The 72,089-nt window shown below is 36.4% G+C and overlaps 4 protein-coding genes and 1 pseudogene across 5 annotated transcripts; 2 read left to right on the top strand and 3 right to left on the bottom strand.

Annotated features, from left to right (window-relative positions):
* Positions 1-25,386: 25,386 nt before the first annotated feature.
* On the top strand, positions 25,387-26,343 carry LOC113191381 (olfactory receptor 51H1-like). The gene has a single exon (XM_026401102.2). The coding sequence runs from the start codon at positions 25,387-25,389 to the stop codon at positions 26,341-26,343; it is 957 nt and encodes a 318-aa protein (XP_026256887.2).
* Positions 26,344-33,808: 7,465 nt separating this feature from the next.
* LOC113191356 (olfactory receptor 51H1) lies at positions 33,809-34,759 on the bottom strand. Its single transcript, XM_026401069.2, has one exon. The coding sequence runs from the start codon at positions 34,757-34,759 to the stop codon at positions 33,809-33,811; it is 951 nt and encodes a 316-aa protein (XP_026256854.1).
* Positions 34,760-48,071: 13,312 nt separating this feature from the next.
* Positions 48,072-49,049, top strand: Or51t1 (olfactory receptor family 51 subfamily T member 1). Its single transcript, XM_026400939.2, has one exon. The coding sequence runs from the start codon at positions 48,072-48,074 to the stop codon at positions 49,047-49,049; it is 978 nt and encodes a 325-aa protein (XP_026256724.1).
* A 4,413-nt stretch (positions 49,050-53,462) lies between these two features.
* Positions 53,463-55,777, bottom strand: LOC144254283 (olfactory receptor 51A7-like; annotated as a pseudogene).
* Positions 55,778-57,174: 1,397 nt separating this feature from the next.
* On the bottom strand, positions 57,175-62,381 carry LOC113191310 (olfactory receptor 51G2). Of its 2 annotated transcripts, XM_026401003.2 has the most exons (2): positions 61,464-62,381; positions 57,175-57,198 (listed from the first exon to the last, which is right to left on the bottom strand). In XM_026401003.2, the coding sequence occupies exons 1-2, from the start codon at positions 62,379-62,381 to the stop codon at positions 57,175-57,177; spliced, it is 942 nt and encodes a 313-aa protein (XP_026256788.2). The 2 variants fall into 2 exon arrangements, with proteins under 2 accessions (XP_026256788.2, XP_026256787.2); XM_026401002.2 differs by lacking the exon at positions 57,175-57,198 and having other exon boundaries at positions 61,440-62,381.
* Between the last annotated feature and the right edge of the window lie 9,708 nt (positions 62,382-72,089).

Raw genomic sequence — 72,089 nt, 5'->3', positions numbered from 1 at the left:
GCCTCTCTGTTTCTTAATTAAACTCCCTCACTTTTTGACAAGCATTGAAGGAGAGGGTCTACATTCCCATAGTGGCTTTTCTCTCCTTCTCTCAACCCCAAGAAATCTGTCTTATGTGCTGCCTTAACGCAGTCACATTTAGCTTACTTTACCTGCTCTCATTAAGGTTATCAATTACCACTTCACTTCTAAAGGAAGAGGCACTCATTTTTCCTAAGCAATTTATTTCTCAGTGAGCTTTGTCTGCTATGAATCTCCTGTCTCTGTTTCTTTTTAAGTTTCCCCACCAGAATTTAATCTCACAGTTGACCTTGCTGTGAACAAAAAATTTATACATTGGTATTTTTGAGGGATCTTCCTTGGCTCTCTTCCTTTTTCCTCAATGGTCTTATCTATTCTCATGACTTCAAGTAAATTCTGTAAGCTGATGAATCAAAAATATATTGGCATGCTTATATATCTTAAATTCAAATAATTTGACACATCAATTTTAAAACTCCTTCTATTTTCCTCAGGAGAAAATTTTAGGAAAATGACAACAAAGGCATAGACAATGGTAGATCTCTTGCTTAACAGGTCATTTAGGGGCATCAACACTGATCAAGTTCCCAAACTAAAAGCCTTGACATTAGTCTCATTACATATGTATTATCCAAATATTACTTATAATCTCAATAAGAAGGATTGGTCACACACTATAGTCATACCTCCCTCTCCTAGCCCAGAAAATTTGGGAGTAAGATTCTGTACTAAATGACAATAAAAACTGGATGGTAGACTAAAGCAAAATACAAACATACTATGTTCTCAAGGGACATGATATGGATACACATTAATCTGAGACTTTAAAAAAAATTCTAAAGATGCTTGTCCTAAAATATAAAGGTAAAATCTTAAGATACAATGTAAAGACTTTCAAACTGAAGAAGAAAAACAAATATAAGAAAGACCTTAGTCAATCTAAGAGAAGACAGTGAAAGAGGAATGAAAACCAGTTATTCATTTCTGGCATGACTGAATGACAAATCCTCTCCTCCCTAAAGCAGCTTATAGCATCTATGAACTGACTGTCAATCACACCCATTTCAGCACTTTGCACTTTGCCCATCAAAGACATCAGCCTATTCAATATAGCTACTCAATATTAGGACATCACAGCCATGTTCCTGGCATTCAACTGAGAGTTACTCTAATCATCCACTGTCTCCAGCTCTCTCATCAGTGGTCAAAGGAAACCCCAGGGCTTTGCTCTAGCTGCCTGAAGTTAGGGCCTTCCTTGAGTTGGAGCACTGCCACTGCTAACTTGGTGGCAAACAGGTAGTGGTGGCCAGCTACTTACTATACTGAGGTTATGATTCTTTCTGTAGCAAGTCATAGGCAGGAGGCTAGTTGGGGATTTTTAGGGAGTACAGAAAAAAGTAAATATATGGGTAATATAAAGGACTCTATAAATATGTTAAATATGTTAAAAATTTATCTAAATTTCCTTGAAATAGATTATGAGAGGAGATAATTATAGTAATGCATTGTTCATATATATATAATATATATAAATTATATGTATACCTATCTACATATGTATATACACACAGATGCATTCTTGCTTTTATTTTTAACATATGCCTCTTGACTGACAATGGGATTGTGTTTTAGTAAGTTCATTGTGAGTTGAAAATACCGTTGGTGTTTAATACACCCAGTGTGCTGAGTGAACATCATAGCTTAGTCTACCCTACCTTACCCATGCTCTGAACACTCGTATTAGCTTACAACTGGGCACAGTCAACTAACACAAAACTATCTTATAATAAAATATTGGATATGTCATGTAATTTATTGAATACTATACTAAACTTGAAAAATGGAGTGGTTGTATAGTGATGCTTTTGCAACACTGTAAAATTAAAAATCAGAAAAGAAACATCATTAAATTGGAGACCTATGTGTATTTTATATATATGTGTGTGTGTGTGCGTGTGTGTGTGTGCATAAAACACAAGATTATATATATATATATATATATATATATATATATATATATATATATGATTTTTATTACTTTGGATAGATATTTCTTTGGATCATATGGTAGTTTAATTTTTAAAATTTGTATGCACCTGCATATTGTTGGAGATGAACAGCAAATTAATATTCTTTTCATGAACACAGGGAATGCTCTATATGACATATTAAAGACTGTGGGAGAAAAAAGTCTCAATAGGTTTAAAAATATTTAAATTCTACCAAAGGGTAAAATGAAATTAAGTTAGAAATCCACAAAATCAAGAAATTTGAGCTTTAAACAACACTTCCAAACAACTAACAGATCAAAGTAAAGTTAATCAGAGAAATAAAAATCATTTTGAATCATATAAAAATTAAAACACAAATTTTCAAAATTATAGTATGCAGCTAGTACAGGGCTTTCAGGGAAATTTATGGCTTAAAAATACCCATATAAGAAATGAGGTTATCAAGTTATCAATCTGAACTTGTACCATAGTAGTTATAAAACATCAACAATCAAAACTTGAGATAAACAAATATTGGCATGGAAGTGAAGAAAAAGTAGCATTTACACATTGTTGGTTGGAATGTAGATAAGCATAGTTATAGTGTTTTAAGAAAACCATAAGCAGGTGCCTCTAAAATTATAAATAAAACTACCACATGATTCAACAATCCTACTTCCTTGTATCTTCCAAAGAAATGAAAACCATTATCTCAAAGAGATATCAACCTAAGTGTCTTTCAATGAACAAATGGATAAATATGAGTATTTTTCAGGCTTAAGAAAGAAGGAAATCCTGCTACTTGTGATAACAAGGATGAATTCAAAAGACATTAAACTATGTGAAACAAGCCAGACAGAGAAAGATAGCACTACGTGAATTATATATGGGGGAGAGAGTGAAAAAGAGGGGAGAGAGAGATGATAGAGAAAGAAATGATAGAGAAAGAGAGAGGAGAGAGAGAGGGAATTTTTCAGAAAGATTTTCTCAAAAATCGAAGGGATGTCAAGAGTAGAAGAAGGGGATTGAGAGGAAGGGAAAAGGGGAGGATATTAGATTTATTGGGAAACAAAATCTACCAAATTTTGCTATGTTCATATATGAAAATATTTCAGTGAATCTGCTTATCTACAAAATTCTAAGCACCAAAATAATAACAATGATGACAGTGATAATAATAGAAGGGAGATCTGTAGAGTGGAGCAAGTGGATGAGGGGGAGAGAAGAGAGGAGGGAAAGGGAAGTTCTGGGAATAAGATTGATAAAATTATATTATGTGCATGTATATATATGTCATAATGAATTCCACTATTATGTATAATTTAATGCACCAATTTTTGAAAAAAGCCATGCTAATCTCACAGCATCCACCAATTCTATAGTAATTATTAAACCTGTCAATCTATCTCACTAGAGCGTGGCTTCTCCCTGCAGCTTGAGGTTTCAAACTGTTTCTTTAAACTGTAATAAGATTTACATATAGAAAATTAAACAATTTTTCTCCTTTGGAAAAAAATAGAAGCCTTTGTAAATTCCAACTCAATTAAGCAGTATAATGTGATCTCAATTCTAAAGCTAAATAAAGACATCAGAAAGAAAACTATAAATATTTATTTGTCATAATAAATATGCAAATGTTTATCATAATATTAGCAACATAAAATTCAACAACATATAAGGGAAATTATTTACTGTGCTTAAGCGGATTTTATCCCAGAAATACAAGTATTGGTTTTACATTTTAAAATAAATTAATATAATACCCATTTTAAGAGGAAAAAAATGACAAAATCTCTAAGGTCATATCAATAGACACAAAAAAGCAAAATATTATTTTCAGTTCTTATAAACCACTCTTTACATAAAAAACTTTTCTAAAGCTAGAAATAAAAAGGAACTTCTTCAGCCTGATAAAATGCATCCATGAATAATCTAAGAAAATATCATATGTAACTGTATGAAATTTGTTTCCTTCCTAAGATTTAGAGTTAAGAAAATATGCTCTTTCCACTTTGATTCCAAATTATACTGAAGGGTCCAGGTAATACATTTAAACAAGCAATTTAAGTTTCCAGTTTTGAAAGGTATATATAGTATTACCTCTAACTACAGATGGCATGAATCTATATGTAGAAAATCCTAAGGAATCCATCAAAAAAAGTTGATAAAATTCATCAATGAGTTTATTAAGGTTATAGGATACAAAATCAACCTATAAACATCAATAGTAATGAACAATCTAAAAATAATATTAAGGAAATAATTGTATTAATAATAGCATTAAAATAAAAATGGACAGGAAAATTTATAAAATAATACAAAATTCTTATTCTGAAACACACAATGGTCAATTATTAAAGAAGTTCTAAATAAAGGCAGGAATATTTTTTATTTACAGATTGGAAGTCTCAATACAGTTAAAATATTAATTACCCTAAAATGATCTTTACTCAAAAAAATTCCTCACAAAGGGCCACCAGGCCTTTTTGTAGGATTTGATGAGTTCATCCTGAAATTTGTTTGCAAATATAAGATATTTATCATATCAAGCAAAATAGTTATTCAAAACTAAACATGATAAATTCAAACCATAAATTAAGATATCAGTAATCACGGCAATGTCAAATTAAAACAAATAATATGAAAATGGATATCATATATATTGTTGAAAGATAAGGGGCAGAAAGGGATAGACAATCTCAGAATAGAAAATATTAATAATTTTCATTACTAGCAAAGATTAGATTTGAAAATATAAAAAGAATTACAAATAAATGAGAAAAGATTGAAAACCTAATATAAAATCTGGCCATATATGAACAGTGAGTGATTTATACAAGGATAAATACAAATGCTAACAAATGTATAATAAAATCAACCTCAATTGTCACTGACAAGATATGTATTAAAAATGATAAAATCCTCTTTTACATGTTATATGGGAAAAATAAAGAATTTGATAAAACTAGTGATAGGAACGGTTATTAAGACTACTTTGAATTAGAGCTGTCAAACTGTGTAGACTTTATGAGAGTAACGTGGCAGATCCTAATGAAATAAGTGCATTTGATTTGGCAATTTTAGCTTCTGAGATATCAACCAAAAAACTCTCACATGCATAAAAAGGCATAGGAAAAACTGTGGTTTTCAAGAGGAATAGAGTTATTCATAGGGGGACAATTCATTCATCAGGGAAATGGTCATGGTGCATCATAGTTTCAATGATTAATAATAAAGAGAAATTGCTGAGTCTAAAAAAGTTTTAAAATTATTTATTCCTTATGGCATCTTGTATGTTTTTCAAGCCTCCCAAATTCTGCCATTATCTCCCAGATAGCATTTTATGGAACTGCTAAGAGATGGACCCAGAAGAACACATATTAAATTGATCTGATCAAATTAGTAATGAACAATATTGAATCTAGTACAGATTCTAAGAAGACTTTAGCCTCAACCCTCATACTTTACTTTCTCTTAGTAAGATGGGTTATTATATAAAAAGTCATTATTAATTATTTAGAGAGCTCTACTGTTGTTACTCAAAATTTTCACCTACATCTAACTCTACTCATCAACAGTGTGGTGGTCTTTGCTGAGACTTTCATTTGCATTACTTCAGTCCCTGATGCTAATCCTTTTGCCTTCTAATCCTTCCGTTGTATCCATTCCTGTATGATTGAGTGCTATTTCTCATTAGCAATCTGATACTATGGCTGTAGCATCTTTCTTAAAACTCTCTGATAAACAACAACAACAACAGCAAACGCTCTAATTTTTTTTTTTTACTGCTTTTCTCCTATCATGAACTCAAGTCATCTTTCCACATTAGCTTCCAAAGTAGCTGGGGCTACAGATATGTGCCCCCAGCTTAAAGGTCACTCTTGATTAGTTACAGAAACATCCTCACCCCCTGGGCCTAGACACCCATCACTTCTTAACTCATTTCTGTTGTATTTTGATCCAGGTATCTGAGCCTTCCTGAACTACTTGGTTTCCTCAGATGTCATTGGTTTTTATACTTTCAAATATTATATTTTACAAGAGGAATTTCCTCCCTCTCTGCATCCTTACATCTCACAGGCATCACAATTTGCCGCTCAGACATTGCTCCTCTTTTCCCTAAATCCCCTGCTGACCAGCTTTGCTGAAACATACATCGGGGATGGGTCTTTACCCTGTGCTGTTACACGAGGGTACAGTGTGTGTTTTTTTCTCTGTCTTCCTCAATTATTAGTATTTCTTTGCCTTTCTCCTCAATGAATTGCACCTTCCCAAATGAATGTTTATTTATTCATTTCTATGAATCCTGTTCCTGGTATACTTTAAACCTCAAATAAAATAAATTTCATAAACCTTTAACATGTCAATATGACACTGTTTCTCTAAATTTTTTTTCTGGATTTGGTCACTTTTTCTGAACTATACATTCAGTTTCTTATTCCTTCCTCAAAACGTCCCTATCTGCCCCTCATCTTCACCTCATATATCTTTCTCCAAAATGCCAATCTTTCCTTTAGTGTAGTCCTTTCTCCCTGACATATCTAGTTCCCCCTCCATTCTCTTGGCTCATGGAATCTCTGCCGCTCTGTGTGAAGTATACTCTAGATGTAGCTCTGAGTGACTGGGCTTACATTTAGGAAAATTAAGGCCCTGATGCAAAACACACATTTCACAGAACACTCTTCTTGTTAAAAAACATGTCAGATTGTGGGTGTGCTTGATATAAGGTAAATTAAAAAGGAGGTTTTGGGCAGCTATCCGTCATTAATAACCTATGAGGTTTAGATGGGACTATTTAAGTCACTGCATGAGAACTTTTACATTAGAGACAGGTTCACCCCTTCCCAGAATTTCAAAAGTCCTCCACAGACACCTAATTAGCATAAAAGATAAACATTTACATAGAAATATATATTTATATTTAGTAATCAATGTGCATATAAAACTGACATGTGCACAAGTACTCATATCAAACATTTTATATACACTTAACAAAATTCATATACAGAAACATACACACACATACACACATGTAAAAATGTTTATATTCATAGAAATATTTTAAGGCAAATGTATATCAAATTAAAATAAAAATGTACATTTCTATTCATATCACAAAGTTATAAAAACGACAGACACATGATCATTTTTTAAAACAAATGCACTTTTGAAATGTATGTATTCATGTAATCACATAAAAAGGCAGTGGAAACCAAAGCACCTGTACATAAAGCACTTGTGTACTTTATTATCATACACATATACACACTCATATGTCTATAAATCCTGAATAATAATGCTCTTACTCAATCTCTTGCTGCCTTGAACAATTACAAACAGGTAAATACAAAGACTCAATTTTTACACAAACACCTATGCAGACATTTAGTAACTCCTACCTTCTCACACACATATATTTTCAAGAGTTCATAAACATCCCTTCAATATGCAACATCCATACATGCATAATTTATACATGTAAATGCAAAATTAATAAACATTCCTTGTGATAATATTTCATATCACAAATTAATAGGTCATTCTTATTTTCCTTTCAATAATATATGGTAGATTCCTAGTAAATGTCCAAGTGAAATCTTATTTTTATAAATTTATTTTTGTGGATTTTAAATTGAAGTTAAAGTCATCACTGCCAACATTTACAAATTACTGAAAACATTTTTTGATAGGAAAAAAAGTGTTATACATTATCAGAGTAGTTTACTGCAATCTGAAATACATGCTGAGACTAATAAATGGATGGAATATAGAGTATTTTGTTATAAGGGAATTTGATTTTGGTGTAATGGAGTGAACTTTGCAGCTACTTGAGGATGGCAGATGTTAGAGGAAAATTTGCTCACTATAATTTGTGTCCAGATCTAGTCTTTGCTATTAGTCTCTTCATCAAAATTCTCTTCAGTATTTAGATGGACATTGAAGAGCATGGGTCAGACAATGTCTTTGGTTGCAGATATATACTGCAGGATTTGAATGGCTTAAGTGGTGGACAATGTGATAGAATCTATAGCATCAATTTCCTGGAAGTTGAACCATTAGAGATTGACCAGAGTAGGAAACAATGGGTGAGAGAGTGGGCTTATCTCCAAGGCAATGATTGTCTCTCCATGTCCTGCAGAACCCCCACTTGTCTTCATATTAACTCTGAATGTACTAAGAGAGACAACTGCAGAGCTACTCATCAAGCATTCCACTGGGGACAGGTGATATATCACATAAATTACTTAACAATAAGATATCAAATCAAATACATCATGAAATATGGATACAACAAAGTACCTATGCATAGAGCAAGCACAGCTTTCACCACCACCACCAACAGAGGAAGCACAGCATCTGAGATTGAGCAATAACTACCTAGGGAACAAATGACAAGCTAAGTTATAGGTCTTAAATGTTCTTAGCTTCCAATCTTTGTGGGTGGTTGGAATACAAGACAATAGTTAGGGTGGATCTCCCTATTACTTCCCGTATTATATCTTCACTGGGGATGTCCATGGGATTCAGGTTTACTCTGAAAAACCTGGGGCAAGGACCTCAGCAGATTATCATTGGGGCAGGAAGGCAAAACAATCAGCTTAGATTTAGGGATAGAAAATAGCACCACTGAATTTTCAAGGTTCCTAAAATCGCCATCCAGGACTTTGTCCATAGTAAGTTTTTGAGACAGCTCTCAGTCAAAAGTTTGTCCATCAAAGTCTGCTCTAAAAGACTTTCTATTTCTAAAGAATGTTATTCAATTTTAGAGCCATTTATCTCTTTGTCTAGAGGCCTTCACCCAATTTGAAATACTCCATGATGCTTCAGAGCTCTGACCTTTATTTATACACACACACACAAAAAAAAAAAAAAAAAAAACCTATAGCTGCTTTCTCCCCATTTTCCATTTCATGACCCAATTTTACCTTCCCAGAACTTATGCCACCAGATCTATTGGACATTCTCATCTATCGCTCCCCTTCAGATGAATCACCCATCCCTCTTTCTACCATCTCTATATACAACCTTCAGGCATCTTTATAGCAAAAAGCAACACACTATTGTAACCCTTTTCAGGCCTTGCTATTACATCATGAGCTATCTGAACATAGAGACTAACTTTTATGTTTTTCATTTTTATACAAACAGCCTCTACCCATTACACCTGATATAAATTTGTTGAATTCCATGAGTTGTCCCAAAGAAATACGCCTATACACATATTCCTCTCATTGTCCATAGTTCTGTATCTTCCACTAAGGGCTCCATACTTTTCTTTCCATCTGCCCCAGCCTAATTTCTTCTCCCCAGTCTTCTTTTTAATTCGCCAAAAACCAAATTAACTTTCTGAGAAGGATCTTTTCCCTGTCTCCTTCCTGTCCTTCTTGGCTTTAAAAAGAGGCGTTTTCACTCCTCTCTCACCTTCTTTTCTCTCTTCCTTTGTCATCTCCCCACTTCCTTGCCTCTCCCCATTAGTTGCTCACCCTCACCCTATCTCATTCTTCTTTCCCATGTGGGTTTCTCCCTTTTGCAGTTCACTCACCACACATAGTTTCTCTCAGCGACCCTCATACATTGTAGTGTTTATGTCACTGTTTCTGTACCGTATCTGGGGGGTTGGAGATGGGATGTGGGGTACAGGAAAGGAGAGCACAGGTGTTTATTCTCTCTTTGCCAGAGCCCCATGGGGGAGCCAAGGTGAGAATGTGGTTAGTTAAGAGCCTGCTATTCTGCCCAGCAGAAGGACCATGATGACCTTTAAAACTGCTTCAGAAATGGAAGAATCCCTCCACCCCTACCATCCAGTCCTGCTCTCACAGCCCATGAAGCAGGCCCCCCACCATCTCACATTAGTCTGGCACTCATAAACCCTAATGCCCTGTCTTCTCCTGACCAATCTACCCTTTGGTCATTATCAAAACCCCTTTCTGTTCTTCTTTTTGTTTTTTTCAGACAGTGGCTAATGAGCTGCAGAGAGTGCCTTGGGCTCAGTCCTCAGGGACATCTTTTGGTTTTGCAGCTTCTGGTTTTAACTAATTGCCATTAGCTCAGTGTGGTACCACATGGTGTTAATAACACCAAGGTCACAGGCTCTATCTCTGTCAGGATCACTTATTCACTTTGCTTTGTAACTTCAGGGTCAGGCCATAATCAAGTTCAAGACCCCTTGGGCTATAGAGTGATTTCTTAATCCTTTTTATGGTCTGATGGCCATCTCTGGCCATGTGCACACTATTTCATAGAAAGTTAGATCTCTCTAAAATATATCAGCAAGTTTGCCTTGGTCTCCTCTCTCTCCTCTGGCCCATTTATTTTGACTCAATTTTATTTCTTCTCTCTGTCCTCTGCCGTTTCTTATTTTCCTATCATCTCTTGTTCTTAATAGATGCCCTGGATCATGTATCCTAGTTTGTGGTTTGCTGTCACACTCTGAGCGTGATCACTCAAATCCCTGTAAACAGCTTGGGCACTCATTGTGTGCCATACCGTCTACTGCTCCTCCCTCCCTCTGACCTTCCAGGGGTGCTTTGTCCCTGTAATCCCTGCAACAGGCCTGGGTAACCAGATCCCATATTGCAGGTTTACCCTGGTGGTCCCTGTCACTCCTCTAGTCCCTTTCAGGAGATGGCGCCTTAATCTTTTTATCCCTGGGGGACATCAAACATCCCTGGGATTCAGGTTACTGCATCCCTCCTCCCATTTTTTTTCCAGACCACTTCAGCTGGTATGATCCGTTGGGCCTGGATCAAACATACCAACTCTAGTTTAACTCCATGGTAAATGGAGCAGGGGATATTAATTATATTAATTAAATTGGCTTTAGCTCCTCAGAACCTGCGCAGCTTTTATCCAGTTCCTGACTTAGGATCCTCCTTCAATTAAATGTACTTTTTCCTATCTGTTCATGGCCCTGCGATACAAGGCTGTCTTTCCTTTTCAGGGCCTTTTGTTTATCTGCAGACTGATATCCTTGACATTAAGGCAGTAATTTATTAACACGACAAGTAAATCTGCCCTAATAGTTTAGAGGGTGGCTCAGAATGAAACTATCCCTAGGTCCTTCTTTTTCTTTTTCTTAGAAGGACATGTCTATCCTTTTATACTACCTTTCAGAGACCACCATATGGTGCTGTGGCATTCAGATCTAGCCAAATCTGGGTGATGATCCTCACTTTCCTACTTTCTCTCTATGAGGATGTGGATCAGCTACTTCACCTTTCTGATCTTCATTATTCTCATCAGTAAAACAGGTGTAGTAATAATGTTAGTGCTACACTCAGCATAAAATATAACTCCCATTTCTTATAGGATTTCCACATCAATCTCTGTTTCTTTCTTTGCTCTCTGAATTGGCTCTCACTCAACAGATGGTTTGAGCACCTGATATATGCCAGGTATTTTTCTAGGACATGGTAGTAAATAAGGGATGTGAGATTCTTTTTGGATTTCACATTCCAGTAGGGAGTGACAGAAAATAAAAGAGTAAACTAGTCATTCAACTAGATTCCAGTTGAATCTTTATGGGGCTTATGAAACAATCAAAAAACGATCCTAAATGGAGAGCAGCTGAATTCTATACAAAGGGTAACATTTCAGAAGAGGTGATATTTAAGCAGAGACCTAAATGCTGAGAACAGACCACTCATGTAGAGATATGGAGGAAAAGAGTTTCAGCCAATATGAAGGCAGCAAGACAATGAGTTTGGTGTTTCTGAGGAGCCAGAAAGTGTCTTGGACTAAAGGGAAAAAGGAAAACAACTGCATGAGCACTGAAGATATTTACTGGTCTTTGCCAGATGGTGTCATCAGACATGGTTAGGAATTTGTATTTTAAGTGCATGAAAATATCATCGGGGTATTTTTAAAGCAGAGGATTGTGAGGATGTGGCTCATGATTTTAAAAATGTATTTCCACTGCCACGTAGAGTAAGGGTGGACTTTGACAGACAGAAGCAGGGAGACTATTTATAATAAACCATTCAAAGTAATTAAAAATGGACGAAAGGTGACTCATTATGTCTCTCAAACTAAAATGTTTCTGCACTACCATCTGTCTCTGGCAGATAAAAATTATAAAGTTATTGTTACATCTCCTGACTATTTGCTGAGTATTTAGCAAGTTAGGCTGGGTCTCCATGGTACTATACTAATCCTACAACTTGTTCTACCTTTTTCCACACATCATTTGTGCTGCATTAACTTTGTTTTGTCTCCAGTTCTCCATTTCCTCCTCTTTTTGTACAAAATATATCTGATCATTTAATTTTCTCTCACAGGATTTTTCCATTGTTCACTCTTTGCCCCTTGGTCAATTTCACATTCCTAAGGCATTCAAGAATCCTGATGCTCAGTTCTAGGTTTTCTACTCTTCCCTAACCCAGCTGCTGCCAAAAGCTTGGTCCTTGTCCCTGATGTTAATCCAGTAACAAGGACACGGTTTTTGAGACAAAAAAAAAAAAAAAAAGGTTTATTGCTTTCCTAGCAAATGAAAAACATAGGGGATTCCTGTCCCAAAAGCTGTGATTCTGCGGATAAGCAGAAACAGGAGACTTTTTAAAGAGGTGACTCAAAGGCTGCATTCCACATGTTTTCTGTCTGGAGTTGTAATTCAGATGTTAATTTGGGACAGTCACTTCTGAGATCTTCTGGTATCATCGGCAAAGTCTGGATTACTTTATTCCTATGGTGGATGTGTACTCAGGGACAGATAACTCTACCTAGGATGGGGAAGAAAGGTAATCCTATTTCCCATGAGATTAGGGATGGGGAGAGATTAGGGAGGAGAAGGGAGAGAGGAAGAGAAAGAAATAGGCCTGTTTTAAAAATAAATTGCAGTGGCAGAGAAGCAAAGGCTATCTTCAAAGCATAAAGTGAGCCAGTGTTAAATCATGAGCCACAAATAAACTTTTCCTCCTCTGATTGTTCTCCTCAGGTCTTTTTGGCACAGTGATGAAAAAGCTGACTAAAACACAATCCTACCAACAGTGACCAAGGATTCTAATTTCTCTACATACTTACTGATGGCTATATTTTTTTCTAGCATTTTTTTTTGTTGTTGTTGTTAAATGATGTGAAGAGATATTGTAGTTTGATGACTTGCATTTCTCTGATGATTTGTGATGTTGAACATCTTTTCATATTCTTGTTGGTAATTTATTTGAAGCACATTTTTTCAAGTACTTTGTCCTCTCACCCCCACCCATTTTTATGGTGGGTGCTAGGAGTTGAACTCAGGGCCTCACACATTCTAAGAAAGCACTGCACAATTGAGCTTCAACCTTTACCTTATTTTGCCATTTTAGAATCAGATTATTAGATTTTCTCATTGTTGAGTTGTAAATGTTCTTAATGTATTCTGGATATTCTCTTATCAGATACATAATGTGCAAATGTTTCTCCCAGTCTTTTTGACTCTGTTATTTGTGTTCTTTGATGCACAAAGATTTAAAGTTTGAACAAGTCCTGTTTTCTATCTTTGCATCTCTTGGAATCATATCAAAGGAGATCTTTGACAAATCTAATGTCAGAAGCTTCCTCCTGTGTTTTCTTCAAGCAGATTTAGAGTTTTAGGTCTTACATATTGTTAGGTAATTCATGTTGAGTTAATTTTTATGATGTGTAGGATAAATATTCCCTTTAAATTTCTGCATTTTGATACTCAGTTTCCTCACCACTATTTATTGAAAATACTGTCATCTCCCCATTGAGTGACCTTGGCATCCTTTCAAAGGTCATTTGACCATGTGTATCAGGGTTTATTTCTGGCTCATGGTTCTATTCTTCTGGTCTATTTGTCTTTATCTCATACTACACTCTTTGATTACTATAGTTTTGTAATATGTTTTGAATTCAGGAAGTGTACATCTTTCAACTTTCTTTTTTCTTTTTCTTCCAAAATTAATTTTGCTCTCCAAGATCCTTTGGGATTTATAGGAATGTTAGGGGAAAAGTTTCATTTCAGTGATGTATGTCATTGGGATTTTCATAGAATTGCACTGCATCTGTAGATTGCTTTGTGTGATGGGAACATTTTAACAATATTACATCTTTTAATCCATAGATATCATGTCTTATTATTTATGTGTATTCTCTTTAATTTCTTTCAGCAATATTTTGTAGATTTAAGTGTATAAATATTCTCCCTCCTTGAGTAGCTTGTAAAATATTTTATTTTCTGTGATGCTATGTTAAGTGGAAACACAGCTGGGTTTTGTGCATTTATTTTGTATCTTGCGGCTTTGCTGAATTCATTTACTAATTCTAGCAGGTGTGTGTACACGCATGCATGTAATGTTTTAGGCTTTCTATATACAAAATCATATCCTCTGTGACCAGAGATAATTTTATTTTCTTCTTTCCAATGTGGATTTTTAAAAAAATTTCTTTTCATTGCCAAAGTGCTTTGGCTAGGATTCTAATACTACATTGGGTTAGAAGTGGTGACTGTGGCCCTTTAGAAAATGGTCTTTGTTATGTTGAGGTAGTTTCCTACTTTTCCTAGTTTGTTGAATTTTTTTTTTCATTAACAGACATTGAATCATGTAAAATGCTTTTGTTGCATCAGTGGTTTTGTCCTTCATTCCATTAATGTGGTATATCACCTTGACCCGTATTCATATGTTAATTCATCCTTGCATTCCAATATAAATCCTATTGTGGTCTTGGTGTATAGTCTTTTCAATGTGCTGCTATATTTATTGCTAGTATTTGCTGAGAAATTTTGCATCAAGATTCATTAGATATTTTGGTGTATAGTCTGATGGCATTGGGGTAAAGGTGGCTTCACAAAGAAGCTTGAAAGTGTTCCCTCTACTTCAGTTTTTAAAAAGAATTTTAGGAGGATTCTTGCCTCTATTTTTATACTTTTGAACAACTTAACTAATTAAGGCATCATGTCTGGATAATTTGCTACCCTGACTCAATGATTTCTAATAACCTATCTTAGACTTTGTTGATTATTTTCTCTGCCTGGCTAAGTCTGCTGTTAAGCCCCTCTAGTGAATTGTTCAATTCACTTACTGTATTTTTCAGCTGCACAATTTCCATTTTGATCTTTCTTTAAAATGTATCTTACCTCCATGTTGATGTTCCTCTTCTGTTCATGCAGGATGTTCCTGATTTTAGTTAGATGTTTGTTTGTGTTGTCTTTTATTTCACTGAGCATCTTTATGGTGTTTAAAAAAAATTTTGTCAGGCAGTTAATAAATCTGCATTCTTTTAGGGTTAGTTTCTGGTTTTATTTTAGCCCTTTGACCTGTTCCACCATTTATATGTCTTGTAATTTTTGGTAGGATCTGAACATTTGGAAAAAACAAAACAAAACAAAACAAACAAACAACAACAAAAAAAAACCTTACTCTCTTGTTTTTTGTATAATAGCTTCCTGTAGGAAAAGACTCTCACTGAACAGCCAAGCTAGAGATTCTAGGATCTCTCAAGTCTTTTCTGACCTTTTGGTCCCCCTGGTGTCTGCTTAGGGGACTGCAGTTGTACCTTGTCTTTCAGCAGCTTTCAAACTCTATTTCAAATCAGTCTGTGCACAAGTGAAACAAACCAGTCCTTTGAGCAGCTCTCAGACAAGCCAAAACCCTGAAATTATGGTTAATTTCTTTGTATTTATCCCAAAGGAGGAGGAGCCCAGGGATTGGAATTTTCCTCTTGGTTTAAAGATACTTCCTTGGGTAGGTGGAAAAACACAAACAGAAATGTCATGAATTTCTTAACTTTTTGCTGGAATGACTTCTTGGTTTTATGCTGGCCTGGGTCTGTAGTTACTCAGCTGACACCTAGCATTCCCACAGCAAAGTTCTCAACCTGTGTGTTGTGGTAACTTGTGACTTTGGAAGGAGAACTTGGAGCTTCATCATCTGTCTCTTATTGACATCATTCTTCTTCATGAGGTTGTTATTTATTATCATTATTTTTTTCTGTTTACATTTCTGTATTTACCAATATATCTAGAGAATGCCTTTAATTAAGTATTTTCTCAGTTACTATTTAATTTATCTATCAATAATTAATGACAGAGATGTCCCAGGAAGCTGAATCTGGCAGCTGTGAGTAAACTGGACCAGCAGGGCAGAGACTAGCAACATATAAATAGTCAGAAGTCCAGCTCAGCTGGGCAGGAGGTAATGAATGCCTAGTCTTGGGCTATTGGAGTGTAAGTGTAAAGGAGTAGGTAGATGTATAAGAAGCATTTTAAAGAGGAGTGGCATCAAGGCATGGCACAGTGCATATGAGTTTCTGCTAGTGCTGTTGTAACCTACTAGCCCACATACACATGTCTGCTGCCTATTTCCGTATCAGTTTTGCCTGTTATTCAAGATCAGCAACTGTCCATTTTCTTTCTCTTGCTTGCTCTCTCCATTCTCCCCTCTGTCCCACAACATGGATTCTATCCATGTAAAACTAATGACCTCATGTTATTTCAAATAAGTGCAACTTACATGTGGATTTGTGCCTTTGTAGACATAGTAACTCTCTGATAAAGCCCATATCAACTCATAATAGAATTCTTTACAACTACCAGACGTTCAATTTGCACTTTTTCTGACAAGCTTCTAATTTCTACATAAGACCTCACAGTATTCTCATTTTATGAATACCTATGACCCATATTTGAACACATTTATAGGGTAAATGATTTCTCTGAGAGTTTCTATTATGTACTTTGCCTCCTTAATAGCTAAGTTCACTCTTCTCATTATTCCCTAATTCAAGAATGGGTACAGGGACATAAGAATATGTTTTATACATGTGTTGAATGGAACTCTGCGGTCAAGTAAATTTTTTGTCTCGGACCTGTAAAACCTATACAAGTAATTTGATATTTCCTGTATTTCACGAAGTCAGTGGTTTAGTTAGCTATTTTTTTTCAAGAAGGAAAAAGTTTATTTGGCACTCATTATTTCAGAGATCTCAGTCCATAGATGGCTAACTCCGTGGCTCTGGGCATGAGATGAGGCCAGACAACATGGTGGAAGAGTGTGGTAGAGGAAAGCAGCTCAGGACATGGCAAAACAAAAAACAAACAAACAACAACAACAAAAAAACAAAGGCACACCCCCAGTGACCTATCTCCTCCAGCCATATCCTACCTTCCTTCAGATACCAACTAGTTAACTTCTATCAGTAGATTAATCCACTGATTAAGTCCCAATTTATTAGTCTACGCAGATTCAGTTATGGTTTTCATAATCTAACCATTTCACCTCTGCATTTCTTGCATTGTCACACATGAGGTTTTGGTGGACATCAAATTTCTAAACCATAATAGTCAAAAATCTATCTTTTCTCCAAGGTCCTACATTCCATTTCTAGATTCTTGAATTCTCTTTTGTGTCTTACTGCCCAAACTCCATCTACATCATTGTATTCAGTGCCTTTCCTAAACAACACCAAGTGCTCAAATATACTAATATAAAAAGTATCCAACCTAGATGCCCTTCAATAGATGAATGGATAAAAAAATGTGGCATTTATACACAATGGAGTATTACTCAGCACTAAAAAAATGACAAAATCATGGCATTTGCAGGGAAATGGATGGCATTAGAGCAGATTATGCTAAGTGAAGCTAGCCAATCCCTAAAAATGAAATGCCAAATGTCTTCTTTGATATAAGGAGAGCAACTAAGAACAGAGCAGGGAGGAAGAGCATGAGAAAAAGATTAACATTAATCAGGGACAAGAGGTGGGAGGGAAAGGGAGAGAGAAGGGAAATTGCATGGAAATGGAAAGAGACCCTCACTGTTATACAAAATTACATATAAGAGGATGTGAGGGGAAAGGAAAAAAACAAGGGAGAGAAATGAATTACAGTAGATGGGGTAGAGAGAGAAGATGGGAGGGGAGGGGGGATAGTAGAGGATAGGAAAGGCAGCAGAATACAACAGTCACTAGTATAGCAATATTTAAAAAAGTGGATGTGTAACCGATGTGATTCTGCAATCTGTCTATGGGGTAAAAATGGGAGTTCATAACCCACTTGAATCAAATGTATGAAATATGATATGTCAAGAGCTTTGTAATGTTTTAAACAACCAATTAAAAAAATAAAAATAAAAAAAATGCCGCCTTTTGATGTACAGGCAAACCTTTTGATTCCGGTACTTATTACCATCTGATACATAAAATAATGCATATGTCATACATTGCTAATAAAACATTAAAGTTGGAATGATATTCTTAAAAAAAAGCAATGACTTATTAGACTGCAGAGTAGCAGACTCCATGTTCAAATTTAGCAGCCACATCAGGTCATACCCTACCCCTGGTAGTTTAAATGACACCTGTTTTTCTGCTTCCATTCATTTATTCCTTAAATAAACATGTACTTCCTCCACATATCTGCACTGACTCTGATAACATTGAGAGATTCTCTCTGGAGTCAATAATGGAATAATGGAGTGGTGATAATCATGGAAACAAACCACTGAAACCATGTGCTACAGTGCTACAGTGGAAGGGGCAGAGTCTATATTATAAAGAATGTCTTTCCTCTTCTAGTCAAGGAGAGAAGATCATGGTTGTTTGATGTACACCCACTCCTGCTATTGGCCTGTAAGTGAGGGAGAGTGAAGACATCCCTTCCCACCCCGTTCTTGACTACACTTTCTCACATCCATCAGCAGAGTGAAGTGGTGGAGCAGGGTAGAGGGGGGTCTCACTGTCTAGTGTTGCCTGATCCAACCTCCACACCCACATTACAACTGAGCCTAAGAAGAGGGAATGTACTTAAATTCTGGAAAGGAAAGGATGGAGATGGATGTATTTCAATAAGTAGATTTGGGTGGGGGATTGAGAGAAATCAGATCAAATCACAAAATTTTTGAATGAGTAGGAAAAGTTTTTTGAATAGGAAGTGTTGGGTGAAAGATTCAGTTGAGGAGGGAGTTCAATATGTGGTAAATTTTTGAAATTGCTTTTGATATGAGATAATTAAGTATATATAAAGAAGGTCTTTCTTTTCTTTTCTTTCTTTTTTTTAATTGCTGTGACAAAAAGACCTGATAAGAACAATTTTCAAGAAGGGAAAGTTTATTTGGCTCTCACGATTTCAGAGGTCTCAGTCAGTGGATGGCTGATTCCATCGCTCTGGATGTGAGATGAGGCTGGACAACAAGGTGGAAGGGTGTGGTAGAGGAAAAATAGCTCAGGGCATGGCAAGCAAACAAACAAACAAAGAAAAACAAAAACAAAGAGAGCTCTGCTCACTGGGGATAAAATATAAAGCCCAAAGGCACACTCCCAGTGATTTATCTCCTCCAGCCATACCCTACCTGCCTTCCATTACCAACTAGTTAATTCCTATCAGTGGATTAATTCAAGTATGATTAAAATGATTAATAAAATATAAATTCCCTAAATTTGTAGGGCCGTAAAATCTGGTCTAATACATATCCTTTTCAGCTTTCAAGAGGTTCAAATTTAAAAAGAGGCATGGTAAACTTTGCTCAGTTTTATACTCGAGTTGATATTGTATGACAAAGTTAAAAGAGATTATAATCCATATTAGATCATAAATGATGAACTTAGATAAGTGATAAGACAATTTGGTTGAACAATTAGAAGAAAACTATAAGGATTTAATCAATATCTTATGTGTCCATATAGAAGAAAAATATGAATAATAGTATGACTGAGCTGCAAGATGACATATGAATTTATAAGTACTAGAAAATAAAGAGGTATGGTATGCAATGTGTTAATTAATTACTATGCAAATTAATATGTTCATTAGTTCAAATCTGCTGAAGGAGTGATTATGTGATGCGAATTGGAACTTTATGGTATCGAAAGAACAGTCTGCAACAATTTGCAGTCCCACTAGCAATTTATGAGTGAACCTTTTCCCCCACATTCTTGCCAACATTTATTGTTACTGGTATTCTTTATAATAGCTTTTCTGACTGGAATGAGATGGAATCTCAGTGTAATTTTAATTTGCATTTCTCTAATTGCTAGAGATGTTGAACATTTTTCACATATTTTTTGACCATTCACATATCTTATATGAAGTGTTTGTTCAATTCCTTTGCACATTTATTGATTGGATTATTTGTTATTTTGCTGTTAAGTTTTTTGAGTCCTTTGTATATCCTGGAGATTAATGCTTTATTTGAGGTGCAGGAGAATATCATTCTAAGTGAAATAAGCCAGTCCCAAAAAACCAAAGGCTGAGTGTTCTCTGTCATTTGTAGATGCTAACCCACAAAAAAGTAGAGATAGGAAGGGAAAGAGTGAAAGTCTATTGGGTTAGACAAAGGAGGATGAAGGGAAAGAAGAAGGGAGGGGAATAATAAAGACAGTAGAATTAATCAGACATAACTTTCCTATCTTTGTATATGAATACATGACCAGAGAAAATCCATATCATGTACAACCACAAGAATAGGATCCTAATTAGAATAAATAATACATCAAAATACACTCTACTGTCATGTATATCTAAAAAGAACAAATGAAAAAAAGAAAGAACAATCTGCATTGATATTGAGTTCTTCTGAGACTGTCACATAGAAGAATGGTAGGTAACTGACAATAGTGTGTGAGTCTCATTCTTTTTTCTTTAATTAATTAATTAGGTATAATTTCCTATACATGACAGCAGAATGCATTTCAGCTCATAGTACACAAATGGAGCATAATTTTTCAGTTTTCTGGTTCTACACAAAGTAGTCACACTATTCGTGTCTTGATATATGTACCTAGGATAATGATGTCCATGTCATTCCACCATCTTTTATACCCCCCTGCTCCCTCCCTTTGCCTTGTCCAAAATTCCTCCATTCCTCCCATGTTCCCTCCATCCCTCCCATGTTCCCTCCATCCCTCCCATGTTCCCTCCATCCCTCCCATGTTCCCTCCATCCCTCCCATGTTCCCTCCATGTTCATTAGTGATCAGCATCCACTTACCAGAGAAAACATTTGGCCTTTGGTTTTTTTTGGATTGGCTTACTTCACTTAGCATGATATTCTCCAACTCCATCAACCAATCTGGAAGGCAGTATGGAAATTCCTTAGAAAACTTGGAATGGAGCTACCATTTGACCCAGCTACCTACCCCACTCCTAAGTTTTTATCCAAAGAACTTATAAACAGCATACCACAGTGACACAGCCACATCAATGTTTATAGCAGCACAATTCATAGTAGCTGAATTGTGGAACCAACCTAGATATCCTTCAATAGATGAATGGAAAAGAAACTGTGGTGTGTGTGTGTGTGTGTGTGTGTGTGTGTGTGTGTGTGTGTGTGTATCAGCATTAAAAGAGAATAATCATGGCATTTACAGGTAAATGGATGGAGTTGGAGAATACCATGCTATTGTGTGAACTTCATTCTATATGAGCATTTCTTATACCCAGGGTGACCTTCAAGAACTGGGAGTGAGGAGCCCTTGCTCTTTTACTTCTATCCTAAGTGATTTCTATAATCTAATTCTTACAGTTACCCAGAGTCTGGGTCAGTTTCCAGTGTGATCCTCTTTTGTCTCTTCAATAGTGAGGATGATAATACTATTATCATCTACTTCACAGAAGAATTACTGTGAAGGTTTATGAGTATTATGATGATTAAGGTAAAAAATGAAAGTGATAAATAACATTAATGACAAAGTTCAAAATTAGTATAGGATATTGTTGGTTATTACCATTGCTGTGGATGAATTGCTTTGTTATTTGCTATTATTATTATTCATAGGGCATATAAGGAGAGAAGTATTACCTGAAGATTATAATGGGTTATCAAGGAATATTCATTGTGTTGTGATTGCATTGATTGATCACTTATTGAAGGGCTTTCTGCTATCCTTTTGCAAAGGACATATTATTGGGTTGATATTAAAACCTGAAAATGTAGGTAAAATAATCAAAATAATTATTTGCTGGGGAGTTGTTTCAACTTCGGAATAACCTTTAAATGCAAAATCCATGAAATCACTCTTTCTTGAGATTTTCTTTTGTTAGATTTGCTGATGTTTTGAAAAAAAAAAAAAAAGGCACGGTTAGAGCATGGAAACAGTGGGCTTCACCACATGGCCCCGACAGACTGTGATTGGGCTGTGACTAGATTTTCCCATTTCTTTCTCTCTCTCTCTCTCTCTCTCTCTCTCTCTCTCTCTCTCTCTCCTTGGTGACTCTTATTTCCCATACGTGATAGCTGGGGGTGATTTTACAGACCTGGAGAGACTTCCTCAGTCCCGGAAGCTCCGGGGATTAACCCTGCTTGTTGATCTGCGGATCTCTGTGGTACAGTAAAGCAGAACTGAGCAGCTCAGGGCATAAAAGTCCTCACAAGGTAATGGCAATGTTTTTGCCAGGTGAGCCTTAGGCTACTTAGGAATCCTCATCTACAAGGGCTCCTCTCAGCAGCCAGGTCAGTTTCAAAACAAAAGGATAAAGTGGGCCATGGACAGCACATTTTAGGGTATCATCACCCACAACTTCTTTCTGTGACTCTTTTCTTTCCCTTGTTTTTCATTCCCCACCCGAAACATGCTTTTTCGTGTGTCTTGTCCTCTTTTTCACTCAGACCTGCTTTAAAAGAAAAAATATGAAGCCAACTAATTTTAATCTAATGGCACATAAGGTGACCCTCTTCTAAGAGAAGGGTAGATATTTGATTCTTCATAATGACTGCATGCCTCTGACAGGGAATTCCTAGCCACTGGAATTAATGTAGGCAGAGGGCTCCTGTCACCTGTGGAACATGCTGTGCATATCTCTATATTTGTTGGATATTGAGTCTTTAAAATTCCTGTCACTAGACCCTATGATGTTTGGAGTTTGGGATTCTCCCCACTTGAGAAGGGAATTCATGGTCCTACCATCAAGTAAGGGATGGTTACAATTAATCTTTACATAAAGAGAGTTTTTATTCCTATTTTTTCCAGTCCTCCCTGCCCATCAATCATCCCAGAAAAATGAAGGGTAAGTTTTTCCTGTTCGTTTCAGTCTTCATCTTACTCTATTATCCACCACAGTCAGAATGCCTGGAATCCTGTATATTCTTTCCTTTTACAACAATTAAAGTTTGCTTTTGTTTCATTATTTGCTGTTATCATATAATAGATTTTATAATCTTATTCTACATGTGCTTCTTCAATACAGTATCTATAGTGAGGCCACAGGATTTGTGGAACCTGAGGGAGAGCTACAGATGCTTGTATGATCTGTTTTTCCCCCAGATGCTGGAGATGAGGGTCAAATAAAATGCCAAAGCACGAACTTCATCTAAGAGCCTAATATTTGAAGATAGATTTGAACTCTATTTTATAGGTCTTGGACAATACAGATTAATAACAGCATCTGAGGACTCATATTAGAAGGTCAGGGTCTTGGCCAGGAGATGTGATTTGGATTGTCCCCTCTGATGGAGTCCCCAGCTCCTGGTGTACTTAGTTATAATCTTCCTCAACAAGGCTGTGTAGTTTCTTCCTCTATTTTCTCCTCTGGTTTGCTAATGACAAGAAGTGAGCAAGATAAAGCTATTTTCATTTTCATTATGTAAGCTTCAGGTCTGTAACAAATAGTGAAATAGATTGATTTTTTAAAACTTTTCATGGAATTTTTTATTTTTCTCACATTTCTCTTTTCCTCCTCTCACCTTATTTTCTTCTCCTCCTGTCATTTTTCTCACCTCTTAAAATTTTTCTTCACCCCACTTTTTTAATAGTTATTTGAAAAATTTAGTAGGCATTTAAAAAAATTACTGAGACACCCCAAAACTTAAACAACAGTTTATCAAGACAGAACATATATGGCAGAGATCTAATAGATCATGTATTTGAATAGTTAGTCTTTCATAATAATAATGGAAGGAAAGGGATATTTTATATAAATAGATAAAATGTTCTGGCTGGGGAAATCTTAATTACAAATCTTTCGAGAGGGTATTTGAGGATATTTTTTGAAAAGTTCTAATTTTTTTAATTCATCATGAGAATGGGTCAGCCAGGGATGGGAACAGAGTCTGGGAGTGGGATATTCAACAATTGCACAGCAAAGGACAAAATATTTTATTAAAAAATTTACAAATTAATTGTTATTCTTTGTGGCAGGAGAGTATCTATTAGTTCCACTTCCACTGATTGAAAAGAGCTCTTGCCAAAAGCAACAACAACAAAATCAAGGAAAAAAAAGAAACAAAAATCTAATATCAATACTAAGAGTACATGAGAAATAAAACTTTTTATTCCTAGTGATCATAATAAAAGCACACATTTCTTTCTATAGCCTTTACATTTTAATTCACACATTGATCCTATGGGACAGACACTGTTATTATCCACATGTTCACATACGGGGACTGCACAGGGGGAACTCAATATATGTATCTAGAGTTCTTAGCAAACTTTATTCCAATCAATTGATAAAGACAACAGATGAGAATCTTAAGGTTGAAAGCTTTTGAAAAAGGGCTTGTTCTACCTCTGGCTTCAATCATGTCAAAACTCCATCGGGGGCTCTTTAAGATAAAGAGAGGTTACTGGTTCTGGCAATATAAGCACATCTTCCGGATCTCCATTAAGGCCTCTATAATATACCCTAAGTCAGATGTGGCATGATCGCTGTGCTTTCACTGTAGAAGATTACGAATGATTTCAATCCTGAAAATATCTTTAGGTGAGCCCTGGTGTCTTACTTCTGTTTGGATAGAATGGGTTACTCTAAAAAGGAATCTTCTTGTTGCTTCCCAAGTATAATTTACTCTCCCTCCTGCTAAGATCTTGCTAATGTAGAAACAACAAGTTCATTTCAATTTAAATGATTTAAGAAGCGGTCTGTGGTGCCTGGGTTAAATATGATCTGAGAGCATATACAAGCTCAGTGGGGATGAAGAAAAGTTATGCTCAAAGTGGAAATATCAGCATGTGAACTGGACATTTCCATCTGTCCTACTGCCTTCTAGAAAGCTCTGGGCACAAAGAGTATGATTTGTTTGTATTTGAATCATTTATGGAAAATCAATTTCATATTTTATATTGATTCTGTTAGATTTATATAACTATGTTATTTGTCCTCAGCTTCCAATTCACCAGCTTATAAGATACTGATTAGAAAGAAAGGATAGGACAGATAGAAGATTTTTACTGAATGGATTTGCTTAAACTGAATGTGACTTATTTGTCCTTGGGTAGGTCATTTTTCTCTGAGCTAGTTAAAATTTCCTCAGTAGGCCATACCTCAGAATAGTAATCTCAGGATCTCTGTTTTCTTTTATGTTACCCTTTTATCCTGCACACAGCCATGGGGACATAAAATGGGTACAGGGAAGTCAGGTTTTAACATATCATTAATCCCTGTCACTGTATTTTTAGGAAGTCGCTCATCAGGATCCTCCCTATGTCCACATCACATTGGTTCCATGGCAGGTAATAACCACTCCCACTTTCAACACCCATACTTTGTCTTAACTGGAATTCCAGGACTTGAACAGGAGTATTACTGGATGGCATTCCCTCTGGGTGCCATATATGTCATTGCTCTCTTTGGCAATGGCGTCATCATCTCCACCATCAAGTCTGAACCATCCCTGCATATCCCCATGTACTACTTTCTGTGTATGCTGGCCTTTGCAGACATGGGGCTCACTCTTTGTACTTTGCCTTCTATGCTAGGCATATTCTGGTTCAACTACAAGTTCATTGCCTTTGATGCCTGTCTTGTTCAGATGTATTTCATCCACACCTTTTCAGCCATTGAGTCAGGTGTGCTGGTGGCCATGGCCATTGATCGCGTAGTGGCCATCTGGAACCCCCTTAGGTACAGCACCATCCTAACCAACAGAGTGGTCTGCAAAACGGGGGTGGCCATTTTGTCAAGGGCAGTCTGCGTGGTCTTCCCAGTGCCTTTTCTCATCAAGCGGCTTCCCTTCTACCGCTCCAACATCCTCTCCCACTCCTTCTGCCTCCACCAAGACGTCATGCGCCTTGCCTGTGCCAGCACCCGTGTCAACAGTCTCTATGGCCTCATTGCTGTTATCTTCACCAAAGGTTCAGATTCCCTCTCTATCCTCCTCTCTTATGTGTTCATACTCCGGACGGTGATGGCTCTTGCCTCCAGGGAGGGCCGGTGGAAGGCACTCAACACCTGTGTTTCACACATCTGTGCTGTGCTCATCTTCTATGTGCCACTGATTGGGGTTTCTGTCATTCATCGCTTTGGAAAGCACCTGTCACCACTGACCCATGCCCTCATGGCTAATGCTTACCTTCTAGTACCTCCTGTGCTCAACCCCATAGTCTATACTGTGAAGACCAAAGAAATCCGAAAGAAGATCATCCAGATATTTGTTCAAACCAAGATTACTGCAGAGGGATAATCAATCAGTTTTAGAGAGGAAGAGCCTATTCTGTGAAAGTTCAATTAAGACTATGATAAATTGATTTTTTAAAAAACTTTTCTGTGTGATTTGAATTGGGCAAAGAAAGATTTTTTCTACTCATGGAGAATACCTTCTTTTTCCTAGGCTGAATTGTCTTTTATTTTATTAGAGAAAGAGTGGCATCCATAAAATTTGCATTTCCCCATAAACTTGTATTTAAGACTAGGCACATGCCAGCTTAAGGCAGGAACTATTAATAATTCCACTGGTAAAAGCAATTTCTTTGAACTGAAATAAGGCAAAGTTTTACAACTTTTAAATTTCAGTTCATTAACTTAACATTCTAGTTTAAGACTTAGAAGTTGCCTCTATGAATTTAGTTGAGGAGGAAACAAACTGTATTCATTAAATAATAAGAGAAAACCTGAAGACAATATGTTATTAAAATAAAATATGAATCAGGAAAATAATCACATTTTAGAATTAAGAACATAAACATAATGAGCATGAGTCAGTGGTATTGCATAATTTGAGATCAAAAGATTGAGGGTGAGTTTTAGCTATTCCAACTAAGATCTGTATGACATTGGGAATTACCTTAATTTCTCTTAGCCACAATTTTCATTTTGAAAATGGAAATAATATCACTTTGCATCCAGCATTATTACAAAATTAAATTTAAGAATTATAAATAAAACTATCAAATGTTGTGTGATTGTAAGAAATATTCGAGAACATTGAATATAAGGGAATAAGAGGGCTTGTATTTATAGGTTGTCTATGAAGTAAAAGACAAGTTGCCAAAACCTTTAGGTTATTTTATTTGATAATCATGGCATCTTTAGGCACTGGGGAAGTGGGGCAACAATGTTAATCCAAGGGATTGAGAGGCTGAGGCAAGAGGATCACAAGTTCAAGGCCAGTCTGGGCAATCTAGAAAGGTCCTGTCTCAAAATAAATAAAAAGAACTTGGGGATGTAGCTCAAGGGTGAAACACCCCTGGGTTCTACCCCCAGTACTGAAAACACACACACTCTCACACACACACACAAAACAGTTTATTTTTTTATTTTTTGGCTAAGGCATGGTCTGGAACATTTCTTGTAGAATGTTGGACATCCTGGGAGACAGATAAGAGGGGTTAGGCAGAAAGATGGTGAAGATATTCATGGAAGAGATTTAAAGACTCATTATGGCTTTTATTTGAAGGCAAACAAAGTATAAGAAATGGAAAAAAACAAGGCATGTGTATATTCTGAGCTACTTGTATTTGTTTACATGGTCACATTTTAAAAAAATTCATTTTAGTTGAACATGGATACAAAACCTTTGTTTTACTTATTTATTTTATGTGGTGCTGAGGATTGAACCCAGTGCCTCACATGTGCAAGGAAAACACTCTGCCACTGAGCCACAACCCCAACTCCACATGGTCAGATTTTTTATAAAGTATTTGTCATTTGATTGTTAAAGTGAAACATGATAGACTCTTTGATATTTCGGCAACTATTGCTCTAATCAGTGGCTATTTTAGAGTTGGTAAGATTAATTCACAAGAAATTGTGTATACAAATAAAGAATATTTCCATTTAAAATCTGCTTTCAGGCCTTGCCAGATTAATTTTAGTTGAGTAAAAATAAGCTTTTATTCTTAATTACATAAGCAAAAGAAAGTATAATACAGACATACATCAAAATAATATAAGTATAAAATGTCATTTAAATGTTCTGGCCTTTTAAATGACTTGAGGTCTACCATGCCTGGAGGGCCTTAAGGTTATACCAACACCGCCACAGTGGCCCTGAGTCTGGAGAAGGGGATACATCTCCACATCTCTTCCTGTTGTTGCTAAGAGCCCTGCGTGATGCATACCTATACAAAAACATCACATGGTACCCCATAATATTGTACAATATTTATGCATCAATTAAAAATAAATAAATACAAATATATATTAAGGAAAAAAAACTAAACCAAGATGTACTTTCTCCAAATTGGGGGAACAGATCCTAGAAGCAATAAAAAGTGACCAATATTTTTGGGGCATGAACCCTGTCTCTTTGAGCACATATTGGTCTTAGGTATTTTCATCCATTTGGAAACTTTAAATTTAAGTGAAGGCAAAGAATTCTAAAATCATAGTCTGTGCTTTAGAGACAAACAGAGATGTTCTTCATAGCTATTAGAATTTGGTGCCTTAAGTAAATAAAGGTTGGTCTCAGAAACAAGTGTCATGGCGAAGGAGATTGGGTATTTCTCTCTACCCACTTTCAGCCTCCTTCACGTTCTGCTTTGGAGGTGAAGATGATAGCTGCAGGTGCGTATTAGGAATAGCAACAGTATGATCTATACCATCTGTTAATAGAAATAGCTGACATTTTGGATATTATCTTATTATCCCCCAAATTAATGCTGTGAGTGAAGGTATTGAAAGCAACAGCTTAAGTGTTACATACCTCTGGATTTAAATCCTATCTGTGTCACTTATTATCTGTAATCTGGAATAAAATACAAAATTAATTTAAGGTATCTATTCTAATCTACAAAATCTGCATAAGAATATTATTTATTTTGTAGAGTTAAGGAGATTAGGGAGATAATGTATATAAGATCTAGCTCAGGGCCTGAGAAGAATAAACATTCAATAAATATCAATTGATATAATAATTATTCTCAATTGAAAAGTAGACCAATTTTATATACAACTATAATGCACCAATTAAAATATAAATAGAAGAGAGATAAATATTACAGAAGAAGGGGATCAGGTAGAGGGGGGTGATGATGGTAAGAGAAAGTAATGAGGATTGAAATAGAGTAAGCTATGTTACATGCATTTACGAACATGTCAAAATGAACCCCACAATTATATATAATTATAAAGCCCTAATAAAAAGTACACCGAGGCACAGTTTTGTAATTTTATCGGGTTCAAATAGCAAATAAGTGGGCACAACCACAAGTTGAAACCACATCACTCTGCTGCAAAGTCCATGCTGATCCCCAACCTTGTCTCTTGTTTCCTCTCCTGTGTATACTCAGGGCCTTTTGCTGCTTCCAAAAGGAAACAACTGCATAATATCCTCAAAATAAGGCAGTTAATCTAGTCCCTCTCTAGGTAAGATTTCAGCTCCCCAGTACATAGCAATGAGAGGAGCTTAAAAAGGGGGTGATTTAGTGCAGTGTGATTGAAGGTCTCAGCATCAGTGCTGACCTGGGAATAGTCTGTTATCTATCTGTGCTGAGCTCAGAAAGAGTGTTTGGAAAAGTTTATGACTTCTCAATGATACTGGAGCACCCAGTAGTAGTAGCAGTAATAGTAGTAGTAGTAGTAATAATAATAATTATATTGATCTAAACAATTTGAAAAATAAAAACAAAATCCAAAAGTATTTTATTATGGATAGTTTTGAGAAATATGGGCTTAAAAGGATGCATTCTATATTCTTTTTGTAGTTAGCTTAATATATATTGTGTGTGTCCACGTATAGACACTTATACATATATTCATGCACTTTAACTAAGATACTACATAATAATGAGGATGAAAACTAGAAGTCAAGGGCTGTGGATAAAAAAAAAAGGTACAGTCTAATGTTGGAAACAGGCATGTAATCAAGAGGAATGCTTTCTGGGTAACTGAGGATCACCTGGAAAGTGAGAAGTGCTATCTTCTTTCCCAGGTAAGGATGTCCTGAAGTCAGCATGATTCTTGATTTGTGGACTTAATCTTTTTAGTGCTGCAAATAGATCCTATAATCCGAACTTCCAAGCTAAATTTATTGAGCCATGATATAATCCCAATTTTTCTAGCTTTAGGGGTCTAGATTATGACTTAACATTAACACCTGATAATCAAGAATCAAGGAGTAGCCAGATGCTGTGGAAAATGCCTGTTATCCCAGCAGTTCAGGAGGCTGAGACAGGAGGATCATGAGTTCAAAGCCAGCCCTAAACAACTTAGTGAGACCCTGAGTCCAAAAAATACACACATATATACACACACACATGAACTTGGGGATGTGACTCAGTATGAATAAATAAATAAACAAAAAATAAAAGAATCGAGGAGGAGCTCCAACTTTATCTGGAGTCTTTCATGTTGGAATATACTTGTTCAGGCCTGATAGGAACGCCCCCAGGATGGGATGCTCTGCTCTAGCAAGCTGAGCCGTTAGTGAAACCACATCCTTAGCACTTGTGGTTAGCGTGGCCAAGCTGCCAGGCCAGGAAACTGATAGCCAGGAGCTTCGACATGGAACTTCTAACTTAGAAACCCCCTCCCTAGGGACAAAGACCCTTCCTGATGATAGCAATATCTAGAACATCCTCATAGTGTGGTTACATTAGGCATAAGATGATTGGCTTATGGATACTATCTTGCTTGTGTATGACTGATGGGCATGCCCCACTCGAACCATATAACAATTGTATGCATTCCAAAAAGAAACTGAGCTACTGGAGATGACCTGAGGTGGGTCTCTAGCCAGTTCTCTCACCAGCTTCCGGAGTCTGTGTGTTGATTCCCGGTCATCTCTACCCTCGAGCCTTCCCCCGCCCCCCTCCCCCCACTCCGTGAAAGCAAATAGTTGACCAGAACCACAGCACTTTCAGACAAGCTTGTTCCCTTTTCACATTTTACTCTTGAGATCAGTGGCTATGGTAAACAGGTAAACAGGAAAATTGCCACCTAAAGAGGTCTATCACCTAATTTCTGGAAAATATGTTACATAGAAATATGGAATCAAGGTTGCTAATAAAAATGACTTTAAGATAAGGACACTATCCTGGATTACTTAGGTGACCCTAGTCATCTAAATGTAATAAATAGGGTCAAAAACACACATACGAGGGTGATATCATATGACATGAGTGAAAGATTATGGCCTGTGTTATATTGTTTTAATGATTATTTGTTTTTAACACATCAGGACCCCTATGGCTCCATCTCTGCTTGGTGTTACATTCAGTGAACAAGATCTCCAACGGACTTTCTTGAAGAATAAGGCCAAGAAGGTGTTTACTGAAGGTGTCTTCCAAAGAGGATGGTGGGCTTTTGGTAGTGAAATATGTATTTAGACTTCATAACTCTTTTTTGTGTGTGATGCTGAGGATTGATCCCAGGGCTGTGTGCATGCAAGGCACGCACTCTACCAACTGAGCTATATCCCCAACTCCAAGACTTCATAACTCTTTGCACATTTTTCTCCATGTCCATTGTTTTTCACACAACAGCTACTAATAATAGTTTACATTTCTCCACAAGATCTTCCTATCAAAGCCAGCTTGGCTGCTCATGTTCTCTTCCCCATTTCCTTTCTCCTGACCTGGCTCTTCCCAGCTATGTGCAGCTGTCCTGAAGTTGAAGCACATGAGAAGGAAACATTTTTCCCAAACTGAAAATTAAATAGTTCTAGAAATTTTGTATGCCAAATAAAATTGAGATTAAATTTATGTGTTTCTGTCAATGTATTTATGTGCAGCATTTTGTTGGGGAGGGGATTCTGTAGCAATTGTGTTGTTTATATGTTTGATTGGTAGTCAAACATCAATTAGATTTTCTTTTATTTTCAAATTTATAGTGAGTTAGTTATGCTTAATGGTTCATATCTGATAAGCAATTTGAATTGTGTCCTGAACTGCTTACAATTGATGAACACTGGGCAATGACAATGACAGGTTTACATGAAATTTACTGTGAAATAAATCAGGCATCAGCCTAGCAGTTCGGATGCTCATGTAAATATTCCACCTCTAGGATGTATAAACCTGTTCTGCCCAAACATTGTAGAACATGCCTGCTACACCTTCTTGTGCATCCATCATTAACACATAATTAATTTAATCATGCATTCAAAATAAACTTTTTCTAAGGCAAGTTGGTTTTAATTTTTTTAATTAGTGCATTTTAGGCATACATGATATTGCATTTCATTTTTACATAGGCATACAAGTATGGAATAAAATTTGCTCCATTTTTTCCCTAGTACTTTCCCTTGTCCTCCCCTCCCTGCCCTGTTCCCCTTCCTCTACTCTACTAATCTTCCTTCTATTAGAGATTTTTTAAGATTGGTATTTTAGAGATATACATAAATGTGAAATTTACTGTGGTTTATTTATATTTGTACATAGATAATTTGGTCAGCCTCACTCTGCAGTCCCTCCCTTCTCCTGTCCCTGTCCCTGTTAGGAAACTCTGAGACATGGGTCAAGTCTCAATTTACAAACTTCAGAATCAATAACTCTTAATTTGAACTTAGCCATTCCACAAAGAAACTGCAAGACCTTGAACGAGTTACTTAACCGATCTGAGTCTCTTTTCCTCTCTGTGTAAAATGTCCATGACATCTGTTTTCAAAGGTTGTTGGGAAAATCTACTGAAATAATATATAAAAGAATTATTAATGTTAACAAATTAAATATTATACTCTAATGTACTATCACTTGCCTTTTAATTGTCTGTATGCATATTTTCTAGATAAATATTCTAGAAATTGAGTGTAAAATGGATGCATTTTTCTCAGAAACCTGGAGGTTACCATAATGACTGCATTTTGTTAGTGTTAAATACATACTTGTTGAATGAATAAATAATCCCCCTGCGAGCTGGTTGAATAATTTTTAACACAATTCTTAAAACAGGCATTATCATCAATGTAAAAACACATTGCATTTGACATATTCATACCCACACACCTGTGTATTGCATCTTTAAATCTCCTTATTGTGCTGAGAATTTTTAACATTCCTTACATAAATCTGAAAAGTAGTTTTATTCTGTAAAATTTTTACTGGTTCATCTACTATACAGCAGAATTGGAGCCATTCATGTTGGGTCAAGAGAGTAAAGGAAGAACTTGTATTAGTATACTAAGTATTTGACAAAAACTAGAACTATGTTAACTCTATAGAGAGGTGATATTACTTCAAAGAAAAGGTATGTATTAAGTAACCACAGATGAATCTGATTTAATCTTATCATAGACACCCTTCACCCCTTGCTTGATCCTATAGCAGTTCTCTTTTCTCTATCTAAAAATGAAATATTCCATATAGCCAGTCTTTCAGTAGAACTATAGGGCTTATTGAATTTTTCTTGATGTAATTATTATTTATTGATAACTAAAGGAAAATATTACTTAACATTACAATAATAAACTTAAGTGTTATCTGTGTAAACATATAATTTTATATCAGAGATGTTCATCTCCATTCCAAAGAATAAAAATTACTATGTTCCTTAATTAAACTGGATTTTGTGATACCACATATCAAAATGCATGCATTCCAAAACAGAATATATGCAGAACAAGAATGACTAGTTTTGTATCTTCTCCCATGTGCCTCAACAACCCCACATTTTACGAGATGTGCAAAATTTGATTGCAGTGTAAGTGCTGAAAATGGAACTATTGACTTTTTCAGGGTCAACTTCTTTATCTTACATGTGAGTCTGTTCCACTAAGCCCTGTTTATTCTCCCCTGGAACACGTGGATGATCCGTCTCCGTATCTGCTTGGTCCTCACACTGTAGACAATGGGGTTCAGCACAGGGGGAAGTAGCAGGTAGACATTGGCCATGAGTGTGTGCACTACTGGTGGTAAGTGTTTCCCAAACCTGTGGATCATGGTGACACCAATGAGAGGAACATAGAAGAGGAGCACAGCACAAATGTGAGAAAGACAAGTGTTGAGGGCTTTGAGCCTTTCCGCTCTGGAGGCAATGCTCAGCACCATCTTCAGGATGAGTACATAAGAAAAGAGGATGATAAGGGCATCAAGCCCCAGCGTGAGAATGACAATGATGAGGCCATAGAGGCTGTTGACGAGGGTGCTGACACAGGCTAGCCGCATTGCATCTTGGTGAAGACAATATGAATGAGATAAGACATTGGAATGGCAGAAGGGCAGTCGCTTTATAAGGAATGGCACAGGGAAGACCACACAGAATGCCCGGGTGAGGACAGCTATTCCAATCTTTCCAATAACACCATGGGTGAGGATGGAGGTGTAGCGTAGTGGGTCTCGGATAGCCACAAATCTGTCAAAGGCCATGGACACTAGAACTCCGGATTCTACTACTCCAAAACCATGGATAAAGAACATCTGTGTGATGCATGCATCAAAGGAAATCTCAGGGGCATTGAACCAGAAGATGCTGAGCATAGTTGGCAAGGTGGACATGGAGAGACTAACATCAGTCAGAGCCAAGAGAGAGAGAAAGTAGTACATGGGCTCATGGAGACTCTGGTCCACCTTGATGACTGCCAGGATGGTACCATTCCCCAAGACAGTTAGTGTGTAGAGAAATCCCAGTGGAAAGGCCATCCATGGGTTCTTGTCTGGCATCCCTGGGATACCTGTCAGAATGAAACTATGGTGATTGGCCTGTGATGTGCTCAAGTTCATCATGGTCTTCTCAGCACTGGATGAAGTTGGACTCTCCCACTTAGCTCACAGCTCCTAAATTGAAATTATTTTCTCATATGAGATAAGTAAATGAGTACACAGATTAAAAAAAAAAACAGAGGGAAGAATTAGGTTAGATACCAGTGTCAAGACACTTTCTGGTTTGTATTTTTGCTTCCTAAGAGAGTTGCATGTAATTGCCTCCGTTTTCTTGAATTTAACTTGTTCTTCTGAAAAATTGAGATGGGACTGAACACCCAGGGTTCATACAGGAGAGAATTTGGATTGCTTCTCCTTTGGCAATCCTAAAGGTTTAGCAGAAAAGAATCAGCCATATTCAAGGATTTAATAATAGAGCATTTAGCTAAATAATAGTAACTTTAAAATCCCGCTTAACTCAATGCCATCACCACACGTACACCGATACATAATACCACTGCCAACACAAATCCACATCATATAAGTCTGTGTGACTATATTTTTTAAAAAAAGAACACACTCACATACACACACACACACATACATACACATTGCCTAGGCATTTATTGAACTATATTTGTAATGAATTACATGTGCAGAAAGTCACATTTAATTCATGTATTTCAAAAACATTATTTTTCCTAACTTCATTTTAAGATAGTAAAAAACAGAGTAAAATATACTGACCCATACACAACCTCATATAAGATACACAAGAATGTATCACACACACACATTTTATTTTGAAAGTCTTCTAACATATCAGGAGTTTGGAAGTTATTCCTGGAAACTCTTCCTTCATCCTACCAATATTTAAACAATTTTCAAACTTGTCTCTAAAGCATATAAACTGTATTTATTCTTTCTATTTTTATAACTAATAAATGTTATAGCATACTTCTTTCAGATTCCCATAATAGATCTGTCTGTATCCACTAGTGCCATTTCCCAATAGATTCTTCATTCTGTAGTCAGAATATGTTTTAGAAATCTGATTTATTCATTATAACAAAGGTTAATTAATAGGCTTCCAATGTATTTAGAGTCCTAAATATCTACATTAGTCTTCATGGTGAGCATAATTCAGCCCCAAGCTATTTCTCTAGCATCACTTTATACTATTTGCTCTCCCTTTGGTCTCTCTTTTTTTTGGTGGTGGGTTATCAGGCATTGAACTCAACTCTCAACCACTGAGCCACATCCCCAGCCATATTTTGTTTTTTATTTAGAGACAGGGTCTCACTGAGTTGCTTAGCACCTTGCTTTTGCTGAGGTTGACTTTGAACTCGAGATCCTCCTGCCTCAGCCTTCAAGCCCCAGGAATTACAGGTGTTCAACAACACACCTGGTGCTTTGGTCTCTTCAATGCAGCCACATTTGTAGTCTTTAATTTCCTGGATCTCACAAAGATACTCCCTGATATTTATGTTTTCTTTCTTTCTTTCTTTCTTTCTTTCTTTCTTTCTTTCTTTCTTTCTTTCTTTCTTTCTTTCTTTCTTTCTTTCTTTTTCTTTTTCTTTTTCTCTACTGGGAATTTTACTATTGAGCTACATTCTCAGTTCATATATATATATATATATATATATATATATATATATATATATTAGTTGTTGATGGACTTTTATTTTACATGTGGTGCTGAGAATGGAATCCAGTGCCTCACACATGCTAGGCAAGTGCTCTACCACTGAGCTACAGCCCCTGTCCTTCCTGCTCCCCTCCAGTACTTTTTAATTTACTTATTTATTATTTTTTGAGATGAGATGTGGATAAGTTGCTGAGACTGATTCTAGAACTTATGATCCTCCTACCTCAGCCTCCCGAGTAGCTAGGATTATGGGTGTGAGCCATCATGCCCAGCTTGATATAGGTTTTCTAAAAATTTTCCCCCAGTTCCTTTTGCTTTCTCCTACTTTTTCCTAATGTTTCCCTTTTCCTAGCCTATCTGTCCTTCTTAAGTAAGTTATTTCTAAATATTTATGGTAGTTTAAGACTTCTTGGTATGCTGCTTTCACATTCTGGACTTTTTCTTCTTATAAATGAATATAGTTAATTATACATGATGTAAATATTTATTAAATTTCTCTTTCTCTCTTCTTCTTCTTCCTCTCTCTATCTCCCTAAAAATTAAGTTCCCATGAAGAAAAAAATTTTTTTATTCATCACCTCTTTGAGCACATGCAAAGCTTATATGAGCATTTGCTTACGAGTTGAATAAGAGAACAAAAAATGAATGAATCTGGATAATTGAATGCCATTCTTTTTTCAAGGAGTCTTGAAAAGCTGCAGACATCTCCTTGATCTTTTTCATAATGATTAGAAATCATTAATTATGGGGAAAAAACCTTTTCTTCTAAAAGGCCATAGACTACAACTTAAGTGGGAAATTTTTGAGAGGTACTGTAGTATCTTTTATCTCACATTTGTACTTGTGAGAAAAAAAGTCTTAAGAGCTGGTCTATGGACCTCAGTCTAGAAGGGGAGCAGACCCATAAAACCAGATGGCTTGCCCACTCCTTCTGCTCATGGTTTCTCTGTTGTAGGATAAGGATTTGCTGTTTGGGAAACATGATTACAACGAAACTATTTTCTGTTCGATATGTTAGGAATCTTGAAAAGTAGTGGAGTTCACTTACGAATGTTGTGTTGTTTCTTGAAAAGAGAATTCAGGCTTCTCTCCAAAAAATAACCAGAGCCAAATCTAAGCAAGCACTTTGTGCTTCTGGCTTTGTGCTTCTAATCTTCTTGCTGTACTTTGAGGAAGGAGCTTTGTTATACTTTACATGGTCGGTGGAGCCATGCTTCTTCAGGTCTGTTGATCCCTCATTCAAAACAACTCTAATGGGTTTCAGTTGGGAATGATCAGTTGGCTCATCCGCACTGGTTATTTTTCTTGGGAAACTCTTGAAAAATCTTCTATGAACTCTTAAGTCTTCAGGGCCAGCTGAAGCACTGTCCTTCAATGCAAATAGTTCATTCTTGTTTCCTCCTTCCTTTTTACCATTTGCTGGTCTGCTTTTCTTTATCTTAATGTGTTCTTCCCATGTTCTCCATCTTTTCCCATCATTCCTGTCCCCATTCTCCAACTTTTCTCATTTATTTTCTTAACTATTTAGCCCTCTATTTTCTTTATCATCTAATGAAATTTCTGTTTATTCTTTCTCCATATAATTTTATTTCATATTTTTCTGCACACTATGTCCTCTCCTACACATGTCTTCTTTGATTCCTAATAATGACACTCATATTTTACCTTGTCTTTATTTCTTAGTTTTCCAACAGTGAATAATACTCTAGAATATTCTCATCTGTATTGATCATCTCTCTTTCTAGAATTTCCTTGAGAATTTAATAAAGTAATAAACATAAATAATCCTACCCAGAATTCCTATGTGTAGAGGGTATGAAAAAGGTCTGTGCTCCAAGTCAGCATTACTTTGGCTCTGTCCTTTACTGAGACTAACATGCAGGGCACTTATGAAGATTACTCAAACCTCTGGTGGTATATGAAAACATCATGATTCTATAAGGATTTTACAGCTGCTTTGGAAAGTATCCCTTGAGGGGCGTAATGTAGTCCCATCTGGGTCATTCCATCCTGATGTCCCTGAGAACTCTCAATCCTTCCTTCATCAGTCAGACAGCCCTTTCTGCAGTTTGCACCTCTCAAATTTTCTTCATTTTGATTATACTAGTATCCCCTCTCTCTCTCTCTCTCTCTCTCTCTCTCTCTCTCTCTCTCTCTCTCTCTCGGTCTTTTAACTCTAAAGCTAGTCTCAGACTCAATAATGACATTATGTTGAAATTTTTCCTATTAAAATAGGGCTGGAGACCACTCTTGCTTTTGGTTGGAGAGGATGATTGTCTAGACACTTTCAACCGAAAAAACATGAATTTATTTGAAATTGTTGGATTTTCCAGGTTATAAATTGAATCTACAACATATAGATTGTTTCACTTGTTTTAATGCATTTTGATGTAATGATATTTTTTGTTTATAGGACAGTTCTTAAAATTACAGGAACAGTTGGTTCCTCCACCTTGTGCCTTTGTGAAGTCAGTCCTTAAATTATCCACAAGGAGTTGTGTCCCTTTTGATCTCATTTACTTTCCTTCTTAGGTACCTTCATCTTCTGGTAGTAGATATCAAAAAGTTAGGTATAAATAATTACACTTTTTTAATCCATGACTTAGAGTGTATGGTAAAATTTTATGTATTTACCTTTTTTGACTATTATTTTTATCATTTAATTTAAATGTTACATTAAAATAAAGCATTGTGCATCATGGGTTAATGTGTTTTGACAGAGGTATGCATTGTGTAATATTTAAATCAGGTTAAATATATCTATTTCCTCAAATATTTCTCAATTATTTGTGGTGAAAACTTTCAGATTTATTTTTTATAGTTTTTTGAAATGTACACTAAATTACTGCCATTTATAGTCACCAGAATCTCTTGCTCCTATCATCTTGTACTAAGTACTCATTGATTAACTTTTCCCCATCTTCCGCTCCATCCTACTGTGCTAGCCACCATTCTATTCTCAACTTCCGTGAGATCAACTTTTTTTTAGGCTCCACAGATGAGTGTGGTCATCCGTGGTTTATTTCACTTAACATAATGTTATCAGTTTTGTGGGCATAGTGGTGGAATGAGGTGTTCTGGTGTTCATGCCTTTGGTTGTCATGTGGTCATCTGCTTTCTTTTGAACTATGCTACCATTTTCATTCTTGCCATGATTGGCAAGATTGAAGCAGCAATCTTGCTGCAGAATTTGGGAGCTATGGTCTTTGTGCATCGTCTCATGAAAAGTCTTCCATTTTGCCTTCTAATGTCTCTCCTATGCACACTGCCTCCATTAGGATGCCAAGAGTCATGCCTACACTGACACCCAAGTCAGTGGCATCTGTTGTTTGTTGCCTGGGATCTCCATCATTGTCCTAGATACCTTGACCCTTTTGAGCCTTTACATTGTAACTTCTGGGCAATATGGGACATTGTTTCCCAGGAAGAGGCTCAAGACTGTCAACATCTCTCTCTCATATTTGTGCAGCACTAGTCTTCCAGTGCCTATCATTTGTATGATCCTGATTAATTACTCTGGGAAGCATTTAGCACCAGTGGTATGCAGTTCATTTCATATTGTACACATAGAGCACAATTTTTCAAGACACTGATTGTACACAGAAAATTTTCCCACCATTCTTGTCTCATACATGTACTCAGGGTAATGATGTCTAAATCATTCCACCATTGGATAACTGGAAATGGAACCACCATCTGACCCAGCTATCCCCAATGGACTTAAAAATATCATATTCAGGGACAAAGTCTCATCAATGGTCAATATATACTCTCTGTTCCATCCTGTTGTGTACAGTGTCATGACCAAGCATATCTGATGGTGAATTGTACAAGTATTCTCTGGCAGCAGAATTGGCCCTTATGACATCTACTATTATTTCTTGCAGTCAAATCAGAGAAGTATCCAATGAGCACTTCATAATAGAAGTTCCTACAGAAATGTGAATACTCTATTATCTCCACTAATATAATAATCATTAGGCACACACAATTATTGAGCACTTGACTCTTGGCTTGTGCAAATGGACAACTAAATTTTAAATGTAATTTTAGTTAATTTAAGTGTAAATTTAAATAGTCCCATAAGGTTACTACTAGCTACTTTATTAAGCAGCACATATCTAATATATTATGTCATGTAATTGCCTAATAATTTTGATGAAAGCAAGATAGTTTGATTACATTAATACTTTACATCCCATCCGGAAGTCAGTATGGAGATTGGAAAACTGGAAATGGAACCACCATCTGACCCAGCTATCCCACTCCTCAGTTTATACCCCAAAGACTTAAAAAAAATAGCATACTACAGGGACACAGCCACATCAATGTTTATAGCAGCACAATTCACAATAGCTAACTTATGGAATCAACCTACATGCCCTTCAGTAGATGAATGGAGAGGGAAACTTTGGTATATATACACAATGGAACATTACTCAGCATTAAAAGAGAATAAAATCATGGCATTTGCAGGTAAATGGATGAAGTTCGAGAATATAATGCTAAGTGAAGCAAGCCAATCCCCCCCCCCCAAAAGGCCAAATATTTTCTTTGATATGAGGACACAGATGCATAATGGCCATTGGGGCTGAGGGGAGCATGGGAAGAATGGAGGAACTTTAGATAGGGCAATGGGGAGGCAGCGGGAAGGAGGGGATGAGGGGGCAGGAATGATGGTGGAATGAGTTAGATATCATTACCCTAAGTACATGTATAAGACAAGAATGGTGTGAAAATATTTTGTGTACAATCAGTGTCTTGAAAAAAATGTGCTCTATGTGTACAATATGAAATGAATTGCATTCTGACATCATGTAAAACAAATCAGAATAAAAGATGATACTTTTAATAACAAAATGTTATATAATAATTTTAAAGTTATTAATATACAATAAAATTAACAGATTTTTGTTATATGCCCCTGTAAGTTTTGACAAAGGCATAGAGTCATGTAACCACCACTGAAAACAAAATAGCTGAAGAATTTTATCACATCTCCAAATTTCCTCACATTTCCCCTTTGTGGGTGACTCCTCTATGCATACACAACCCGTTGGCAAACATTAATTCATTATCTATTCCTGTAATTCTTCTTATTTTCAGAGTGTCATACAAATGGAACTCTCTAGTGTGCAATCTTCTGTGTCTGGCTTCTTAGCATGATGTACTTACATTGAATCCATGCTGTTGCATATACTGACAGATTATTTATATTTATTGCTAAATATTTTTCTATTTTATATCATTGTTAATAACTTTTTCAAGACAAAATTCCAGACCATTATGGCTCTATTATAATCATTCTAGTGTTCAGTGTTGAACACAGGGTGTTTATTTTCTTGTGTCTGTATTTATTTATATATCTTATAAAATAAGTGTATACTTCTAAGGTGTTGGAAGCAGGAGAGGAAAGTTAGAAATATCATATACAAAGGATGAAAGCATGGCATATCAAGTGAGCTGGGAAAATATGGAATTCCACACATACTTTGGATAATTTCAACCTCATTTCCATGTGTACAGCTATTCTGACTTTCTTTGATTGTAGTACTGGGCATTGAACTGAGGGGTGTTTTACCAATTAGCTACATCCCCAGTTCTTTTTACTTATTTATTTCTATTTTTGAGATAGGGTTTCATTAACTTGCTGAGGCTGACCTGGAACTTGGAATCCTCCTGTCTTGGTCTCCTGAGTAGCTGGATTTATAGGAGTGTGCCACCACACTCTTGTCTTTTTTATTTTATTTTATTATCTTTGTGGGTGGGTTACAGTTTCTTGCACTGTAGTATGATAACCTAACAGATGTGTTTCCTCCCTGCTATTCTATATAATTCATATGAATAGGAACCTTTCTACTTCATTGTATTCCAAGTGCTTAATGTGGTTCAGACCATATAGTGGGATCATAATGTATTTTCTTGAATGGAAAAATCAATGAAAACTGCTTTATTAATGTTGATCTAATGTTTCTCTCTGTCCTCGTCCAAACTTCATATTTCTTCTGAAATTTTGTCACTCAAATTTGCTGATGAGACCAGAGGAAAGGGTATTATTTACCTATCATTCTGAGCATTATTTGATGTATAATTTATGGAATTAGTTACTTCTTCTAAATACTGATTGTAATTAGCACTTTTTCTTAGGGTGCTTGGCACAGATTCAGTGAGAATATGGATGCAAAAATGTTTCAAGGAGTATAAAAAGCCATAGAAATTAGATATTACCAGGATTACTACTTTACTCCCTGTTACAGAGAGTTGGATTCTGGTTCACATGAAGCTTAATGCAGATGTACTTGGGAATCAAGCAATCTATAGGATGGGTTGATTGAGGATAATATATTGAAACCATTTTTCCTGAATATGTGCATGGAAATATTTACAAACAAGTGTAGTGTAGCACATTTTTTAAGATCAATTGCTTTGAAATAAGGTAGACATGGTCTTAAGCATAGACTCTGTAGTTTGTTAACTTTTAGCTGGGCAAAGTTATTAAAAATCTCTATGAGTTTTCACTTCCTCATTATGAAATAATAAAAATACTCATAAAGTTGATTTTAATTTGGTACAATGTATTTAAAGGATATATATATATATCCTTTATATATATATATATATATATATATAGAGAGAGAGAGAGAGAGAGAGAGAGAGAGAGAGAGAGAGATGGTGTGGTGGGGGGAGTGTTGTGTGTGTGTATGTGTATATACACATACATATACACATACACACACATATACATACACACATATATAGTTATATATAACATATATAAAGTTATATTAAAACATGATTTAAAGGATATATATATATATATATCCTCTCTCTCTCTCTCTCTCTCTCTCTCTCTATATATATATATATATATATATATATATCTATATATATATATAGATATATATATATATATATATATCTATATATATCTCTATATATATAGAGAGAGAGAGAGAGAGAGAGATGGTGTGGTGGGGGGAGTGTTGTGTGTGTGTATGTGTATATACACATACATATACACATACACACACATATACATACACACATATATAGTTATATATAACATATATAAAGTTATATTTAAAACATGATTTTCAAATGTTAGATTACTTTAGCTTGCAAGGTAGGTTGCCTGCAAATGTGACTCAGGATGACTTCATAGTTGCGGTTCCTGTGTGTGGGGGGATAGAAATGATTAGACAGATAGTGAGACCTGTTAGGAAGAACACATATTGGAAAGAAAGAACAGAAGAATTATTCTTACTGTCCTATCCTAATCCAGCTCTGACATTCAGAGAGTCTCTCTGACTGAGACTCTGTAGCCTGAGGCTGGGGGAAGAGGAATAGGTGTAGTTATCTGACACAGGCAGGCTGTTTTTACAGTCTCCTATTATTTTCAGTCCCTGAGGCCAGAACTTTCTCCTAGGCTCTGATAGATGGGGTTTGCCTTGGGCCTAGGAGCAGGGTTTGAGGCTGTTTCTGAGCTGCTGTAGAGGAGCATATTCTTATGGGTCGCATCACTCTTGCTCCAAGCAGCATATTTAAGTAATCAACTTTACTTTCTGTTGCCTGGTGACTCTACTGGGTCATTGCCTATAAAGAGCCCACCATGGGAGCTGGCTTATTCTCTGCTCTGTGGTGGGGCTGAAGAGAAGCTGGTGGCTCTTCCCACTGATGTGACCAGGTAAGAAGCGTGCAAGAAAGATTTAAATGGAGAAGAATTTTAAAATGAGGAATAGTAGAAGAGCAGGAGGAAGAAAAAGCAATGTGTAGATGGGAGTTATGACTAAGGCAAGTGAAGAGGTAGTAGTAATGGTATAATGAATCAGGGATGAGATTGAGATATGGAGATTGAGAAAAGAAAGGAAAAGAAGGGGCAAAGAGATAAGAAATTAGGACCCAGAACTCTCTGCTTGTGGCTACAATTTTTTTTAGCAGCTAATTTTGTTAATTGAAACTGCTTTTTTTGAGATCTTGCTTTAGTAGCTAACATGGAGAGAGAGAAAGAGTGTATGCTCAAACTATAAAGAAGCTCACCCTCTAGGCAGAAAGAAGAGATACCTTGACATAAAAATTATCAATATTCACTCTGCTTCATTATTAAGAATCAAAGTAAATGTCCAAGGATTAAGATGGACAAAGATTAGAAGCAGAGGGGAATTTTCAGTTTAATACATTCTGGATTTGTCAGGGAAAGTTTTGGATTGTGGAAGGAATAAAAGCTAGTGTTGATGAGTGAACAGAAGATAGAAGTTGGTAAATGAAGAGAATGCCATAAAACAGGGATGTTGAGTTATATATCATGAAGACACAGAATTGGGTGGGTCTTTTTCAGATAATTTTGCTTAGCCTCTTCTTTATGTATGGGCAGATGCTATTTCCTAACCAGTCAGATAGACACTTGTACCTGAAGAAAGAAAGCATTAATCCATTTTGCTGGTTAGTGAGCAATGTAGGGAAAACCTTAATGAACTGTGTCCTACAGGCAGCTGCTGAGTGTATGAGCTTAACATGAACATGCTGCTTCTCCTCCTGCCTACACATGTCCATCCATAGGACACAAGTTCTCCAGTAGCAAAGTGAGACTCTGTCACCTTCTCTTTTCCTACCCACCTCTCATTATCTGGGGCCTTTTTTCTTTTTTTCTTTTTTTTTGGTCCTTTGTGACATGAGATACTATTCAAACACGAAAAGTTAATTGGTATCTGCTTTATAGGAAATTTGTCCCTTGATTACTCTTCCACTCTAGAATTCTCCTCTACATACACCCAAGACATGAAGACACACAATACAAACATATGCAGACACTTACACACATTTCCAAACACACTTGTACTCCACAAATATTCTTTAGAGAGCCATGAGGACCGAGGTTCTTATGCTCATCTCTATCCTTCCTTTGAATTACAGAGCTATATAAAAATAATATGTTTTTTAAAAGAAGAAAATATAGCATCCAACTATCTGGATTGTCTTATAAGGCTGACATCTCTTTTGGTCTGAAGTTTGGTAAGATATAATGAACTTTAGAGTTAGTAAATCTGATATTGAATTTATATCTATTTATGTTGGATACATTAATTAGCATGCTCTATTTCCCTTTCTTCAAAACAGGAAAAAAAACTCATTTAAAAATTTTCCTAGATTTTTTTTGAAAGTACACAAAAAGAGGTTACCAAAATGGATAGTATGTATAAAAAAAATCTTAATTATTTTCATTTTCTCTTAATTTACCATCTTTCTCCCAATTAACTAGATGATCTTCAGGGTATCTAGAGAGATTATTTCCCCATGGATCATTCTTCCCTCACAACTTCCAGATCCAATCTACATTTCTCTAATCCATTCTTTATCTACTTTTGTCATTTAAACATCTGTCAGTACATCTAATATAAAATTGATTGAGTTTTTATTAATTGTCAGTCATTGTGCTTGTCTCTGAGAAAATATAAAGATGAAAAACCCAAATTTTTTTTTTGTTCCCAAAGAGTTGACATTCTGGTTGGAGAAAGAAATGTGATCCAGAAATAAAAATTTAGATCTTATAAAAGTATATGTAAAATACTTTTGGAGGAGATTCAATATGTTATGCATTGTAGAGGGATTCCTAGATGTTTACCATAAAGAAAGAGATATACTCTTAATGTCTGTGCTTAGTAGCAAAAAAGAGAACTAATGACACAGAAATCTCAGCTATCTTTTGTTTTCCTATCTTCCTTTGGGTAGGAATGGCTATTCCATTTCTCCATGTAGTAGAAGTTCTTAATTAAGGTTTGCCTTGGCTTCTTTCCTCATTTATTCTCACTAGGTTGAGTAAATTTTGAATGTGAAAACTGTTCTTTACTCATTCCTGTCTCCCTGACTTTCACTACAATTTGACAATTAAAATGATGAGTGTTTGATTTGATTCAGCATGTTTGTAATCTCTATCACATTTGGCATTGATTTTCCTGATTCTTAGTGTTCTTTTCCAGTCAAATCCTAGACAACTATAATACAATAATACTTAAATATAACATCATAAAATATTTTTTCCTGTTGGGGTAAGAAGTGAGTATTTCTATTATCATCATCAGTAGGCTGGAGGAGGTGTACAAATTAACATTGCTCATATTTATCCTTACATGATGCTCTGTAATTAGAAAATTTCTTATATTTACTGTCAGCAGTGCATAAATATAACTACTGGAAGATGAGGTCACTTAGAACTGTGTCCATTTAACAACTAAGCCAGATATATCACTCCCAGTCAGCTCTTTAAAGTTGACTAGTTGGCCTAAATAAAAACAAAAATTAGGAATTATTATTCTTTTGACCAATAGTTGTTAAACCATTTCTGAATGGCCATCTTAAGTATAAATTCTATACTTCTGCCTCCTTAGGACACCATTTCTGGGTTCTCTTGTATCTGTCCTTCTAGGGATTTTCTCATCCATTCATCTCCTTGTCATTCCAACTTATGATGTCAACTCAGCCTGCCTGTCCCTGATTGGTTTCTTTTATCCATTCTTCCATCTCATTTACAATTTTTCCAAAGTCATTTATGGCATGCTCATGAGAGCCTTCCATACATTTCACCTTGCTTATAAATAATCTCAAGTCCATTCCAACATGGACATGGCAAGACACTCAAAAAATAATTTCATCAATAGAATAAGCATTCAAATTAATATAATTGTTTTAATCAACAAGAGAAGAAAAACGAAGAAGGAGGGAAGCAGGATTAGTTCCTGTATCCTCCCAATATCATAAAATGGTGCCAACATTCATGGCCCCATCACATTGTAGTTAATGAAGCAAGGCATGGTCTCCACAGTGGTTCATTAAATTCCTGTCATGACTTGAACACAATAGCAAAACTGAGGTACAAACTGATGTGGCAAGGTATTTTGTCTAGGCTTACTTGCTAAGACTAAATAAGAATATCTGAAGTTGTATATTCCAGAATAATGTTTGGAAATCTGGACAGGATTCAGCAGGACAGTCAAGTAAATGGATTCAAATTCCCCTGGTAGATATTCATGAGAAGTAGAAACAAAACCCCTGAGGTGTACGATAGAGGAAAAAATAGAACCTAGTTGGTAGACCTGGAAAGCCATAGAGAGAGACAGAAATATAGGACACAGTGAATCTCAGGCTCAAAAATATGTGGAATGGTAAAAGCCAGAGTTATTGGAATTAATTCCATTCAGTAAATGAAGTAACAAAGCCCTAATACTAAAAGGATATTTCTAATAGGAGAGTATGAGGGGAGTGTGGTAGGACCAGTTTCTAATAAAGACATTGTGGAGTACTCCCCACAGGTGCCCAGAGTGGTGCTTGTGTACTTCTCTATTATTTTTTTAGTGACTTATATAGCTTGGAGACTTAATATAAAGACCCCCCCTCCAGGTTATATTGTTTATTATATATGCCTGTGTTTTACCTGTCTATAAAAATTTTTTATATCAAGTCAGGCTAGCCTAGAAAATAAGGTGACAATGAAACTAGGGAGACTGATGGATATAATCTGGAAATGATTATAATCTGGAGACAGGAAAATATGGCCAGGTTCTAAAAAGAACAATCCAAAACACTGTAGAAGGATCTGATCTGATAGACACAGGGATTAGATTGGGAGTGTTGAATAAAGAGATACAATTGTGTAATCGGGGAACCGTTTATGAAAAAGCTAGGATTATAAAAAAGGATTACATGGCCAATATTATCTTTATTGTCTTTCTTTTCAGGGTGTGCCCTCAACTCAGCATGTTCATTTTCAATAACACCACGTCCTCCTCCTCCGGCTTCCTGCTCACTGCATTCCCTGGACTGGAACATGCTGATGTCTGGATCTCCATTCCTGTCTGTTGTCTCTATACTGTTGCCCTCTTGGGAAACAGCATGATCTTATTTGTCATCATTACCGAGCGGAGTCTCCATAAGCCCATGTACTATTTCCTCTCCATGCTCGCAGCTGCTGATCTGTGTCTGACCATCACGACCCTTCCCACTGTGCTTGGGGTTCTCTGGTTTTACTCCCGGGAAATCAGTTTAAAAGCTTGCCTCATTCAAATGTATTTAGTGCACACCTTTTCCTTTCTGGAGTCCTCGGTGCTGGTAGCCATGGCCTTCGACCGATTCATGGCTATCTGTAACCCACTGCAGTATGCTGTTGTCCTCACAGACATGATGAGCTTGGTGATAGGACTCATCATCTTCATACGACAAGTAATTTTCATGTTTCCCTGTGGTCTAGCCTTGAGTAATATGTCTTTCCGTGGAGGCCAAGAGCTTTCCCACCCGTTTTGCTACCACCCAGACGTGATCAAATACACACATTCCAATCCCTGGATCAACAACTTTTGGGGCATGTTTCTTCAGCTATTCCTGAATGGCACAGACTTGCTGTTCATCCTTTTCTCCTACGTCCTGATCCTCCGTACTGTTCTGACCATTGTGACCCCCAGGAAGCAACAAAAAGCTCTTGGCACTTGTGTCTGTCACATCTGTGCTGTTACTGTTTTCTATGTGCCAATGATCACCCTGTCTTTAGCACACCGTCTCTTTAATTCTACCCCAAGGGTTATCTGTAGTATTTTGGCCAATATTTACCTACTCTTACCACCTGTACTGAACCCGGTCATTTACAGCCTGAAGACCAGGATGATCCGCCAGGCCATATTTCAGCTGTTCCAGTTCAAGAGTTCAAAGCGCCCCAATATGAGGGGCCTTAGAAGAAGATGAGATTGAAGAGAGAAATGGATTTGGTGACTGAGGCAATTCCATTTGGAATATAGGCGTGGGAGAACAGAATAGTGTTTCCTTAAGCTTATCAGAGTTTCATAAATACCACAATTCAAAACCCATTTAATTGTGTATATGTTCTTCAGACATTTAACAAAATGACAGTGTCTCCTGTGTGTGCACATAAAAAGCACATTAAAGTCATTTAAATTCAATGGAACAATTTATCTGTTTTAAAATATTAATTCTCAGACCAGAAATAAATGACAATAATTTTATATTTGCATCCAACTATATATTTTTTTCACATTCCAAGGGAGCAATGAAGGTTTTCTTTGAGTTGGTAAAAATAAATATATGTGTGCAAAAGCACACATATAGAAATTTGTGGTTAAACACTTTAGGAAAATCTTGCACACTCCTTTCAATTTCTTTTCAATTCCTTCTAGAGAGCACTGTCTCCTCATAGATATACTCTTTGTACATCTTTCTTTAATCCCCCCCCTCTCTCACACACACACACACACACACACACACACACACACACACACTCTTTTTCTCTTGCTCTCATTTGCTTAGTCTATTTGAATATATTTGGAACCTTTTTCTGATTATAAATGTCATATGAAATATAGATTAAAATTGTGAATATATTGAGAAATACAGAAAATTATTAAAGATTATTTATAATCCCACTAATGACATTTTATATATGACCTAATCTTTTTTTCTAAGCAAGTCAACATAAGTGCACACAAATATACACATATACATTTACAGATTAACACAATAATATATGCTTATGTGTCTCTTGTTTGTATGATATTATTCTCTGTTAAGTCATAGTACTTTGTATTATCTTTTCTTCGAGTCTCTACCAGAATAGGCAATTTGTTGTTCTTTTATGTGTGTTTAAGTTTACCAGATCTTAGTCAGTGAATATTAATATTTGTTTACTTGTTCTCCCCACTACCAAACTGTGAGCTGCTTCATAGCAGGCCTGTGTCTTATGCTTCATTCGATCCTTAAGACCTGATACACTGCCTAGTATATACCACTTAGTTGTTAGTGTTGTCTTGCATGGGTGAACAACAGCATATAATATTTATATCATGGTTAAGGTTATGAAGTCCTATTATTTAACATTTCAGTTACTCTTGACATATATCCTAATAAATATATATTTGATCATACCACTGATTATGTTCTTAGAGAACTAGTAATATGAACTATTAAACTTAGAAGGAAACAAAGTAACTAAATTTAGTGTAGTAACTGAAATTATAGGTTTAAGAATCATACTATCTGCATTAGCATTCAATCTCTGAACACATTTGACCTTTATTTCCTTGGAAAAGTTGTTGATTTTTTAAGTTTTAACTTCCTAATCTATAGAATAGGAGTAATCAATAAACCTATCACTCTGTGCTCTTGCAAAGTTAATGTTGCTGATAGAGGTAAACATATAGGCCAATAGGCTTACACCTGGTAAACCCTGGGTATATCCTATTATTTCTAATTTACTATTTAAATATTATTCATACAACTAATCACTTGTTAACAAAAACATGCTTTTCCTTTTTATTTTTCCATTCTTGTTTTCTTAGAAAAAATTCCCATCCAGAGATGATAGTTTTACTTGGATTTAAATAAATTTTAAAGTTACCTCAGCTCTTAATTTATTTTAATTTATCTTTGTGTGTGACACCATGTCATGCCCACACATAGGAAACTTTAGGCTGTCATTTTTTCCTACTAGTGTTATTTGACCAATCAATCTATACGGCATTATTTTCTGATATTGCTTTATTATATGTTGCCAGGTCTTATATGGTGTGTTATAATGCCTTGATTCTCTTTCCTTCCTCTGCCTATTAAGTTGGTGAGTGAACCACACAATCTTACCCTGTGTAATAAATGTCACCATCATATTGAGCTTTAGCCTAGTTTCTGTTTTTATCTTATATTCTATAGTCTCTCTTGTTACTCAATTTTTAGAATTGTTGTAGTAAATTTCCAAAGAAATGTTACTGTAAGCTGAACTGGAAATGTATGAAACCTATATAAGAATGCAGAGAACCAGAACATGGACCTGTTCAGTCTTAAGATGCAGAAACAAGATTAATTGACATGTTGTCACTTAAGAAATTCCTGTCTGGCACAGATTTGAAATTCTGAGTTTGGGGCAAACACTAAAAGGAGTATAAACAATGTTTTTAATTTCACTCATGAAAATGTATGTGTGTTGGGGGGTTTAACAGAACATTTTTTAGGGCATCTTCAGGACATAAAATTCAGTTACTCACTGATTTCTTTTTATTAGAGGGTTTTAATGATACATAATGGTTGAGCTTATTCTGAGAAAGTCATACATGTCTGGAATTTGATTGACTCCATCTTAGTCCCTGTCTCCCCTTTTCCCTCCCATCCTGTCTCCCATTCTCCTTCCTCTGCTTTAGTGATCTTCCTTTTATGTGTCTATGTATTTATTTTTGATGGCTGCTTTTTATAAATACACAGTGGTGGAATTCCAGCATGATTCTGTTAGATTTATTCTTTGTTTCTACTGACTGATTCTTTTTGTTTGTTTGTTTGTTTGAGCCCAAGCAGGCTACATTTTCTATCACTTCAGATGTTCATAGTACTTGTAATATTTTCATAATCATCAAAGGCTCTTTGATTGTTAAGATTGTTTCTCAAAACAAGTTGGGGGAAAAGTTGCATAAGACTTCCAGCCAGATGCCATTCCATATGTACTATAAAAGTACTGGAACTACACCAAGATATTCGTTATGCCATTTTTGTGTGGAAACAAAATACAAGTAAGAGAGACAGATATATAAACTAATGATTATGATAGAATTGGTGAATGTGTGGGTCCCTGAGAAAGAACTGAGTAACAACCTGGGGAGAGGCAAGCTTCACCCTTTCTTCCCTGATTAGGGCATCAGTCAGGGTCAGCTACCCAACAATAAAACCTTATCTAAACTCACCTGGAGACAAAAAATAAATATGAATATTTATCCATCAGAGAAAAACTTCTTGAAAATGGTTCTTTGAAAGAGAAATAATATCATATGTGTGTTCTGTTTAGACAATAAAACATTAAAATATATTAATTTGTTCCCCAATTCATATAAAAGTGTTAAGGATTGACTTATTCTAAATACATACGTGTGCATACACACACACACACACACACACATATGCATATAGTACTAGGGATACAACTCAGGGTTGGTCTATCACTGAGCTACATCTCCAACCTATTTTTTTTTTTTAATTTTGAGACAGGTTCTCACTAAGTTGCTGAGGACCTCATTAAATTGCTGAGATTATTTTTATATCTTTACCTGTTATTAAGCAGACACAAACAAGAAATACACAAGAAGCAAATGATTTTACAGAAAATAATTTGAGGAACCCTATCATCTATAGTTGGTTGTTATCTTTTTAAAATATAAAATCATACATGCATGTATAAGATTTTAAGTTATATAAATATACATTATTTATATTACATAAATATAAAATAATTCTGAAATTATTTCTAGCTTACTTAGTTAATTGGCTATATCATAGTTTTAAATATCAAATACTTAAATAATCCACAAGAACCATACTTTATAAAGTTTATTTTAGAGCAGTTAATAACTCAGTTCTTTTAAAACTACCGTATATATATTTTTTTCTTTCCTGCTCCTTACTAAAAGTACAATCATCTATCTACTTATAATAGTTATTACTTATTGGAACTCTGGAATTATGTGGGGAAAAAAGAATTTTTTTTTTGTTTTACCTTAAAGAATGCTGTGAGAGAGTTTAATCTCATAATACAGGGCTATGAAAACTTTGAGGTAAAAAAATTACTGGTTGTCCCTATTTTATTGTTAAAGAAGGAGGAGAAGGAGGACATTGTTCCACCTCACAACAGTAAGTGACTTCACTTACATGGGAAATCAAGAATTCCTACAAAACAGCTAAAGTTCCCTCAATGAATATAACATGCCTAAGAGCCACCTGAAAGAAAATCTGCAACCAGATTGGGGTAGCATCCTTTAACCTCTGACTTGTCTGATATTCATTATCTGCAGGGGACAAGATCTACTGGCACATGTACTTATCCTTGTGCTATCAGCAATGTAATTAAAATAGCATATCATTGTATTGATTCACAATTATTATTCATGCTATTGTATAACTGTCCCTATATCCCTATCAATGCCCATGTAAGTCCTATGTTCATATAGTAACTAGCTATGTTTGGTCAATATAATGACCATCGTATAGGTTATACTGATTATAAAGATGATTTTAAAGATAATGATGAATCATTGATAATACAACTCTTTTTAAGATATCATTTTCTTCCCTATCCTGGTTGATCTTGCCCTACTACCCCCTGCCATATTTTCACTTTATTCCCAGTTTTTTCAGAACTCTTTCATAAATTTGCTCTGTCTTCACTCAACATGCAAAGGGGTTCATCAGAGGTAGCACTAGTAAGAAAATGACAGCAACAAGGATCATGGCAAGTGGGGACTTGTGCTGGCCAAAGTGATGCATGGATGCTAAAGTGATGGAGGGCACATGGAACATGAGCAAGGCACAGATGTGGGAGACACAGGTGTCGAGGTCCTTGAGCAACTCCCTATGGGATCCAATTCCTATCATCATCTTCAGGATACACACATAGGACATAGCAAGAACACCTTCTTTGACATTGGGCAATGAGGAAACCAGAGAAAAAAGTTGAGTGTGTTGTCCAAGCAAGAGCCTGCTTCACAACATCCTGACAGAGACTATAAGAGTGAGAAAGTAGGCTTTTCCTATAGTATGTTGCCTACAGTATGTCAAACAGCACTAAGAGCATGTTTTTAATGAGAAACAGCTGACCCATTTGGGCAACTCTGGCACTAGTAAGGACATTCTGTATCTCAAAGGATTGTGGTATGTAGCCAAAAGATATGATCAGTCAGTTCCTGTCAGTGAATCCATGGAGAAAGATTTTTGAAAAACAACAGACAACTGGGGAGATTGCAGTGACATTGAACAGAGATTTGCAGCATAGTAGGGAGGAAGGAGGTGGATAGATCCCCCTCAGAGACAGCCTACATGGAAAGGAAATAGTATATGAGTATATGGAGCGAGGGCTCAGTCCTGATACAAAGAGAATGGAGCAGGGCTCAGGTTGTAGCTCAGTGGTAGAGCATTTGCCTAGCACATGTAAGATTGGGTTTAATCCTTGGTACTACATAAAAATAAATAAATAAAGATATTGTGTCCATCTACAATTAAAAAAAAAAGATGAAGAGGACAGTGCATTTGCCCAAGCTGGCCACCAGGTACATGAGGCCAATGGGTACAGAGTTCCACACTTGAGCATGCTCCAGCCCTGTAATTTCAATCAGAAATGGGTGGTGATCTTAATTTCAGATCTGAAATTATTTATTCACAAGTCTGAAGTGACACTTTCAACATGTGTCTGTTGTGCTTCTCTCTCTCTCTTTAGCAAGTTTGAGAAACGAGCAAAAAATAGTGCAATTTATAAAAATGTTTTTGCTAGTGTATTATAGTTACACAAAATAATGAGGCTCATTTTGACATTTTCATAAATATATATAAAGTAATTTGGTCCATTTCAATCCCCAATACTTCTCCTTACCCTCTTTCCTCATTCTCCCTAATCTTCTTCCTCTACTCTCTTGGTCTTTCTTCTATTTATTTGTTTTTTAATTAGTGCTTTATACTTTTACATAAAAGTGAAATTCATTGTGATATTCGTACATGCACATACCATGATTTGGTCACTTTAATTCTGTAGTTCTGCTTCTTTCTCATCTCTTCCTCCGCCTCTTACTCTACTTCAATGTTCTCCCAATTTTTGTAAGTTCTCCTCTATTTTGATTCCTTATTTCTCTCTAGCTTTTGCATATGAGAGAAATCATTTGACCCTTGACTTTCCAAGGAAAAGTTAAAATTCAGGAGCTATTGAACAGCTGATTGAGTCTCTAAACAAACACCTAACATGATGAATTTAAAGAACAGTATATTTGAACCATGAGCAAGATGGATTGAACTTGAGAGAAATTAAGAAGCCACTCAACAAGAGAGAGTGCAATAATCCTATGAAGAGATGACTATGGGATGGGCAGAGAGAGAAGGAAGGCATTTATGAAACAAACATATAGTTTGTAGGTTATTCACAAATTCCACTAAATGACTAGAAATAATTTTAAATTCTGTAAGTTTGCTATTTAACCTATTTGGGTAATGTAGTCCTTCTCCTCTTACGTGTTTTGCAAAACCAGATTCATACAGTATGCTGAATTTTGTACCAAGATATTCTTCACCAAAATTTATATTTTGAACATGTTCTCATGTATAGAAATAGTCTAAGAAAAAGTCAAAAGTTTGAGTAAACAACTAAAAATTTAACTGGAAGGAGAGCAAGGAGTTCATTGTCATGACAATCTGTCTGAGGCATTGAGGAGACAGTATTGCTATGGATGAAAAAGGAAAACTTTTTAGAAACTAGAGGCTTAGCTTGAACGATGAATTCAAATTTTGTATTGAGAATTTGGCCAAGATAACTGAACATTTAAAAACTGACATCCTGCAGAGAGCTTGAAACAGGAGCCAGGCATGCTGCCTTTCTGTGAGGACTGTAAGCATTGCATTGGCTCCTTATGGAAACTTCTTGATGTCACCTACATTTCTCCTCTCATTGATCCCTGCTTCCACCTTCAAAGTCAGCAATGTTACCAATGTTACGTCCCCCTGTGCTGTTTGCCTTCTGTCACATTTCCTTCTGACCATTGCTGGGAAAGAGGCTCTGCTTTTAAGGATCCACATAATTAAAGGGGGTTCACCAAGATAATCCAGGATAATCTCTCTCTCTCAATGTCTTCAACCTAGATCATATCTGCAAAGTTATCTTTTGCTATGTGAGGAAGTATATTCACAAGTTTCAGGGGTTAGGACCTCTTTGTAGGAGGGTGCACTTTTCTGCCTATCACGAATACATTGCCTCAACTTCTCTTTCTCACATTTATTTGTCAAGTACTACATTATATATGTTAATTTTTATAATCTTAGAAATTGAAACTAACATTAAATATATATATATACATTAAATAACAACAATAAATACATTAGATATTAGCATAAGTAGCATAATTTTTGAGTTTGAAGAAGTTTAGCTCCAACTTATTAAATGTACAAGGGACACCACCCAGAGAAACAATATTTCACATGTGATTACTGGTCATAACAAAATACTAAGTAAATATTCATTTCCTTTCTTTTCTTAGTTTAAGTGTGCTCATTTAGTCTTTTGAACTCATTCCATTTTCTGGTTTTGCTATCGTTTTGATTCAGCCTCAGTTTTTCTCCCCCCAGTTGGTAGTGTATGCAGATTCAATGAGGTCTTACATGTTTCATGTTTCAATACACATATGAGAAAACAGTGAATGTAAATTCATGACAAAATGAATTAAAATAACAATGACTGTAAGAAGAAAATAGACAATTAGTGTTCAACACATCAATCAACATGTAGAATAATCATTTATATAAAGCATTTAAAGTTTATTTTATATTTTCATGTAAGATGAATCCTAATATTTTTCCATTTTAAATTATAATTATTGACACCTACTAAATCTACAAACTAGTGGTATTCACCCTGATATTTCCATACATGCAAATATCATGAATCAATCATGTCTAATCACCTTCCTGTACTCTTGTTGCTCTCTCTCCCATCATGCTTCCCAGCCTCTAGTATCCTCTTCTAATTTCAGGTCATCTTTATTCTTTTAGTTTCCACATATGTGAGAGAGGGAATAAGATATTTGTTTATCTGTGTCTGACCTATCTGATTTAACATGATGACTTCCAGTTTTATTCATTTTTCATGCAGACAGGATTTTTTTCTTCTTTATAGCTGAATAATACTTTATTGAGTGTGTTTACTGTTTTTCTTCTTTTAATTTACTTATATATCTTAGTTATTGTGAATAGTGCTACAATAGACCTGAGTGTTCAGGTATTTCTTTTGAATACTGACTTATTTCCCCTGGATTTAGACCCAGAAGTGGTATGGCTGGATTATATAATAGTTCTATTTTTTAATTTTCTGAAGAACCTCTGTACTTTTTTTCTATAGTGATTATACTAATTTACATTCCTACCAACAGTATATAAGGCCTCCATTTTCTCCACAGTCTAGTTAGACTTTATTTTTATCTTTTTGCATTTTTAAAATTTTCATGATTTTTTATACTTTTTAACATTTTTTTTTGCAAATCTCATTGATGTCATGGTTAAAATAAGAGAGTTGTTATATCTGCTTCTAAATCAATCTTTTGCGATTTCTAATTTTTTTAACCTTTGGAAAATTTCACTGTATGCTTGTGAGAAAATGCAAATGGAAATTATAAAACACATATAAAATCAAATGCCATCTTAATACTATTGTGAAAGTAGTTATGACCTTAGAAATTTCCAGGAAGTTGTCTCAGAGACCACCCAGGATCCCCATAAAACACTGAAGCATATATTTGTTAAATAAATACAAAGTTTATCCTGGAAATGACAGAGGATCAATTACAATGATGCAAGAACACAAAAAATATGGTCTCTACCTTGAAGAGAATTCCCCTCCCCACAGAAATATACAATGGAGTCCAGCTCAATGGCAGGTCAGGTTGTGGGAGCTGATGGGTTGGGTTGATGTCCTGATGGTGATTCTTTTTTTATTATTAAAGTATGATTTTTTAAAATTTTTTATTATTAGTTGTTCAAAACATTACAAAGCTCTTGACATATCATATTTCATACATTTGATTCAAGCGGATTATGAACTCCCATTTTTACCCCGTATACATATTGCGATTCACATCGGATGGTGCTTCTGATACAAGCAGGATGTGAAGCACAGCCACTTGACAGTGTGTCTGACTTTACATAAAGTACGATTGCATGTGATGCCATGAGCTGAGAGTGTCATCTCATTTATACCAGACAACTGAGAATTATTGTCTTTCCAATTGTGCAGGTCTTTGTTCTTGAGCACACTGTGAAGTTATAGTGTGGTGCATAGGAATTAATTCCACTAAATTCAAAGAAGAGTGCAGAAGTTTGAGAGATAATTGTTGACTTCAGATCCTCAAACTTAATAAGCTTAGTATGGGCCATAAATCCCATGAGATAACTTTTCTTTTTATATTCCCCTAACAAAATTATCATCTCTCCTCCCTTAAAATGTCCATTCCCTGTTTCATCACACAAAGTTAGATTTTTAAGCTTATCCATTCTCCTTATATCTATATCCAATACTGAAAACATCCTGTCAACTTTACCTTGTGAATATTTTCCAATTTGTCAACTTCACCTCTGTTGCTCCCTTTTCTCATAATATGATCTCTTCTAATTGTTCCTCCACTCTCCAGTCTTATTCTCTCTCATCTTTCTTTTTTCTTCTCTTCCCTTTCCTCTCCTCTTCAACCCAGGTGCAATAATGATTCTTGCACATGGCTTAATAGATCACATTTGCCTTCATAGTAATGAGTAAGTTCCTAAAATCTTTCATTCAACCCTTTAATAAATTCTGTTATTTATTCATTATAAATTTCGTATATCTTTTCCCTCTACTTCCATAACCACCCCCTGCTCCAAACCAGTGTCCTCTCTTACTTAGATTATTACAATGATCTAGTTTTTTTCCTTCCCCCCACCCCCGGCTGCTTCCCATGTCTCCTGAAGATGCTCCTGTAAAACAGAAACCATGTCAAGTTACATTCCTGCTCACAATTCCCCAGTGACTTCCCATCTAATTCTGAACTGAAATTCCAGACCTATCAATGAATTGGGTGATATGGTCAGCACTACCTTTCTTTCCTCCTTACTCTGCATGCTCTCCACACCACAGTGGCAGATGCAGTGGTGCTCCCAACATACCTAAGCACAAAATATGTTCCTGCTCTACATCTTGCACATGCCCTTCTCTCTACTGGAATCCTTTCCCCACCAAGATATGATTGTGCTGCATCCTTATATCCTTGAATTATCACCTCAGTGAAGCTACCCTTGACTGTCTTAAAATTACAACTTTTTTTTCAACACAACGCTTACTCTCCTTTTCTATGTTAATTTTTCTTCATAGCACTTTTCACCCTTTTTAAAAATTTCTCATGTTTATTGCCTGTTTAACCTTATTAAACTCCAAGACTCCTGAGGGCAATGTTTTTGTTGGTTCTGTTTTATTGCTCTATTCCCCAAACCAAAAATATTGCTGGTATATTAAAGTAGGTACTCAATAGATATTAGCTGAGTGAATGACTAAATACACAGTCACTGCAAGTTCTGATTCCTGTGTATTCCTGGCTGCACCTCAAGATACCTCCTCCTCTCAGTCTCAAGAGAACTCAAGTCTGAGTGGCTCTGGCATATTTTGTGTTTTGTTTTATGCAGCCGGGGATCAAACGGAGGGCATCATGCTTGCTGTGACAGCACCATACCACGGAGCTACAACTCCAACCTTGAGCAGTTCTTTACAAGAATTGTTAATAGTTTCTCAACAATTACTACTCCCTGTCATCTTTTGGCTTCCTAACAAAATACTTGCTTTGCTTAGAATAGTAATTTTCCTCAACTTTACCTGGATAATACCAAGCTCACCTTCAAGACTCAATTTGTATATCACCCAGAATGATAAAATATTCCAGATTGCTTCACCAGAACATGAATTCCTTCAGGATGAGAGATGTATCTTGTTTGCCAATTTATTCCCTGTAATTTTTGTAGAAGTTCATTGTATGAAAGTAAGTGTGAGACTTGTTCCACATTCTATTTCATGCTTAGCTACAGCCTCATAGCCTGCTGGAATTATTGTCTATTCTCTCTCTCTCTTTCTTTCTTTCTTTCTTTTTCTGTGCTGGGGTTTGTACTCAGGGTCTCACACATGCAAGGCAAGCCTTCTACTATGGAACTACATCACATGTTTAATTTAAGTAGGCATCCTTGTGACATAGACATTTTTAGAATCATTTGAATAGAAAATTGAATTCATTTTTAAAAATTTGTTCTTTTTAGACATACATGACAGTAAAGTATATTTTGGCATATTATACATACATAGAGTTCAGAAAGGTAACAATTTTACAAAGTCACACAGAAATTAGGACTTTCTCAGCCAGACTTTATTTATTGAACTTTCTAGTATATCAAAATAATATGAATTCACTATAAGATGTAAGAGAACATAACTAATGTGTGGATATAGGAATTACAAGTGCACGTCAGAAATTACAAGTGCATATGCTTCAATGGTTTCATATTTTTTCTGAAGTTTGAAGTATATAGACACATAGATAGTAGAATGTATTTTGAGATCAGGCACTTTCAGGGTGGTATGGCCGTAGACGGCGAAGGCTAAAATATCTGATTGCAGGCTGTATTTTGCTTCTTGATCATAGATGTTTGAAATTTTAAGTTCAGAAAGGAATGTGTCATTACTTTTCATGAAATCAGCTTTTATTTAAATGATGCCATGTGATGAAAATCCAACTAGAAATATCATTCCAAAAATATAGCATTTTTTATTGTTTCCAGAAGTGATGCTGTGAGCGCTCATTAAGACTTTGATATAAAATTATATGATAAATATTTAAATTCACTGGAAAAAAAGAATGTATTTTGAGATCATTTATATATGGAGTATAACTTCCCATTTTTGTGGTTGTACACGATGTGGGGTTACACTGATCATGTATTAATATATGAACATAGGAAAGTTATGTCAGATTAATTCTACTGTCTTCCTTGCACTCCACCCTGTCTAATCCAGCAAACACCCATCCCCCTGTTGTGAACAGTCTGCATCAACATATTAGAGAGAACATTTGGCCTTTGGTTTGTGGGGATTGGCTTATTTCACTTAGCACAATAGTCTCCAGTTCCATCCATTTATCAGCAAATGCCATAATTTAATTCTTCTTTGTGGCTGAGTAATATAGAAACCACTCTGGACTCACACATAATCTATGTTATTATATATTTGCTGCCTGGAGCTAATCTTAACTCTGCCACAGCATCATATTCAAGGTTCATACATTCATCATACAGAAATAGCTTTTTCATGGCAGACAGGAGGAGGTCCTGGTGGTGGAGGGCATGGAAAATTACAACTTACCAGTATCATAGTCTACTGTCTCCCTCCACATTCACCTGAACAGAGTGAGAACTGTGTGAAAGCTATGGTTTGCTCATTCTTATATATCTGTTGTGTAAATAAGTAAGTTTCCTCTATTTTATGCATGTGAGATATTATAAAGATAGAAGAGGAAGGATGCATAAAGGAGACGGTGCCTCCAAGACTTGACGTAATTAGTAACAAAGAGCGTGGGTCACCCGATCACGAATCTGTTTGGTCTTCACACTGTAAACAATGGGGTTCATCACAGGGGGGAACAAAAGATACACAAAGCCCATAACCACCTGGACCAGATGGGGTGCCTTCTTTCCAAAGCGATGGATGACAGACAAGCCAATCATGGGAGTGTAGAAGAGGAGCACAGCACAGATGTGGGAAACACATGTGTTAAGAGCTTTGAGCCTCTCAGCCCTGGAGGCAATGGATAACACAGTTCGCAGGATCAGAGCATAGGAGAAGAGGATCAGCAGTGAGTCTACACCTACTGTGGAGACAATGACAAACATGCCATAGATACTATTGGCCTTAATGTCTGCACAGGCCAATTTCATCACCTCTTGGTGGAGGCAATAGGAATGTGAGAGGACTGGAGAGCCACAGTAGGGGAATCTTTTGAGCATAAAAGGCAAGGGGAAAATGAGGGCTACACTCCGGCCCAGAGATGCAAGGCCAATTCTGCCAATGACTGTGTTGGTGAGAATGGAAGCATAGTGCAGGGGTCGGCAAATAGCCACAAAACGGTCAAAAGCCATAGACAGTAGCACAGAGGACTCCAGGAAGGACAAGCAGTGAATGAAAAAGAGCTGGGCAAAACAGGCATCGTGGCCAATATCTCGTGCCCCAACCCAAAAGATACCCAGCACTGTTGGGAGGGTGCAAAGGGACAGCCCTAGGTCAGTCAGAGCCAGCATGGACAAGAAGAGGTACATAGGCTCATGGAGGGAGGGCTCTGTTTTAATGATGAAAAGAATTGTGCAGTTGCCCAGGATGGAGACCAGGTACATGAAGCATAGTGGGATGGAGATCCAGATGTGCACATGCTCCAGCCCAGGAATGCCACTCAGCAGGAAGGAAGACGTCATGCTGCTGCTGTTTCCCAAGGGTCCCAGCGTCATTGTATGTGGAGAGAAGGGGTAAGGTCAGTTTCTTCAAAAACCCTTACCTGAATTGTGCAAATGCTGTTGATTGCACCTTGAATAAATTGAATGAATGTGTGGAGAGAGAGAGAGAGAGAGAGAGAGAGAGAGAGAGAGAGAGAGAGAGAGAGACTGAGATCAGAATCAAATAGACCTGGAACTGTCCAGCTGTTCTAAGAGGTTGTTTCACTTTTATCTCTGATTTCCTTTCATCATCTGTTTGAAGGAAATATTTTGTTGTTTTGTAGTTTCAATAAGAAAGATGTGGAATTGTCAAGGGACTTCCTAATGTTGTGCAACTTTTAAGAGCTAAACTGAGTGAGTTGAATGTTCTGACCACTGTATCAACCTCCCTTGCCAGGCTCCCTTGGTTTCTAGAGGTTTGTTTGTTTGTTTGTTTGTTTTTTTCAGTTGGCATCTCATTAGGTTTCCCAGGCTGGTTTTGAGCTCATGGGATCAAGGGATTCTTGAGCTTCAACTTCCTGTGTGTGTGTAGGTGAGACTATAGGTGTGTGCCATCTTGCTCAGCTTTAAATTTTTATTAGACTTAGTCACTGTCTCACCAATGTCCCAAATTTTCTTTTATCTTTTTTTTCCCTTATCTTGCTTTGTTCCTTTGCTCTTCTTTGATCTTTTCACTTTTTATTTTCTGTTTTGTTTAACTTCATTAGTCAAATAAAACCCCTGACCCTAGAAAAAGGGTTACTCACATCCTCTGGTCTTCTCAATACAGAAGCACCCAGGAGAGAGGCTGATGGGATTGGGGAAAATTCAGTTTACCTCCTGTGACATGGTGGGTCGACAGTGGCTGCATTCTACCATGGAATGACATGGCTTTGTGTGTGTGTGTGTGGGGGGGTGGCTTTTATTCTACAATGACTTATTCCTTGGATGCAAGTAATCGCTCTGTTGGCTCCTTCATGGTAAGGAGTAAGAACATTTTTCCTATTCTTATTGTCCATGTTAAATTTGCCTTCTTCTTATAAATAAACATATGTTTTTCTCAGAACTAGGGGTTGAACCCAGAGATGCTTTGCCACTGAGCTACATACTCATCCTTTTTTAAATTTTGAGACAGGATGTCACCAAAGTATCCAGGCTGACGTTAAACTTGCAATCCTCCTGCCTCAAACTCCCTAGTCACTGGGATTATAGGCATGAGCAACCATACTTGGCAGTAGGAATAGATCTTTTATTGAAAACTCCTCATATGCCTTTTTCCTCACTAATGTCCCAAATTTTCTTTTCCCCTTGTCTTGCTATGTTCCTTTGCTACTCTTTGTTCTTTTCTCTTTTCTGTTTTGCTTAACTTCATCAGTCAAATAAATACCCCAATCCTGGACAAAGACAAGCCCTTCACTCACCTCCTTTCTGGTCTTCCCAACACAGAAGCCCAGCCTGCTCCAGGATTTTCATAAATGCTGCCCCTTGCAACTCTGGAGTGAACTGGAGAATGTGTGATGGCTGTTGTGAAGCTATTCCTGACAGCTACATAAAATCATCCAAGTCCTGATCCTCCACTCAGTTAGGAACTGGCATTCCCCAGAAGTCTAGGAATCCAACTGCTAAGGAGCTGGGTGGCAGGAGAGAATGCAGCACCATCCTCCGTGGCCACATTCCTGATCATGAAGCCACATCCACGAGAGTCCACAGAGCAAAGGTCAATGATGCTGGTAGGCCCATTCTTCTAGAGACGAAGAAAGAAAGGTTTGAGAGTCTAGTTCAGGGGCAGGGGTCAGAAGCCAACTAGGCTTCTTGGCTTCTAAAGCAGTGACCTCCTCACACCTCATGGATAATCTCACTGGAATGTGAGCTCAAAGAGGGCACAGGCTTTGCTTCCTTAGCCTCTATGAAGTCTGTGTTAGAATATGCTCTGGAATAGCAAGTGCTCAGCATTTTTTTTCTTGCATGAATAGAGTTCAATTTTTATTTAGTTAAATATTAGTAACTTGGTACATTTTTATCTCCTTAAAAACTCCTATGATGGCATTCTCACAATAGTGTCATTTTATAGATGAAGAAACAGAGGCTTAAAGTAAATTATAAACATAGATAAGAGCAGAGAGATGTAAAAGTCCAAAATGGGGTTTGAAGCAAGAGCTAATTTTTCTGACTCCAAACTCGAATCAGCTGTTACACTTAAAAAAAAAATGGTGATTCAGCATTAAAAAGCAGCAGCTATCATAAAAATCAATAGTCCTTTAAAGTGTACTGAATCCTGATCTCTATCTAAAGTAATAAATAAATGGATTAGGGATGACCACAGTAGTGGAGTACTTGCCTGAATTTTGTGGGGCTCTGGGTTTCAATTCCCAGCACTGAAAAAAAAAAATCAGACAAAAAATTGGTTAGAGAAATGCATTCATATATAGAGAGACATTTTGTGTTTCACTCCAATGCCATTAAATAGCCTCTGTTATTAACTCACTGTCCACTTGAAGCTGAGGTTAGCTTTCACATTAAGTTTCTTGGCTTCTGCTGCAGCCATGATCAGTGGTCACCACATTATTCATCACAGTGAATTTAGAAAAGGCAGAATAAACTTACCTGTCAGAGACAGGCACACTACATCTTAGTCAACAACAGGATTTATGAAAAAAAGGCAGAAAATTGTCTTAGAGTGAAATAATTCCTGATAATCAGTTACTATTTGCCAAGCATTTTACCAGGACCACTGTAAAAATGATCACATTAAGGTCTTAGAGAAACATTGCAAGTTAGTATTATTATCTCAACTTGCAAACGTGGAAAGAGAGAGAGAATTCAATAGTGTGTCTGAAGTCATACTGTCCATCAGTGGTGGAGCTGGAATTCAAATTTCTGAAGCTGCAAAGCATATACCAATTATTGGAAAAAATTGAATTAATAAATTGGCTGTTTAACAGGTTAGGGTTACATGACAAAAGATATATAGAGAGATCAAAAACCTTTGGTTCCTACCACCTGTTTGTGGTAAGCTAAAGACAGACTGTGTTTGGGATTTGGAAGCTGTGCTTTGTAAGTGTAAGTGGTGGTAGGTGAGGGGCAAATAGGAACCAGAGAGAGAAGGATTGGTTGGAGGAAGGGACATGGAAATAAAAAAAAAAATTCTAGAATAATTAAGCCAAGTGATATCTGCTTGGGAAAGATCACCTTTTGTTTTAGCCTGATGACCAGAAAGATGCTGGTAAGATAATTCTTCTAAGTGCTTCTTATTAATATATATTCAGAATATCTATTATCAGGTTTGGGGAAGATTTCATTGTTTCTAATTAGTACTAAAGCAATTATCAAAAGTAGGGTGGGATTGGGAAGTAAATTTAACATGACTTTCTACCCCTAGTTGCTCTGCTTGAAGATTTTTTTCTGAAGGGACTTGGGCAAGATAAATGACTGTTCTGATTCTATTTATATTTTGTGGTTACTCATAGAAATGTCCTTTTGTGTTACAGAAAAGCTTTTCTTCCAGAGGGTCAGATTATTTCTTATCCACCTAACTCTTTGATTTTTGGAAGTAACTCTTGATTCTATAATCTTGTGCCTGGGGCTAACGATTAGATGCTGAGCCCTTCATAATTGAGTTCATCTCATTTCTGCACCTCAATTTTGCCCACTCAACTTGCTTACATCAGTGATCCAGCTGTTACCGTGTAGGAGGCAAATCTCTGGGCAGGAACCAAGGAAGTGAATGGATGAGAGAAAGCCATTTTCTGCTTTCTGAGCTACTTCTAAGGTCAGATCTGGGATCCTGCGCAGTTAGCGAGATCTGGGTGCAGCTGTTTCCATCTTCAGCAGGCATCCTCTATAGCCTTTTCATGGTTCAAATCCTTTGTCTCTCCTCCTTCTCCACCTCAGGTTGACTCTTCTGAGATCTCTGCTCCACAGTGGAGCACCCAGAAGTTCTACAATTTCCTTCCTACAACCAGGAAGAAGGGAGGCTAAACACACAGGGCATAGGAGGTATGGAGGGACTGGAGGGTGGAAGTTTAAATCCCTGATTTTATGCAAGTGCTGGAAGTACTATTGAGACCCTTTGAGGATCTTTAATCAATTCCCTGCTGTGGATAGGTCTCTGGACCTCATTATCTCAGTCTCTGAGGGAAAGATAAAAAGGAGACAACTTGTGAGATGCCTGGATGGGAAGTCCAGTGGGTGCCATGCTCTTGTTACTACTGCTGAAGGATGTGGAGAAAATTTTGAACAAACTCTGCAATTCCAGGAAAGCAGAACATGTGCTATTGATAATGTTGCATATATGGTACAGCACAGTTCCAATTATGTACATTGGAAGTGACCTTGGGCATGGTAGGCATAGATGATCATATTTGATATTTTGAAAGGTCTAGACACAGAAAGACAAGTATCACATAATCTCACTGTTGTGGAATCTAACAAAGTGGGTCTCAGAAAATGTGAGTAGAATAGTGGTTACTAAGGGCCAGGGAGAGAAAGAGGGGAAGTGGGATGGGGAGAAGGTGCTCGATGGGCACTAATTTACAGTTCTATATGAGAAATGAGTTCTGGTGTTCCATTGCATGGAAGGTGACTCTGTTAAAATTGAATAGTGAGGGTTAGGGTGAAGCTCAGTGGTACAGCGTGTGCTTAATAGGCCCTGGGTTGAATCCTCAGTACCGAAACAAAAAAAAAGAAAGGGAAAAAAATAGAAGGCAAGCAATAAACAAATTTTAAAAAACTTGAAAATGAGTTTTTATATGTGAATACAAGGATATGAAGAGTTAACCATCCATTTTTGGACACTGGGAAAGCTGAGGGAGAAGACAATTAGAGACAGGAAGGTAGGGCCATTTCAGTGTTTTTATTACTCAGATAATTGAAATGAACTTGTTGGCTCTCTCTTGGGACTGTAAAGGTAAACATATTAAGGAATGTTCCAGAGTCCCCAAACCAGTCCCAAGAGTTTATTCCAGTTTGTTGACCTGGTTGGTCCTGTGGCCTCACTCCCATGTTCTTGGTGGACATGCTGTATACACATTGAAGTGTGATGAGCCAGTGTGGCTCAAATCACAGTCGCCAGATGATCTGGATCAGAATCTCTTGTGATGCTTGTTAAATTCAGATTTCTGGGCCTTGTCCTTTCCTGACAGATTCAAAAAATCGGATATTTATGTCAACCACGGGGTTTGGGAATTTTCACATACATATCATTGTCTTCATGATTTCTTTACAAGTTTGATTTCATAATCAGAATTTTCTATTCCTTCCATAATTAAATGTTTATCTTTACTTTTAGCCTAGAATTACTACCCATCTCAGTTGCCTGTTATATTGATTTACTAGTTTATATAATAAAATGCTATAGTCTTGATAGCTTAACAAAGGATTTATTTTTTTATAGTTCTGAAGGCCAACAAAATCCTAGATTAAGATGTTGACAGGCTTGGCTTCTCATGAAGCCTCTTTTCCTAGTCTCTTACTATGATATCACATGACCTTTTATGTGTGCACGTGAACTCCTAACTTCTCTTAAGTATCCAAAGTTTCTCGTTAATAAGGGCACCAGTTATATGGCTCTATCCTAGTGACCTTATTTTCACTTACTTATCTCTTTAGTGAATTTATCTCTAAATATAATTACATCCTGAGGCTCTTCAAATCAGGACTTTATCATAGAATTTAGGGTAGAAACAATTCAGTCCATCACACCTATTTAGCTATAATCCTGTCAAACATCTATCCATGAATTTAGCAAATATTTAATAGCAAAATAATATTTCACATACAATAAGAGATGCATTTTATTCTACATGCCTGTTTTAGTTAGCTTTTGCATTGCTGTGATGAAAATACCCAAAAAGAACAACTTAGAGGGCTGGGGTTGTAGCTCAGTGGTATAGTGCTTGCCTAGTATGCGTGAGGCACTAGGTGTGATTCTCAACAAGTAAATAAAGATACATAAGTAACTAAAAAAAATTAAAAAATAATCAAAAAAGCAACTTAGAGGAGAAAAAAATTATTTTGGGCTCATGATTTTAGAGCTCTCAGTCTATTACATGGATGACGCCATTGTTCCCAGCCCAAGGTGAGGCAGTAAATCATGGGGGAAAGGCCTAACAGAGGAAATTTGCTTCCCTCTTGGCAGCAAGGGAGTTAGGGAGTGTAGAGACAGAGAGAGAAAAAGGAGAAGGGGCCATGGGGAAGATGTGCTCTGCCAGAGCATGACACCAGTGACTCATCTCCTCTAATCACACCCCACCTACTTATGGTTAACACCAGTCAGTACATTCACTCTAGGATGGACTGATGGGGTTATTGCCCTCATGATCTGATCCTTTCACCTTGGAACATTTCTGCATTAATGGAAATGGGAAACATATCCAAAACATGTCCATCTTGAGTAATATTTAAGGCCAACCTCTTGGAAGAGAAAGCTATTATTAGATATGTTTTGAGTAGACTTCAGTGCATTTGTTTGGAGGGAGTGAGGAAGGTGGGAGGGAGAGGGAGGAAATTTTGATTAATATTTGATAAATCTTTCAATAGCCTTAATAGAAAGAGCATAAAGATTAGTTCATATTATAGGAAAGATAATCCTATCTTCTCTATATCTTAGCCATGTATCTTCAGTGAGGGAAGAATAGGATATAATGTAGAGAAATTTGAATACACAAAGTCTGAACATCACAATCTCAAAAAAGTTCAACTTTTGAGGTCATACAGACCTGAAAGTAGTTCTGGACTCCAGTTTATTAGATATGCAATATTGGTAATAGTAATTAATCTCATTAAAACTACTCTCTAAAAAGTCTATATGAGAATTAAAAAGGAAACCAGCCCTTTTATAATAATAAGATGGGACTTAATGAAGACAGAGGTAATTTAAATTTTAACAAAATGATTGAATTTCAATGTTTTCCTAGACGAATATTAAAACATTTAAAAATGCACACATTTCAATCAACATTTAGGTAAAAAAGGACACTAAAATCATTGAAAACACAGAGCCATTTGAAACAAGTTAGCATTTTTATGGTGAAGGTAATAATAAATAAAGTCATTTGAAAAATACAAAAACAGATTCTTCAATGACAATCTTTATCTACCACAAGAGCAGTGCAGGGGTGAGCAACAAAGGTGTGCGGAGTCAGCTCCAGACACCACCCTGCAGGTCCCTGTATTTAAGAGGGTGGGAGGTAGGAAAGAGGTAAGAATACAGCAAGTGCTACTCAACCTTGCATGCAGCTGACGTTTCCTGGACAGTTATGTTCCCGTTATCTTGGTGTAAACAGGGCGAAGGGTACAGTGCTCATCCACAATAATGGAATTACCTTAGAACAGGAATGAGAAAGCAAGGCTCAGGCTTCTGCCAAGAACAGTCCTGCTTCTGTGATTCTAGAAACAACGAACAGTGAAATACATGTCAAGGTGTGAGAAAGTACTTCCCAAAGATCCAAGGCCATCATGAGAAGAGGTGAGAACTCTAAGAATGAGGAATTGTGAATACAGAAGAATTGAGTGAAGCAGGCTTCTTCAACAATCTCAGGGTGATGAAAACAGAAGGCACCCAGGACACTAGGAAGCATGCAGTTCCATTAGGGTGAATACATGAATCTGTGTATTTGAACTGCACAAGCCATTGTGTAAATATGTGTCATTTTGTATGTATTCATATTCATATGTGCCTATGTAAAGTTATGCAAACACATTACTACTACTACTACTACTACTACTATTGCAATCTTCTCTCATTCCTGATGCTTTGGGAAATTCAAGGATCTAAAACAAATCATTTTTGTATATAGCCCACTATCTTGAAGCTCCACTGGTTCTACTTGCTTCCCTTTTGGGTAAAATGCTCTCTCACTGGTTTCCCTTTTGGCAACTAGAGTTAGGGCAACAAAACTGTAAAGGGAAGAAATTGCTGAGCCAAAACTTTCTCCTTCTTCTGACTCTAGGTAAAGTCCTAGAGGAGGACACCACTACCTATATATATGAATATATAGTGTTATAAGTCTCTCCTCCTGTATCTAGACATATGTGTAATATACTGAAGCAGGCCAGAGACCCCCACCCAGAAGACTCTTATCATAATTAAGCAGAAACCCCCACCATATTTGTGTCATGTAAATCCCTCTTCTTATCAGAGAGGTTTTTTTTTTGTTTGTTTGTTTTTTGCATAGAACATCAGCTATCAGCAAAAATCTGCAGAAGGTAATGTGTTTTGTAGTTTCCTCTTTGTTTATAAATGCTAGGTTTGCAGAAAAAAAGATGCGAAACCCCTGTCTATCTAAAGGATAGAACGAAATGCACTTTTTTATATGAACCTCCTAGTCCCCTAACCTCCACTGGATATGAAGTTCAAAGTATTTCTATACTTATGGTTCAAAGGAAGAATTCTTAGGTGAGAGCCACCTCTGAACCCTGCAGTCAATAAAACTGCTTCCAGAAAATTCCTCAAGTGTCCAGCCTCTTCTGTCCCACTGCAGTACACAAATGATTCACACAAGCTAGCTAATTGGGACATATGTACCAACACAAATAAAGGTGGCACAGAAACTATGCACTGTGGGGACATAAACAAAAACAGTAAGAAAGAACCACAGCAGCCTGTGTGAATATGTTGTATGACTTGGCTGAGCCCAGAGATGAGGGAAATTCCTCACAAAGAAACAAAACATTACATGGTTTTCTCTCTCCTTTCCACCCTTACAATATACATAATAACTAAAGGAAGAAGTCAAGATGCTTGATTAGAAGATGCTTGATTAGTATCTCACATGGAAAGCTATAACCCTCAGCCTCTGTTGCCTTTTTGATTATCCAGGAATATTTTCATATTATTTCAATTTGGTTCCTTTCCTCAGACTTCCAGGGCATTTGCTCCTTTTCTTACTTTTGTGCATGTGTCCTTAGCAAGTACCCTTCGTGAAAAGCCACCACTGGGAATGTGAGTGTGGATATTTGCAAATAGGTTGCCAATGAATAAAAATTATGATTATTATAATAACATAACAAAAATGTTAAGAGGTAAATTAAGAGTGATCATCAATTAAATTCCACTTACCAGAGGATTTGAAAGATGAAACTTGTGCTACTGTTTTGAATTTTCTTTTATTTTTTTTTGGGGGGGTCAGTACTGGGGACTGAACTCAGGAGCACTCAACCACTGAGGCACATTTCCCAGACTTCTTTTTTTTTTTTGCATTTTATTTAGAGACAGGTTCTCACTAAGTTGCTTAGCACCTCACTTTTGCTGAGGCTGGCTTTGAACTTGTGATCCTCCTGCCTCAGCCCCCTGAGCCGCTAGGATTACAGGCGTTGAATTTTTCTACATAAGAACAGTTAATATTTATTGAGAATTGTGTGTTTGTCAGGCACTGTGTTAGCGATATGCATGCATGAATTTTCTCATTTAATTGTCACTTCATCTCTCTAAGGAGAAAAGGTATAATTATTCCTTTTTTTTTTTTTTGAGGTACTGGTAATTGAACTCAGAACCATGTACATGCCAGGCAAGTGCTCTATCACCGAGTTATATCCCCAACCCTTTATTTTATCTTGAAAAGTGTCTCACTAAGTTCTGTCTTGAACTTTCAATCCTTCTACATCCGCCTCCTGAGTAGTTGGGATTACAGGTATGTGCCACTGCTCCCAACTTTACTTCTATACTCATTCCTGAATTAAGGAAACTAAAGACCAGAGAGCTAGGTAATTTTCCAAAGGTTACACAAACTATTTATTGCAGAGCTA

Source organism: Urocitellus parryii, chromosome 4 (assembly GCF_045843805.1).
Source record: "Urocitellus parryii isolate mUroPar1 chromosome 4, mUroPar1.hap1, whole genome shotgun sequence".
In the NCBI taxonomy this organism is placed as follows: Eukaryota; Metazoa; Chordata; class Mammalia; order Rodentia; family Sciuridae; genus Urocitellus; species Urocitellus parryii.
The sequence above is the reverse complement of the archived record's forward strand: the minus strand, read 5'-3'. Positions and strand labels throughout refer to the sequence as shown.

Excerpts from the sequence above, each read along its gene's own strand:
- Or51t1 (XM_026400939.2), top strand. The coding sequence starts at position 48,072 with ATGTTCATTTTCAATAACACCACGTCCTCCTCCTCCGGCTTCCTGCTC.
- LOC113191381 (XM_026401102.2), top strand. The coding sequence starts at position 25,387 with ATGGCAGGTAATAACCACTCCCACTTTCAACACCCATACTTTGTCTTA.
- LOC113191310 (XM_026401003.2), bottom strand. The coding sequence starts at position 62,381 with ATGACGCTGGGACCCTTGGGAAACAGCAGCAGCATGACGTCTTCCTTC. Across the intron at positions 57,199-61,463 it reads CCAAACAGATTCGTGATCGG|GTTCTTCAGAAAATTAAAAA; the intron begins GTGACCCACGCT and ends AAAAGTACAGAG.
- LOC113191356 (XM_026401069.2), bottom strand. The coding sequence starts at position 34,759 with ATGATGAACTTGAGCACATCACAGGCCAATCACCATAGTTTCATTCTG.